Source organism: Puma concolor, chromosome B2 (assembly GCF_028749965.1).
Source record: "Puma concolor isolate L17-30 chromosome B2, mPumCon1.1.hap2, whole genome shotgun sequence".
NCBI classification, from domain to species: Eukaryota; Metazoa; Chordata; class Mammalia; order Carnivora; family Felidae; genus Puma; species Puma concolor.
The window spans coordinates 35,657,317-35,728,263 of NC_141671.1; the positions used below are offsets into that span (position 1 = coordinate 35,657,317).

At 47.0% G+C, this 70,947-nt stretch overlaps 1 protein-coding gene across 5 annotated transcripts; it reads left to right on the plus strand.

Annotated features, from left to right (window-relative positions):
• The first annotated feature begins 5,254 nt into the window (after nucleotides 1-5,254).
• Nucleotides 5,255-39,360, plus strand: BRPF3 (bromodomain and PHD finger containing 3). Of its 5 annotated transcripts, none has more exons than XM_086706695.1 (13): nucleotides 5,255-5,454; nucleotides 8,902-10,381; nucleotides 13,471-13,627; nucleotides 15,952-16,083; nucleotides 18,321-18,449; nucleotides 18,740-19,052; nucleotides 19,783-20,085; nucleotides 21,715-22,221; nucleotides 25,060-25,153; nucleotides 28,904-29,001; nucleotides 31,908-32,005; nucleotides 35,628-35,782; nucleotides 37,045-39,360. In XM_086706695.1, exons 2-13 carry the CDS (start codon nucleotides 8,928-8,930, stop codon nucleotides 37,226-37,228), a joined length of 3,624 nt encoding a protein of 1,207 aa, XP_086562821.1. In that variant the 5' UTR covers nucleotides 5,255-5,454; nucleotides 8,902-8,927; the 3' UTR covers nucleotides 37,229-39,360. The 5 variants fall into 5 exon arrangements, 4 of the variants coding, with proteins under 4 accessions (XP_086562821.1, XP_086562823.1, XP_086562824.1 ...); XM_086706697.1 differs by having other exon boundaries at nucleotides 8,923-10,381; XM_086706696.1 differs by lacking the exon at nucleotides 5,255-5,454 and adding an exon at nucleotides 6,158-6,491.
• Nucleotides 39,361-70,947: the final 31,587 nt, after the last annotated feature.

The following is a 70,947-nucleotide window of genomic DNA, read 5'->3' on the forward strand; positions in this document are numbered from 1 at the left end:
CTTCGGATCCTCTGTCCCCCACTCTCTCTGCCCCTCTCCTGCTCGTGTGTGCGTGCTCTCCTTCTCTCTCTTTCAAAATAAACATTAAAAAAATAAATAAAATATAGAAATAACTTACATTTTATGGTGTTTTGACATTACTCTGATTAAGGTTTAGGATTTAATGGGAATGCTAAATTAAAGGTTGACATGAGAAAACATTAAATCAATTTGAACAATTTACACTTAAACCACAAACTATTTACTTTCAGGCTTGTGGCTGAGCATTTCACTGAGTATATGGTAAAATGTTCTAGCTAGAATTCAAGCCCAAAGAGAATAATGCAAGCCACGCCAAGTGGATAATGCAAGCCATAGTATACCATACTCTTCTTGCCTGACTAGATCTTAAAGCATAGAACTATTCAAGTCATTCCCCTGTTCCAAAACTTATCAGGGACTGCTGCCCCTTAACATCCATTTCTCTACCTAACAGTCTCCATGCTCTGACTCTATTTTTACCTTTCCAGTCTTTTCTCTGCCATCTCCCATTTCTGGGTCAACCGGGGGTAACCCACTGTTCCCTGAATCAGTCTTTCCCTCTTCCTTTTACCTTTGGTCATGCTGGTACTCAGCCCGCCAGCTTTGTACCATCCTCCCAGTTGACACTCAACCCAAATTTTAAGGTGGAGCTCAAACAGCACCTTCTTCACAGGACCTTCCCTCGTCTCTCTTCTCTAAAACCCTCATGCCACTTTGCTTGTATCTCTCTTGAGTGGCTTACATGCTTATTATATGTTATATTATATTATATGTTTGTTAATATACTTGCTTTATTCCTGTGATTAGACTTGAAGTGCCTTCAGGCCGGAGAGCATAGCCTTTTTATCTGTGTGGTCTTTACAAGCATAAAATAGAAACTTACCTGAGCTCACAAATAATCATTGAATGAATATGTATTTTAGTGTGACAAAAGAAACTCCAGAGAACTTGAGCTGACTCATCATTTCCTCAAACCTTGGGTCCTCAGACCCAACAGGAGCTCCTATGTAACCCTTTGCCACCTCTTAATTTGCAATAATTGTACCAATTATACCAATTGTACCAATAATTGTACCTTCTAAGTTTGAATTTAAGATAATCTTTTCCTTTGTTCCTATGTTCAATCAGCCATCAAATTACTGATCTATCTTCTGATTTTTATTTGAACCTTCCTTTCCCTCCTCTTTCTCTACCATCCCCTCTATCATTCTGGTTAATGCCCTTTTATTGTCACAACACTTAATTGCCTGTAGTACATTCTTCCGGGTTTACCTAATACTGTTCCAGCTCTAGTTTATCCTATGGGGACCATAAGAATAACAATAATGAGTTAATAAGTTGATAAATGAGAAATGGCATGTATATTGGACCTATTTTGTATGTGTGCCCACTGTGCTTTTGGTGAATCACCTCCTGCCCATGTCCTCTGGTTCTAGTAGTGGACAATGGCCAGACTTCATCAGAGTATTATGTCTTTCCGGTCACAGCTATCGTTTAGGTTGGCTGAGAGACTGCTAGAGACAGTATCCCGATGACATAATTTCAATCTCTTGACTTAGCTTTGCCTAAAGCCAGATGCACTCCTGGACTTTCTGGTCATGAGTCAATAGATTTCCTTCATTAAACTAATTTGAGTTTGTTTCCTAAGTGCAACAAAGATTTTTTTGATACAGTATGTAAAGCACTGAGCATACTACCTTGCACATTAAGTGCTAAGTATTATTTTTATTATCCTTATACCCTTGCTATACCTCATATCCAATGCAACCTTTTCTTTTCTTAGCATCTTCCATATAGACCGGCTAGAATAATTTCCTTATTATTCCCTGCATATTGTTCCTTTGCCTGGGCTACCTGTCACTATCCTAATGTCATTCTATACTCTTTTCACCAATTCACATCCATCATGATTTAGAAGCTAAAAAAAAGCCTCCCACCTTCCATTTGAATAATAGTTGCTCCACACTGTTCACTACTTTATCTAATTTCTCCCACATGTGTTTTCTAGTTATTTCTAGCTTGCTTCTTAGTTGTACACTACTAAGAGTAGTAGCAAGGGAAAATATGATCACTGGCCCCTTTTTAGGCTGAGATTTTGCCATTATATCCAAAGCGACTTGTATAAGATTGGACACACAGTGGGTGTTCAGTAATTGTCTGCTATAGGAATAAATAAGTGGAATTAAATTTAGAAACTTTTTCCTTTTTCTTTTTTTTTCTTTTTTTTTCCAACGTTTATTTATTTTTGGGACAGAGAGAGACAGAGCATGAACGGGGGAGGGGCAGAGAGAGAGGGAGACACAGAATCGGAAACAGCCTCCAGGCTCTGAGCCATCAGCCCAGAGCCTGACGCGGGGCTCGAACTCCCGGACCGCGAGATCGTGACCTGGCTGAAGTCGGACGCTTAACCGACTGCGCCACCCAGGCGCCCCAACTTTTTCCTTTTTCTAATCAAACATTACATTCTTAAACAATTTACATCGTGGCATTAAAATATAATGATTCCAACCTCATACATTATCCCATTTATGGTTTCATACTTCTTTTAGCCAAGGTCTAAGGAAGGAATATTCCATAAAAAAATTTAACAATCAATCAAAGCCTATTTTCTCTCACCATACATATTTTGCCAATCCAGTGGTATCGCATCTGACCCTTGAGAGGTTTCTCGCCTTGATAAACTAATGATAAAATAAAGCATTGACAAAGATATCCTGAGATGCTGAAAACAAATGTTGAGGGGGGGAATTTTTGTAGTTCCTTTTTTAGTTCTAAATGATAAAACATCCCTCCTACTCCAAATAAATTAGTTTCTATTTAAAAATGCAGAATTTTGAAAAACTATTTGGAAACAAAGGTCTGTGCATATGTTTGCTGAACTTAATTGCTGTATGGTTTAACGGAAGGGCTGAGGGCTAGTGAATTTAAACTCTTTAAAATAGCTAAAGATTAAAGTTAATTAAATTTTAGTTCTCTGGGATTTCTGATACATGTTCCAAATTTGTTTTTAATGACATAATTGTCATTTAAGATTACATCATTGTGAACTGATTATGTGTGCAGTTACACTAACAGAAACCAATACCAAATGTCAAAAATAAATAAATGTCAAAAAATAAAAGTTGAGGACAACTGTAACGTTACCATTAAGAGAATAGAAGTTGAAAACAGAAGAGAAACACTCTGTTGAATAAGGTCTTATTATGAAACTTCAAACAGAAAAACCTGGACATCAAATGCATTAGGTTAACTTTAAGCTTTTTCAATGGCATTTAAGTCATTATTTTATACTTACTGTTACAAGTGGAAACCAATGCATTTTCCCAACATATCTGTTCATTAATTTTGGTGGGAAAAAAAACAGCACCCAATCACACAAACAGGAAATGTGCTACATAAATTTTGTGAACATTTGTGAAGAAATAGAAGTTACTAGTCCTATGGATACATGGATATAGTTCACATTTTAAAAGAATAAGAAAAGAAATTCAATATTGTTTCTATTAGTCTTCAGGGTTTCCCACCCCCCCCCCCCTTAACTAAAAGTAACTGTAATATTCTTTTGCCTCTGGGGCTCTCCCTCCCACAATTAATCATCTTTTTTCTACACCTTCCGTCCAAATGATTATTCCCCATGGCCTTAGAACACTTGACATCAATTCATACTTCTTCTTCACAGTTTTCAAAACATTGCCCTGGCCTTGCTTAGCTCCACGAGACACTCCCTTCTCTTTCAAAAAATTGGTAAACAGAAGTATTTTTGCTCTCACTTTTACAAGGTGCTACTGTGTAACCAGAAAAACATCTTTGTAACACAAATTAGCTTCCTAACTTTTATCACACTTCCAAATTCACAACATAATGTATTTAAATTCCTTAGGATAACGAACATCTATACTTCCAAAAGTAGCAAAACGTTCGGTTTAAACATTTGGAAGACTTGGATCCCAAGACTACCTTTCGTCCTCTGACTCTAGAATGCGTGTCCTTCATCATCAGAACCAAGCAAGAGATTGTGAAAGTCTCATCAAGCTACACCACCAGCGCGGGCAGAGGAAACGCTTTCAAAATATGTCATTCATCTCCACGTTGAAAGGCAGTCTATCCATACATCTTTTATACACGTCATTAAATATTGGTACTTAAGACTTCAGTCGTATGAGGCAAGCTTTTTAATTTATAGGCAAAAGGGGGTGGCAAAAGAGTCATCTCTTCTTAGATTTACTTATCAAAACAAAGCCAGTCTGATCATATCTTGAAGTCTCAAGTTGCCATTTGTCAAGAGTCTTTTAGAAAGCCGCTTATTGCATTAAATTAACCAATTCCTAGCCACATCAGGTTTAAGGAGAGTTTCCCTTGTCTCCAGAGACAAACGAGTTACCAGACGTCCTTAAGCAGACTGTCAAACTTTCATGTCTACTCTTTTTAAACACGTAAGGGAGAGAATGGCACAACGAAGTCAGGTCTGTTTCTTAAGAAGGATGTCCTATGGGGAACAAGACGCTCACCTGTACACAACAGAGGGTCTTTCCCGGCTGTCCTCACTGGGGGAGGGGATGGACATCGCCAGACCTTTGTCCTCCGGACCAGAGCACGGCCAGGGAGGGAGGGCGACTTTCTGGGAGGAATACAGGCACCTGCACCCCAAGAAACTACAGACGGGTTTTGACTCCAGTGACTCCCCTGGCTTAACCTCTGGAGGGGCCCTCTAGCTCGGGTAGGGGGTTTGTTGCCCCAAACCGTAGCCACCTCTCGCAGGAGCAGGGGGAGTGGACGACTGACCACTCTAAGGAGTTAGGGATGCCGGTCTTTCCCAACCAGACCCGAACGTCCCCCGCTGTCTTGTGGGGTTCGCCCGGCGGCGGGGTACGCCGGGGTGAGCCACGGCCGCGGCGGGCGCAGAGCCGGTCTCTGCTCCGCGCCCCTGCCGCGTCCGCACCGCCACCGTGAGGCCGAGCCGGGGACGGTGCCCCGTGGCGGCGGCGGCTCCGCGCTCCTCTCCGCGCCGCCCCGGCCGCCGCTGCGCCGGGCACGGGCGGGGGGATTTTCTTCGCGTTCCCCCCTCTTTCGCGCTCTCGCTCCTGTTCAGCGGGAGAGCCCGCGGAGCCAGGGAGGGAGCGAGGGAAGGGGTGGAGGTGGCGGGGGGGAGGCCGGAGGGGCGGATCCTGCCTGGGGGCTGATCCCTCCCTCCCCTCGGCCGGGCTCCGTGGCGGCAGCGGCGGCGGCAGCGGCTTCATTCCCCCTCCTCCCCCGGGAGCGGCGGCGGCGGCCGGGCCGGGGCCCCTGCGCGGGCCGGGAGGGGGCACGGCGGTGGCCGCGGAGGCTAGCGCGGGAGGAGGCCGCGCTCCGCTCCCAGGGCTGCGCCGACCTGCTCGACGGCCGGCCCGCCCGCGCCCAGGGGCCCCGAACGGTGGGGCCGGGCCGGCGGCTGAGGTAATGGGGGTGGCAGAGGGGCCGAACGGAGCGGGGGCGGGGGCAGCGGGGCCTACGGGGACCAGGGACTGCGCGCGGGGGGGGGGGCAGGGAGTGGGAAGCAGGGGGCTTCCCGAGCGGGGCGGGGGCGGCGCGAAAGCGCTCTCCTGGAGCGAGGGCGGCGGCGGGGAAGGAGAAGGCGGGTGAGGGGGGAGCTGAAAAGCGAGGACCCCCTCCCGCAGCCGCCATCTTGTTTCCCTCCCCCCCGGCCCTGGCTGGCGAGCCGCCGAGCCCCGCCCCCGCCATGCTCTCCAATTGGTCAGGCCAGAGGAAGGTTCCGCCCCCCGAACGGCCCTTGGCCCCCTGGTTTCTGCTGACGGGCAGGTGAGGCGACCAATGGGCGCTCGCCTCTCTGCCCCGCTGGTTCGCTGGCGCTAGCTTTCTCTGTCTGAGGGTCGGACTGCGCGTCAGTCTGTCTCTGGCGCGCTCGCCCCCCTCCCCTTGGGGGAGGAGATGTTATTTCCCTCCTTTCTCCTCGGAAGGGTCAAGATTTTTCTGGAAGAGGTGCCCCTTTAAAGGGGCAGGAGCCTTGGCGGGGGTTCTCCCTTGTCTCATGAGTATCTCGTGGGGGTACAGGGGGTAGGGTCTAATTGCAGAAACTCCTCGTTCTTCGGGGACCTGGGTGGGGTGGGCAAGTGGGGCTTCGGGGGTGCTGAGGAGACCTCTGGGGGTGTTGGGGGTATTTGGACGCGTGTCTGTGGGAAGGGCTGTGTGGGCTGAGACGCTCCCGCCAAAAAACTGGACTGTAAGCTCCTTGCGGGCGAAACTCCTTTTCCTCAGCAGCCGCCCTTCCCTCTCCAGAATTTGCCGCCCCCCCCCCCCCCAGGTGCCTGGAGGCTTGGGGAGGACCCAAGAGGTTTTCCTTAGATACTTGCTGCTTGGGTGAGGACTACCCCACGCTGCCAAGGAGGTGGGAGGTGGTAGCTGGTAGGGAGGAGGAACATACAGCGCTTTAACAAAGGAGGGTCCACACCCTCCAAACTCTTTCAGGATTTCAGGTTAGTACCGAGGTAGGGTTTCACACTTCTGCGAGGTTCTCCCTGCCCGAGAAGGCATGGGGGCAGTGAGGCAGGTCTGTTGGCCTGGGCTACCCCCAGGGACTTGGCATTTGTCAGGCATGTAGTGGCCAAGGGTCTCTGGGAACCTGGACAGAATTGCTGGGATGATTCTGTTGCCTTTTGTTCCCAATGGGTCGTGTGCCTGCCCGCCACTGTTCCTCAGCCAAGTCGGTGTTTGTTTGTGTGTTTCAGTCACACTTGGGGATTGGAAGGCCTTTTAAACAAGGGTGGTGATAATTCTCTGTTGACCAAGAGCAACGCTTAAGAGGTAGAGTTTTTCATTTTACTGGTGGAGCGTGGAGGCACAGAGAGATTCAGTGACTTTCTCCAGGTCACGCAGGACCAAGGTTGGAACCTAGATCGCCCCAGAGCCTCTTTTTGAACCAGATCACGGCATCTCTGTGGTGGTCTTCCTTCCCAGGAAGATGAATTCAACCCGTCAGGGGACCTGGGTTTGAACTGTAGCTTTATCACTCATTACCTCTGGGTTGAGTGACATCTTGTTGAGCTTCTGTTTCTTCATCTGTAAAATGGAGACGATGATATCTATCCTACCTCCCAAGCTAGTTGAGAGAAATAATTAAAAGTAAAAGGGATTGGGGTGCCTGGCCGGCTCAGTTGGTGGAGCATGTGACTCTTGATCACAGAGTCGTAAGTTCGAGCCCCGTGTTGAGGGTAGAAATTACTTTAAAAATTAAAAAAAAAAAAAAAAAAAAAGGGAAAAGGATTTGTAGTTTGCAAAAGTGTGCTAAATTATCATCATCATCTTTGCTTTTATAGATTAAAGGTGGTAGATCCTGCAACCAAGGTGACAGACTCTTTTTCTCTTTGAAATCCTCTCACTGTTGTTACCTTTCCAAGTCTCTGCCCACACTTGGAGCCCCGTATCTCCAAATGTCTTTCCCAGTAGTGATGGCCTCAGTAACTGCTGCCGTAGCTCCTTATGAGCTTGTCATGATTCCCTTTATCCAGAGAATGATATGGGAAACTTAAGGGCTTTCTCCTTGTTGCACAGGGGCAAACTAAATGTAAGGATTTGGGGAGAGAGGGACTTCTGAGGTAAGAGAATGCATTGAGAGTTTACCTCAGATATTGCCCCAATCATCTTGGCCTTGGGTCCAATGAGGGTCTCAGGTAGGCCACTTAAAACTTCAGTGCCACTTGTGGACCACTCCCAGAGCTTCCAGTGTTTCTGCTTAGAAATGTATTAGCCAGTGCATCCTCAAAGCTGCCTTTTCCAGAGAAAGCCCTTTATACTGTAGTTTGAAGTCTTTAGACTGTACATAGTAGACATTTCAGGTGCCTTCACCTCTTCACTCCTGGGTGTGGTTAGGGGATAGGGCTTCTGATCATTGTAAGATGGATTGGGGGAGGGCTTTAGACCTGTGAGCTTTTGATCCTCTGGTGGGGCCACTGTTCATGTACACAGCTTAAAAGTGGATGCTCTTTTTGTTTTCTTCTTTTCTGAACCCTTAACCACCCCATCCTTTTCCATAGGTAGGTATCCCACAGCCTTATGTAGGACATCATTAGAATTTTAGATCTCTCCCTGTGTTGTTTTGTAATGATCTGTAATGATCATTTGTAATGATTTGCTTTTCTTTTTTTCTTTTTTTAAAGTTTTTTTTTAACATTTATTTATTTTTGAGAGACAGACAAATCATGAGTGGGAGAGGGGCAGAGAGAGAGGGAGACACAGAATTCAAAGCAGGCTCTAGGCTCTGAGCTGTCAGCACAGAGCCTGACACAGGGCTCGAACCCACGAACTGTGAGATCATGACCTGAGTCGAAGTCGGATGCTTAACCGGCTGAGCCACCCAGGCGCCCCAAGATCTGTTTACTTTTCTGTCCTTTCAATTAGATGGAGCACCTAGAGGCAGGGACCATGCAGCTTTGATTTCTCCTTTTATTCAACTAATATTTATTGAGTGCTTATTAAGGAGCAGGTATCATTCCAGGTGCTGGGAATACAGCGGTGAACAAAATAGACAAAAATCTTCCCCTCATGGAGCTTGCATTCTAACAGAAGGAAGCAAACATTTATGATAAATAGGCACATTACATAGCATGATAAAAAATGGTGAGTGTCATAGTGAAAAATAAAGCAAAATGAAAGATTGTTGATGGGGGAAAGAGATTTGCAGTTTAAGATAGAATGGTCAGAGAGGGTCTCATTGAGAAGCAGTGTTTGTGAAAGAAGTTGAAGCGAAGGAGCAAGCTGTGTGGATGATGTCTGAGGGGCAGGATGTTCAGGCAGAGGGAACAGTCTTCGTGGTGCCCATTCGATCAGATGGAAGGGTGAATGAGTGCATGCCTGAACATTCAACTCAGTTTCCTGGTTTCTCCTTAGGCCTGTCCCCTTGGTTCCCAGGTGCCATGAGGAAGCCGCGCCGGAAGTCGCGGCAGAATGCCGAGGGTCGGCGCTCCCCATCTCCCTACAGTCTGAAGTGCTCACCTACTCGGGAGACCCTGACATATGCTCAGGCCCAAAGGATTGTCGAGGTGGACATCGATGGACGCCTGCATCGAATCAGCATCTATGATCCACTCAAGATCATCACAGAGGACGAGCTGACTGCCCAGGATATCACCGAATGCAATAGTAACAAGGAGAACAGTGAGCAGCCTCAGTTTCCTGGCAAGTCCAAAAAACCCTCCTCCAAGGGCAAGAAGAAGGAGTCCTGTTCCAAGCATGCATCCGGCACTTCCTTCCACCTCCCGCAACCCAGCTTTCGCATGGTGGACTCAGGCAGCCAGCCAGAAGCACCCCCACTGCCTGCTGCCTACTACCGCTACATCGAGAAGCCACCTGAAGACCTGGATGCGGAGGTAGAATACGACATGGATGAGGAGGACCTTGCCTGGCTGGACATGGTGAATGAGAAGCGGCGAGTAGATGGGCACAGTTTGGTGTCAGCAGACACTTTTGAGTTGCTGGTAGACCGGCTTGAGAAGGAGTCATACTTGGAGAGTCGCAGCAGTGGGGCCCAGCAGTCACTCATTGATGAAGACGCCTTTTGCTGTGTGTGCCTGGATGACGAATGCCACAACAGCAATGTCATTCTCTTCTGTGATATCTGCAACCTGGCTGTACACCAGGAGTGCTACGGTGTCCCCTACATCCCTGAGGGCCAGTGGCTATGCCGCTGCTGCCTACAGTCTCCCTCCCGACCTGTGGACTGCGTCCTCTGCCCCAATAAGGGCGGCGCCTTCAAACAGACCAGTGATGGGCACTGGGCCCACGTGGTGTGTGCCATCTGGATCCCTGAAGTCTGCTTCGCTAACACCGTGTTCCTGGAGCCCATTGAGGGCATTGACAACATCCCACCTGCCCGCTGGAAACTAACCTGTTATATCTGCAAGCAGAAGGGGCTGGGTGCAGCCATCCAGTGCCATAAGGTGAACTGCTACACAGCCTTCCATGTGACATGTGCACAGCGGGCTGGGCTCTTCATGAAGATTGAGCCCATGCGTGAGACCAGCCTCAATGGCACCATCTTCACAGTACGCAAGACCGCCTACTGTGAGGCCCACTCGCCGCCAGGTGCTGCCACTGCTAGGAGGAAGGGTGACTCCCCTGGAAGCCTCAGTGAGGCTGGGGATGAGGAAGGCCTGAAGGAGGGCTGTGGAGAGGAGGAAGAGAAGGAAGAGGTAGAAGAAGAAGAGGAGGAAGATGAAGGCCAAGGCGGGGTAGGTGGCCCCCTCAAGGGAGTGCCCAAGAAGAACAAGATGACTTTGAAGCAGAAAATCAAGAAGGAGCCAGAGGAAATGGGCCGAGATACACCCTCCACTGTCCCCATGGTCACTGTCCCACAGATCCCCTCATATAGGTAAGCTTGGTCAGGAGGTCTCCACATGGACCAATGGTTTCTGGTTGGGCTGGTGCTGGCCCTGAGCCAGGACCTCCTTCCCCAAGCATGGTTGGTGAACATTTGTTCTCTTCTGTGCCCTCAAATTTAGACTTCTCCTTTGGTCCCTGGTCTGGTTTGTGGTTTTGATTGTGCCCTGACAGCAGTGTGTTTCCTTGGCTTCAAGGTGAGACAAAATTAAGTTGCTTAGAAACCCAGGTGAAGGATGTCTAAGGCAGCATTTTTCAACAGGTGCACAAGTGGCATTTTGGATGGGATGATTGTTTATCATTAGGACTGTCCCATACATTTCTTGATGTTTAGCATCCCTGATCTGTAAGTGCCATTTGTATCCACTCCCTCATTGCCTGGTCTTTGTGACAGTCTCATATGTTTCCAAAAACCCCTGGGGGGATAGAACTGAGAACCACTGTTTTAAGGGGTCAGTATGGGTGCCTGCTATCTAGAAGGCTCTATTCTGAGAATGATGGAGACTTTTTGTGAAGGGGTGGTGGTGTGGGGAAGATATGCTATTTCTCTTCTTGAGAAGCTTTAGATTTAGGGGGAAAAGGATCACTCAGCTCAACTGTATGTCTAAGCCACCTTGGCCCCTAGTGAGTCTGTAGAGACATCATTGTATCTATTTTAAACCATTAGAGAAGTAGCTGTTAGAGGGCAGAAAAGCCAGAGACAGGAAAGATTTTTCATTGGAAGGTCATCTCAAGGGTGATATTCTTTGCAAAGTATACAGTGTTAGAGTAGGAAGGAATCTTGAAGATTATTTAATCTAATGTAGTCCTTGCACCTTCTCCCACACCCCCAGATGAAGAAACTGCGGCAACAGGAGGTAAAGTTGTTCACTCCTTTATTCATTCAACGAGATGTTTATTGAGCACTTACTATATGCCAAGTCCTGTTCAAAGGGCTGGAACCAGGTGGAAAGCAACAGAACCTGACCACGAGCTGGAACTCATGATGCCTCCAGGCTCTGTTCCTGCTGTTTGTCTCTCTTGTTGAAAAGGATAGGGAGAAAAGAGTGCTAGAGGGTAGTGGGGAATGAGTTGTGTAAGGAACGGGCAAACAGACTTGTCAGTCTGGGAAGGAGACATAAGAGCGGAGCAGAGCAGGAGGGAGAGGCTCTTGTGAGCCATGACTGGAGTTAGAATTCAGTCAACTGGAAATGCCTTCTAGTCACAGAGCTGTTGTAGGCTACCCTCTTCCCTGATGTTGACTGGAGTTCACGCTTAGTAACATCTGTAGGGTGGCTGTGCCCTGGGACTAGACTTTTTGGTTGTCATATCTGCTCTTATAGATGTGTCTTGCAGAGGCCTTAGCATGCTGGCTAAGAAACCAGACAGACCTGCTTTTGAATCTTGCTCCTGTCACTAACTACCCATGTGAACTTTGGCAAGTTACTTCTTCAAGTCTTGTTTATTTGTTAATGAACCTGATAGAGTTGTTGTGAGAATGAAATGAGATAATATAAGTAAAGCACTTAGCACAGTGCCTGGTAAATAGTAAGTGCTCAATAAATGGTGGCTACTGCTGCTGCTGCTGCTATTTTATTATTATTCTTTTTTCTACCTGCACAAATGCTGTTGGGACCCTCCATAGCCAAGAGGTTGTAGAGGGAGGGGGCTGCCTGCATCTGGGCAGGTGTGCTTGGCATGGGCATTGGTGGGGAATCTGTTCTTTGGGGAAAGGCCTAGGTCTTGGTTTTTTAAGCTTGGCTTTGGGGCAGGAATGTCTGACCTTGGATAGGCACAAGGCCTAGGTGATCAATGTCCAGCCCAACATGCCCACCCTTGTTAGGTTTTACTTTCTTGTTTAGCCACACTTAACCTTCCTTTCAGTGCAGCGAGATGAGGAAGTGGGAGAAACATAGCAGGGGCACTGAGGCCTTGCTTACTGTGTGAATAACCAATTTTAGGACACAGGATGGTGTAGCAGAGGGATCATTGATTCAAATCCCATCCAGGGCCACCATTGTTTATTTATTTTTTATTTTTTTATTTATTTTTAATGTTTGTTTATTTTTGAGAGACTGAGCGTGAGTGGAGGAGGGGCAGAAAGAGAAGGAGACACAGAATCTTAAGCAGGCTCCAGGCTCCAAGCTGTCAGCACAGAGCCCAATGCGGGGCTTGAGCCCACAAACTGCAAGACCATGACCTGAGCCAGAGTCAGACCCTTAACCGCCTGAGCCACCCAGGCGCACTGCGCCACCATATTTTTAGCTGCATTAGTGACTTTGATAGTTTATTCAGCCTCTCTTCCTAAGCTGCCTTTCCATCTTTTGTTACCACGAGAATAATGTTACCCACTTCGCAACAGGGCTGTTAACATAAAGATTATAGGTTTATTAATTCCTTTCCCTTTCACTTACCCCTCCATCGTCCCCACGTATTATTGGCTTAAATCCTTACTTTAAGATTTCTCTGTTGGGTTAGTTTAGCCAGCTAAGTTTTCAGATTCTCCATCCTCTTACCCAGTTTTTATTTTTTTTTTCATTTGGTTCAAAATTAGACATTTTTAGGCTGCTGAGATCTTTAATTAAAAACCAGGGGTCAGACAACTCCAAAGTGTTGCGTTTGAGCTCAGAAAGCAGTAGGCTGGTGTAGTTCTACTAGTTTTCCTTCCAGCTTGGCTATCGACTATTCCCTGGTCTGGGGAGACCCTCAGCCACAGGGTGGCTGGAAACAGTGACCACATTGCCTATAGCTTACTCAAGTTCCTGCCTTCTTTTGCTGCTTTTATCAAGAGAAGTGTAGGGGTATGGGGGCACAGACCTGTTTCTTAGGATTGTAGGAAACAGGGTTCCTGGGAGAGGGTTCTTTTGGAGAATCAGGACTGCAAGGTAGGAAGTAGAAAATCAGGCGATATATCTCACGCTGAATCTGAGCTGCTTAACTTTGCTGTCTTTTTTAAGCCTTTCTCTGAGGTTAGGCATTTGACCACTTTATCCTATATTCTTTTATATATAAGGTTCAGAAATGAACCAGGGTCTGAATAGGAAGCTATAATCAGGGCTGCCCACTGACCTTGTCTTTCACTTCCCTGTGCCTCCACTCAAGGTTGAACAAGATCTGTAGTGGTCTCTCCTTTCAGAGGAAAAACCAGTTCATACAGCGGCTTCACAACTACTGGCTATTGAAGCGGCAGGCACGGAACGGTGTCCCCCTCATCCGGCGCCTGCATTCCCACCTGCAGTCCCAAAGAAACGCCGAGCAGGTAGGTGAAGTGATTGAAGATGATGGAGGAGGTGGAGGGTGAAGGAGAAGAAATGATGGTTGGGGTAACCCCTCCCTGAGCCCTCTGCAGAGCCTTTACCTGTAGGCGGTCACCCCTCCAGGAGGCATAGCCCAGGAATGACCTCCAACACTGTAGAGTCTTTGGGACCAGACAGCAGCTCCTTCTGGATGGGAGAGGCTTGACTTTGAAGCGTATTCTAGGGGAGAATGGAGAATAAGCCCAACTTTCCATTATGTGGGGAAAACCTTGCAGACATGGCAGAAAGGAAGGAATGGGCTGAATGAGAGCCAGGTGGCCATGTTGCATGAATTAGGACAAGGAGCACTTTCCTTAACACACTATACTGACATCTGCCAAAAATGTTTCATAGAAAACACACAAATGTGCCATCTCAGTTGTAGCACACAGCCTGGCCAATTGTGGCATTTTAGCCACGGAGTTGCTGCATGTTTACTGTTTTCTGAGATGGTGGAAGCCTCGTGAGAGGTTTTTTTTTTTTATTTTTTTTTATTTTTTACTATTTACTTCTTTTTCCCTCTTCACTTGCTCCATTACTTCTGCCTTTAAATATTTCCACACCACTACCCCAGAGATGAAGCAATCTTTTACGTGACTCTGGTGCCCTCTGGGTTCTATCTGATTTCACTTTTGCCTTTTGTAACTAAAATCCTGAAGTGCAAGTCTGCATCTCGTCCTTCCTTGAAATGGTCCACCTGCTGCCCTGTAGCTTCTCCTAGAACATCAGCCACCTCCTCCCAGCCTAGCAAGCCTTACCTCAGATTCTCATTGTATTGTCCATTGGACTACATTTGTCACCATGGATCACCTTGTCTTAGAGCTTCTCTGTCACACCCTTTTGCTCCTCCTCCACCCTTTGACTGCAATATTAACATTCCCAGGGACTGTGCTGCCTGCCCATTGGCTTGGAGAGCTGTACACTCTCATAGTTGTAAATAAGTGTGGCAGGTTTCTTTTCTTGTCCTCATCCCTTTTTTCTGCCCTCAGTCCTGGGGCAGAGAAACCATAGATGTTCTTGTAGATGTTGTTTCCTAGAATTCATATATTGGAAACTGAATTCATTATTCTTCTCTCATAAATGTATTTCCCTAATATTGACATGGAACCTTCTTTCTCCTGACCTCAGACATTTCCCCACCTTGGAGTTACTTTTGATTCTTCCCTCCATGACAAGCCACAGTTAATCATCCCTTATGCTACTTTGGAGGAGTTTATCAGTATCTGATCCTTTGTCTCTGTTCTACAGCTCCCCTGCTCACCCATGCCCCCTTAATTTCAGCAGTAGCTTTCTAGTTGGTCTCCCACCTCTGATTCTTTGCTGTACTACTGATACTGTCTCATTCACATACCATTTTCCATCTTGTCACTTCCATTTCCAGAATATATTCCCCCTCTCCAGGCAGGCCACATCCAGGATCCTTTGCATGGAGTTTGAGCCTTCTTATGAGCTGAATCCTGGATCTTGCTTAACTTTTATGGTTATCCAGCTTTTCTGCTCTGGCCAGGCCATTTTTTTTCACCAGGCAAAAAATCACTAATTCTGCTTCTTCCAACACTTCTTCTCTGTGGTCCCTTTGGTTCCTTACTGCTTTGTTCATCCGTGTCCATCACTACCGTAAACCCCTAGTGAGAGTGCTTTCACCGGAAGCCTTCCCAGACCTAACCCCAACCCACTCAGATCCTTTCTATTTTACATTCTCTTAACATTTTGTATTCAGTTTATCTGTTGAGTTTTTATTATTTGTCTTTATGCTACTGTGCCCTTATGTGTCAAACCCTAGGCCTCTGCCTTCCCCCAACTATACTGTAACCTCTTTTAGGGCAGGAATCATCTTTTTTGGTGCTGGTGGTATTTTAAAATATGGTCAAGTCAGTTAGTATAGGCTGGTAGTAAGAACTTCACTTTGTTTTCTAGCCAAGTCGAAGCTGTAGGGTGAAATTCTTTCCACCTTGAGGTGTCTTATTAGTTTTCCTTCTGAAATTCTTTCTATCCCTGAGAGGCACAGCTGCCCCCTGGTATCCTCAGGGGTAGAGGAAGCAGTCACATATCTCACTCCAGCAGTGAAGGTTATTGTGGGGCAATGCAAGAAACATTGCTGCGAGGCTGGGGGAGCAGAGGAAGAGGGCATGGGTGGAGAGGGAGGGGTGGAAGGGCTCTCGGGAGTATGGGTCAGCAAGGGTCAAGGGCTGTCACCTGCTGAGGCCCTGTGAGACTTGAACAGGGAGGGCACTCTGGGTAAAAGGGAGGCCCCCAGCTCCTCCTTCCTTTCCTGTCCTTCTTGCAGCGAGAGCAGGATGAGAAGACCAGTGCAGTGAAGGAAGAGCTGAAATACTGGCAGAAGCTCCGGCATGACTTGGAGCGGGCGCGGCTGCTGATTGAGCTGATTCGGAAAAGAGAGAAGCTCAAGCGAGAACAGGTGAGGAAGAGCCCCCAGCTCCAGGGTTCTTGTTCAGAATCTTTTTCTCCCGCTCTCAGTGTGGCATCAGAAGAGCCAGGAGCCTCTGCCTGGTGTCACCTTTCTCGCCTTCCTGCCCTCCAAAGCCTGCCTACTCTACTGGTATGGTGCTGCACATGGCTTCTAACTATGGGGATTCAGCTTCTGGTGGCCTCAAGCATAAGCTATTATCATATGCTTGAGCCCATCCCTGGAGTTTCTGACCAAAAAAATCTCAGGAGTCTGGCCTTGAGTATTTTGAAAAGCTTCTCAGCCCATTCTGATGGGCATTGCGGCTGGCCTGGGAGCTTCTGAGAGTTTTCACTTGGCCCTTATGGTCTTGAATCATTCAAATATTCCAACCTCGGGCACCTGGGTGGCTCAGTCGGTTAAGCATCTGACTTCAGCTCAGGTCATGATCTCACGGTTCATGGGTTCGAGCCCCATGTCGGGCTCTGTGCTGACAACTCAGAGTATGGAACCTGCTTCAGATTCTGTATCTCTATCTGTCTCTGCCCCTCCCCCACTTGTGTGCACACACTCTGTCTCTCTCCCTCTCTCCCTCCCCCTCCCCAAAATAAATAAACATTTAAAAAAAGTAAAAACAAATTGCCAGCTTTGACTCAAGGAGATTCTAAGCCTCTAAGCATGGGCAACGTTGAGGTAGTAGTGTAACAGGGGTTGGGAATATGAACTGTGGCACCAGACTACCTGGTTTTATATCTGGTTCTGTCATTTAGTGTTTATGTGACATTGGGTAAATTGCTAAACTCTTTATACCTCAGTTTCCTTGATTGTAAAATGGGGTTAATAATAGAACCTACACCGGAAGGTTGTGAAAATTAGATGACTTACTATATATAAAGAGCTTAGAACAGTGCCTGGCATGCAATGGGAGCTATAGAAGTGTCAGCTGTCAGCACCACCATTATCGATAGTCTGTCTCCCTGAAGTGTCTGTCTACTGCAGCATTCTGCACAGGGCAGAGAGTAAATACTATTAATTGAATCAGTGACAAGCCAAAACCATTCTCTCCAGTCTAGGAGTAGCAGCTGTTCCTTGCATGCTTCAGAGGCCTGGGTTAAAGATGTTCCTTTCTTTCTCCAAATCCTACTTCACTATTCAGCCCCAGCACGAGCCCTTCTCTCTGTAGACCTGTAGTCTGAGTTTCCATCTCTGAGACTGGGCAGCTCTTGCCATACATAGTGTGTGTGGGTGGCATAGAGGACATCTCAGGACCTTCTGTATGGATTCAGACTGTCTGTGCTATCCCAGTCTTGGTCGCACAGCTGAGCTTTTCTTCTTGCCTCTGGTTCAGAGAGATAAAAGGGGAAAGGAAGCAGTCAGGCCTATTTTGATGTCACTAAGAAGAAGAAACATTTCATAATCTAATCTGTGGCTTCCCAACCTTTTAGCATTAGGGCATACATAGAAAATAACATTTGTGCAATGTACTACTGTCACTGTATATATGTGAGGCTTCTTGCTGCCTGAGGAGGTGAGCCTAGAGGCCTTAGTTATCCCAAGATGGCCTCAAGGCCAATGGGATCAATAGCTTAGCATACTAAGTGGGAATGCTGGCCCGAGTCACATTTTAAATCATCAGTGTGCTCTTTGGACTAAGACAAAGCTAGGTTCAAGTCCTGTCTCATTGGGTTAGTGACTCCTCATTATACTTCCAAATCTCAGATTCCAGATTTGTAAAATGAGGATAATAATTTCTCCCTCAGGATTATTGTGATGATTAATCAAAGTAACATAAGTAGAGAAGCAGTGTGGCATAGTAGTCAAGAGCACACACTGTGGAATGAGGCTGAGACTAAATCCCTATTCTGCTCATTACTGGCTATGTGGCCTTGGGCCGGTCAGTCTCTCTGTGCCTCCGTTTTCTCCATGTAAAACACCTCATCTGTACCTACCTGATATAGTTGTTAATGTTCCATAAAATGGTTAGAATGTTACTTGGCATTTAGGAAGGACTATGAAAGCGTTAACTGTTATTGTAAGTTTTGGTACGGTGCTCGATATGTAGGGAACATTCACACAGCAGTAGCTGTTGGTCATTATTTCTAGGCTGAAAGTTGGGTGATCTCTCCTCATATACCGGTCAGCTTAATATCCTGTGAAAATTTGTTGTACGTGATTGGTAAAAGTAATCAAGAAAAAGTTTGGTGCCTCTTCGCAGAGGGTGTCCTGATCTCTTTCCACCTTCTGCACAGGTCAAAGTCCAGCAGGCCGCGATGGAGCTGGAGCTTATGCCATTCAATGTTCTGCTGAGAACCACACTGGACTTGCTGCAGGAGAAGGATCCGGCACACATCTTTGCCGAACCTGTCAACCTGAGTGAGGCAAGTTCCCCCACCACTTCCTGAGCAGTGAGCCCCTCCTGGACTGGAAACAGGGTCTGAGTAGGATAGGAAGGGGTCAGGCCACAGGGTGTATGACACCTGGGGGTTTCTGGCAAAGCTAGTAGACTTGCCCATGGTGAGGAGTTAGCAGGCCAGGGTGGGCCGGGGCCCTGGGGCTCTGACTGTGCAGCGTGCCAAACCAGAAAATGGGGAGGCAAGAGTGCTGGTGAAGGGTGCACCTGTTTGGCTAGTAAATGGTTGTTGTAATTGTACAGGTTTTATATGTTTAGGTTCCAGATTACCTGGAATTCATATCCAAGCCAATGGATTTTTCTACCATGAGGCGGAAGCTGGAGTCCCACCTGTACCGCACCTTGGAGGAGTTTGAGGAGGACTTTAACCTTATAGTTACCAACTGCATGAAGTATAATGCTAAAGACACAATTTTCCACCGAGCAGCTGTCCGCCTGCGGGACCTGGGAGGGGCCATCCTGCGGCATGCCCGGCGGCAGGCAGAGAACATCGGCTATGACCCCGAGAGGGGCACCCACTTGCCTGAGTCACCCAAATTGGAGGACTTTTACCGCTTCTCCTGGGAAGACGGTGAGAAGCCTTGGATGGGTGGGGAGGAGAGGGACCAAGAGGAGGCACAGGGATGGAGCCCAGAGAGCCAGGGATCAGGGTGGGCCTTGGAGCTATTTAGGGTAGACACGAGGAGAGCTGAGGGTAGGCCCAGACTGGGATATTCCTGCTTGTGGCTTGCAATAGTTCTAGGAGCTAAAGTTTAACGAATTCACTATTTCTTGAATGGTAGGAAAAGGAATCAGGTACTGGCTGTCTGTTTGAAAACTTAAATCCTTACCAGGGGTCTTCCTCTTCTGGATGCCCTCTATACAGCGTCCAGAGCATGGGGCAGGGAGAGTGCAGTGCTAGTGTATGTCTGGCTCATTCAGAAGAGTGCAAGTAGAGGACCAGAAAAATGGAATTGCCTCTGAGCCCCACACTCTGCCTGCCCCTGCTCTCTGCTTCTCGATGGCAGTAGCCAGTCACTCAGGCCCAGGAGATTGCCAAGCTGCCTCGTGCCTACTCCACAGAGCCTGTAATCATGACTGTGAACAGCTTCCTGCAGATGTTTCCCAGATTCTGACCTTGTCCCTGTGGCTGCCCTCCGGGCAACGGTGTTACCAGGGCCAGGGCCCCACAGTGACGCTGCTGGAAGCCACTGGCCCAGGCATTCCAGGAGAATATTTTGCATCCAAAGGATTCAGCCCCTTCCCCTTGCCCTGGGCTGGGCAGATCCTTCAGCCCTTCTGTCCTCCCTTCTCCCTGGCAGTGGACAACATCCTCATCCCAGAGAACCGGGCCCACTTGTCCCCGGAGGTGCAGCTGAAGGAGCTGCTGGAGAAATTGGACCTGGTGAGCGCCATGCGGTCCAGCGGGGCCCGGACCCGTCGCGTCCGCCTGCTGCGCAGGGAGATCAATGCCCTTCGGCAGAAGCTGGCACAGCCACCGCCACCACAGCCACCATCACTGAACAAGACTGTGTCCAATGGGGAGCTGCCAGCAGGGCCCCAGGGGGATGTGGCTGTGCTGGAGCAGGCCCCACAGGAGGAGCCAGAAGATGATGGGGACAGAGGTGAGACAATCAGGGGCAGACAGGGGGTTGGAGGCCAAACTAAGGGAGTAAGGGTTAAGCTAAAATCTCAAGGATGGTGCAAGCATCCTTTCCTGAGTTTAGGTCATACCCTTGTGGGCAAGCAAAAATCCTTGGAGAGGTCATGCTTCCATGTATATCCAGGGATGATATTCAAAATATTTAATAATCAATAGAGACCAAAATTCATCAGAGTAGATGTTGGCTGTTGTATTGGAGTCGGTTCTGGGGACCACTGATGGGGATATTTAGTTGCTAGATTGTGGACAGGTTTGGGGAGTTTTAGAGGCTGGGGCCCAGCAGCTCTGTACTAACTAATAAAGAAGTATTACAGTATTTTGTACCTGATAATGGCTATATTGCACATATGAGTTAAATATTTGCTCATCTACCATCATGTAGATAGGCTTTTTTAGAGCAGGTTAGGTTGTGGTGTGGGAAGACAGAAAAGGAAGAAAGACCCTAAAGACGGTCTGGCTTCTTGAACTACCTCATGGCTTTGACCCCAGCTGGCCAAGTCTACAGGCCCATCCTAAGCAGAAAAGTCAGATTGCAAGAGACATCTGGGGAAGTGATTCTCAGAGACCCAGCCTTAAAACTGAGCTGCTTTCCATCCTCCCCACTTCGTTGGGGACAGAATTGTCTCCCTTAATACAGGTCCTCAGAGCTGAGCCTACAGCTTGGGGAGGGTCTGTCATCCACACAGTCTAGAAGGGTTCGGAGTTATCTCCAGAGGGTAGTTCTCTCCAGGGCCCAAACTGCAAGGAATGGCCCATTATATTTTAGGTTGGCTGAGAATAAGGACGTGGCTGGGAGGTCACATTTGGCAGTGACTTCCTGATTCCCTGTGTGGCAACCAGCATGCCACTTGTATCCCACTCCTGGGCTGTGGCCGTGCAGAGTCCTGCCCACTGACCGGCTACAACAGCTTCTTCCAGAGGGTTTCAAAACAAAATTCCCAGGCCTTACATCCCAGAGATTCAGATTAAGGAAGTCTGGGCTGTGGCTTGGGAATTCTAATTTTTAAAAGTTTCAAGATAGTAAGTGAACAGACATGTTTGGGAGCCACTGATTTAACTTACTTGCTCTCACTTTTTCACATTTATAAACTTACTCTTTCTGCTTGTCCTCCTTGCTTCACTTGGGTGATAGGAAACAGAACACATTGACAGAAGGGAAAACACTTGAGTCTAATGAGAGCTGTACACCTCTAATCTGTGAAGCTGAGACTTAACTGATTATTGATTAAGCCAGGTAGCTTTCAGCTTTCTCAGGTGTGGAGTAATGTTTTGTAATTCTCACTTCATCAGATTCACCTGGTAAAGCTTTTTTAAAAAATACCCCATCATTAGAGACTTAGTTTCAGTTGGTCTTGGATCGGACCTTGACGCTGAAATTTTTAAGAAACTTCCTAGATGATTCTCATACATAGGGTTTAGAATTACTAATGTAGATAAAACTTAATCCTACATTCTTTTTGTCTCAGATGGGAGACCTGGGATACATGTCAAGAACCAATGCCTTTGGTTCTTGCTTATCAGAGTCATTATCTGGCTTGTAGGGGCAGACCTTTTCTAAAATGTTCAAGCAGGTTCTCTTTTTCTCTAACAGATGACTCCATACTGCCTCCCCCACCAACCCTCGAGCCCACTGGGCCTGCACCTTCCCTGTCTGAGCAAGACTCCCCTCCGGATCCCCCTACTCTGAAACCCATTAATGATAGTAAGCCTCCAAGCCGATTCCTAAAGCCCAGAAAGGTGGAAGAAGATGAGCTCTTGGAAAAATCACCTCTGCAGATAGGGAGTGAGCCCCTGCAACGCCTGCTCAGTGACAATGGCATCAACAGAGTGTCTCTCATGCCCCCTGAGACCCCTGCTGGTGCCCCACTCAGTGGCGTGGGCCGCCGCACATCCGTCCTCTTCAAGAAGGCCAAAAATGGAGTTAAGCTACAGAGGAGCCCAGATAGGGCCCCAGAGAATGGTGAGGACCATGGTACAGTGGGCTCTCCTGCCTCTCCGGCCAGCATCGAGGATGAACGGCACTCCCGGAAGCGGCCAAGGAGCAGGAGCTGTAGTGAGAGCGAAGGGGAGAGGTCCCCCCAGCAGGAGGAGGAGACAGGTGACCACGCCTGTGACTTCTCTACTTCTCATCTGCTTTCCTGCTTTGCCTTGCCAGCCAGCACCTCCCCTAGTTGGCTGCCTCCCTAATGGTCCCTGTGGACGCCAGTAGAACCATTGAGGGATCCATAGCTTGTAGTTGTGCCTGGCACATGAGTAGTGGCCTGGAGAAGAGGCTTTGAGAAAGTAATTTGAGAGGGCCACATTGTGTCTGGGCTTTCTTTGGCCTTGAAGGGAATGCAAAGCTATATATGATAAAGTGGTTCCTGCCTTGACTTTAGTTCCTTCATTCATCAGATATTTAGGCACTGGGGGGAAAAAAGTCCTTGAACAGAAGACAAAAATCTCCCTTGTGGGGGAGAAAGACTAAAAACAAATGAGTGAATTGTACCTTGTATCAGAAGCTATGGAGAAAAATCTAGCAGGGAAGGGGAATAGGGGATACTGGGGTGGTATTAGAGAAGGTGGCCAGGGGAGACTCGGGGAGGGGACATTTGAGTAAAGATTTGAGGGAGTTGAAGGCATGAGCTATTTGGGTTTCTGGGGGAGAACACTTCAAAAAGATAAACTAGTAGGTGCACAGGCCCTGGTGGTGGGAACATGCCCGCATGCCTGGGGAATAGTGGGGAAACCAGTGTGGCTGGAGCAGAGTTAGCCAGGGCATGGTTAGAGATGAGGTTCCAGAGGTAGGTAATGGCGGCTGCCATACTAAAGGGTCCTTACTACACATCCAGCACAAGCTGGTCACAGGGGGTCATACAATGAGTCAGACTGAGTTCCAGCTCTGGAAGAATTCATGGTCCAGTGGGGAGCAAAGGTGCAGAGATGTTATGGTGCCAGACAGTATGTGATTATGTGTTAGGTGACAGCACTGCTGGAGGTGTTTAGCAACTAGGAGCTAGAGGAGTCAGGAAGGTTCCATGAAGGTGGTGCCTGAGCTGGCCCTGTGGGAAGAGATCAGAAAAGAAGGGAGTAGATGGAGCGAAGGCTCAGGCCTGGGTGTATGGAAGCAAGGACAGAATCCCTGTGAAGGACAGTTTGGAGAGGGGCTTCCTGAAGCATCGGGAGCCAAGGCTGGATGGGTGAGGTGAGCCTGCATATGCAGGGCTTCTTTTCTGGATGGTGTGGTTTAGTCTTAGTGAAATATGGGAGGTGAGCTTACTTGGTGGGGAGGGGCCTACTCTTGGCTTGTGCTCTTCATGTCCCTCTTTTGCCTTTTTATGTGGTGGTTTTGGGCTATTTGGCTAGCACATACTTCTCTCTTCCTTCCTAACACTTTGTTTCCAACGATACCTTCCCTTCCCGTTTGGCCCAAGCTTCTCCGTATTAAGGGAGTAGATTAGTTCATAGAATCGAGTCTGAGGCTTGGAGTTAGGCAGACCTGGGTTCATATCCCATCTTCTGACCACCTGTGTATCCTGGGGCAGATTAATTAACCTTTCAAGCTTGTTCCTTATTTCTAACATGGGACTAGTGATATCTATCTTGCAGGGCTCCAAGAATTGGAAATAGTCTGTATAAAGTACTTGGCATACAGCAGTCAATGGTGGCAGTTACTGTTGTCATTGTCTGCACTGTATCAGGACTAGCCAAACAACACTGAGAATGCTGTGCACTAAAAATGAAAAATCCCTCTAATAGGAAATAGGTCTGGATATCAGGCTCATCCAACCTAAAGAGGGCCCACTGCTTGGGGAACCTGCTAGAATCTGTTTGTCCCCCATCGCAGTGGCCTGGCACCCAGGAATATTTCTGTATGACCTTAGTGGAGTCTCACAAGAACAGGTATTGATCTTTGGCAGCTGAGGCACAGCTGGCTTCGTGATTTAAACGGAAGCCATAATGTTAGAGACAGAGCCAGGTTAGAGTCCAGATGTGTTGGCTCAGGCACCTGCTCTTACAGGTGGTGTAACTTGCCTCACAGTTTTTTGGCCAAGGTATCTGTGACTTAGATCTCAAGCGCTTGGCTCAGCTGCCAGACTTGTAGGACTCTGTCTGGATTGTGGTTAGGAACCAGATGATAGAGTTGAAGCCTCTACAGCCGATGAGCCTCCTCCTGTCCCTGGGATGACCAGTCTTCATTTGCTTCCATACGGCCGCCTTCTATAAACAGACTTCTCATTCATACTCAGTATTGTCCTCTATAAAGAAGAAGAAGATGCTATGTTCACAAAAGGAGAAGCAGAGGTTAAAGAGGAAAAAGGACCTGTATTTCAGAGCCTTGCTTAGAACCCAGGGAATTCTGTCTTCCCACCCCAGGAAGGTCCAGTCTGCTCTAGATCTGTTGAAGTCCCCCAGCTCTGACTAGCTCTGCTGGAGATCTCAGGGTGTGGCTGACACAGCCCTTCTCCTGTCCCAGCCTCCGCTGACACCATCCCAAAAGAATGAAGCTCACTGTTGCCAGCTGTGTGATGGATAGGGCGTGAGTGTTTATCTGAAGAGGCAAGGCGGGTGGGCTCCCCAAGAGGCAGAGGAGACTCCCTGATAATTGAGGCTTGAAATTAGAAGCAGAATTAGGGACTTGTGAGCCAGCCAGAGTGGGGAAGTCTTGGTATTTCATTTTGTAGCCAAATGACAGTAACTGGTGTGAGCTGTGTGCTGTGTTTTCCTTCAAGTTGAACCAGAAGGATGAGAAGGAAAATGCCGGGTCTACTTATTTCCCTAGCCAACATTTCCCCCAAACCTTTATCAGGGTCTTTCCACTGCCCGAGACCCATTTCCCATGCAGGAAGCAACAACCGTCCTTTCCACCCCTCCTCAGGTGGCCACCTCACACTGCAGCATGTGTCAGGGGAAGGGGGGTTTCTGCACTCAGGCTTACACTATGTGTCCTTGGCAGGCGTGACCAACGGATTTGGAAAACACACCGAAAGCGGGTCTGACTCAGAATGTAGTTTGGGTCTCAGTGGTGGACTGGCATTTGAAGCTTGCAGGTAAGAACAGTTGTTCCCAAAGCTTTGTTGGCAGCTCCTCCACCTGTCCCTGTATTCTCCATTCAGCCACAGATGGAGCCTCCTCCTGCTTATCTAAGGTTTTTCTTCCTCCACCCCTGCTGTTTCCTGAGGCCTCTGGTCAGTAACTCTGGTAGCTCCTAGGAAACAGTGTGACCCTTGACTCACAGGCCTGATCCGACTAGGAGGGGAGGAGTGATGCTGATGCTTTATAGGGTTTGTGAAGCCGAATTTGGCTCCAGAGGGCAGGGACAGCCAAATCTGTATCGCCCAGCGAAGTCAACATTTGAGCCAAGCCCCCACCCGCACCACTGGCCCACTCTGATAACCCAGTTACAGACATAGTTTTGCTCTTTGCCTTTTGGGGCATCATAGCAAAGGCCTCTGTAGAGGTGTGGTGTGGGAGTAAGAAATGGGCAGATAGGAAGTTCAGAATGGCCTTTTATTCAAAGGCCCTAGCTCTTCTACCCTCCTTGAGCTGGGAAAGGATGGGTTTCTTTTCCTGTTCTTTTACCAGAAGGGAGGATTTCTGAGACCAAAATGTTAAAGTTTCTTCCAAGTCGAGTTTATTGAATCCCTACTCTGTGTTAAGTGTACTCTGCAAGAAATCGGGGACTGCGGGACTCTTGGAAATGGGAGACCCTCAGTGCCACAGAGGAGAAACAAGTTGTCCTGAAGGCTAATTACTGGCCCCCCACATGGCTACTGAATGGATCCTCAGTTCCAAGTAGGGGAGGAAAGGTCCCAGGGCAGCAGTGTTTGAAGTGCTTCCAAGGCAGGTTGAGCATTATGTTCTGTCAGGTACTCACTCTACCTGGGCTCCTGGGTGGTGGGTACGGGAGGCCCTTTACTGTGGCATAGCCCAGCTTTCCATGGTTGCTTTGAGATTTTCCTCCCATCAAGCCTCAGAATTGCCTTAGCTGTCTTCCTCCATGGTTTCTAGAGATATAGGGGGAATGAATGGGAAAAACATAGTTACTAGGCATAGAGGAGGCAGAGCTTTTGGAATCCTACAAAATGGTTTCACCCTGGTCCTGGGTGGGAATTCTTAACTCCTTTCAAAGGTAATGGTGCCTGGAAACCCAGTTCATTGGGGTGGGGAAGGAGTGGGGTTATCAAACTGTCCCCTCCTAGCCCTTGACTAAAGGTGGAAGGTGTGTTGGGCTTTTCACGCCACGAAGGACAGTCTTCCCAGCCATGAACCACAAGAAGAAAGCCAGACTAGGCTCTGGTCAGCCTGCTGGTCAGACTGTGTGTTTGCCTTTCTGCAGAACTCCAGTCTGTGCCGCCGATTTGTCTGGAGCCCTGCTCAGTGTGGAAACAATGCCCTTGGAAGGCATTTCCTTTTTAACTCAGTGGACCTCAGTGGAATTTCAGGGTTTAAAACAGGAGATTCAGGACTGCAACTGCAGGATTTTTTTTCTTTTTCTTTCTTTCCTCCCCCTGCCCCACTGTGGTGGTAAGTACATAAAGGAAGATTTTACTTACTAATTAGACTAGAATCCTCTACTCCTAGAATCAGAAAGAGCCTTGAAGGAACCTGTGGTCACTAATCCCATTCCCCTCCCCACCTGTCCCTGGGTTTATCTTTCCTGATGATTTTCTGAGGAAATTGGAGCTGCTTCCTCTTTCTATGGGTCATGCTTTTGGTTATTAATAATTGAGCACCTACTTCAAGCCAGACATTGTTCTAAGTACTGATAAAGGTATGTGTTCTCATGGAGCTTATCTTCTAGAAGGGGGAGATGAGTGTTAAACCAGTAAACAGAATAATTATAGATTGGGTTGTCTGCTTTGGTCTGTGTAATGTGGAAAGAGGACTGAAACACAGGCCATATCAAGTCACGTGTGCTTTTTCTATGAAACAGGAATACATGGACCTAGTTTTGGTGTTGCCTCTTATTTTACTAAGCTCATCTGTCTCAGAGCTCATCATTTGATGGTATAACATTAGTAGTTTATAATATTTAAAGTGAGGCATTAAAATTTACTGCTCTTCATATAATATTTGCCACATAACTATCATCTGCCATTTATTGAGTAGTTGGTATGTGCTGTACTGAGTGTTTTCTGTGTATCAATCTATTAAATCCTCACAGCAGCCTCAGAGAAGGTAGGTAACTTGCTCAACATCATGGAACTCATGAATAGAAGAGACAGGTTCCAGGGGCGCCTGGGTGGCTCAGTAGGTTAAGCGTCAGACTTTCGATGTCAGCTCAGGTCATGATCCCGCGTTTCATGAGATTGAGCCCCACATTGGGCTCTGCACTGACAGCACAGAGCCTGCTTGAGATTCTCTCTCTCCCTCTTCCCCTCCCCTGCTTGCTCTGTGTGCATATGTGTCTCTTTCTCTCTCAAAATAAATAAATAAACATTAACATAAACAAACAGATAAGAGCCAGGTTCTGAACCCAGGTAGTCTGGCTCCAGAGTTTCTCTTTTAAACACTTTGTTGTGCCCTCTTCTGTTATATTTAAAGATGTCTCCCCAGCTCCAGAATAATGAACTTCGAGAGGCCTCAGAGTCTCTAAGCACAGTGACAGATTTTTATAGGATGAGTGGGAACTGAATCCTAAATGTAAACTGGGTGTTAATTTTTTTTTTTCCCCAAACAGGTCCTAATTTTGAATAGCAGAAAAAAAAAACTACCAATCTGCCAGTTACTGAAGGATTATGATTCATTGTGTTCTGTTTGTACAAGTTTTTCTGAATAAGACTGATAAAGTCCGTATGATTTAGGAGAACAGGAGTACCCTACTCCCCAACCAGTCCTAACACCAACCTCCTCTTATCCCACGAGGGGTTTCTTAAGCATTGCAGAAGAGCATGCATACTCTTCTGCAGATTGTTTCCCCACCTTTTAAGCATTTTTTTCTTTAGTGGAAAAATTATATAGCAATGATATTTTTTAAAGTTTGGATGGGAAAAGGCCCTAGCCACTTCATTCTTGCCCAGAGGCTCCCAACTATGGTTGTACATTAGAATTGCTTCGGGAGCTGTTTAAAACTACAGATCCTTGGGTGGGTTCCAGTTATACCATTACTCTGGTATTAATTACCATCCTCATTTTTGCTTTATTACCTTTCTAGTCTTTGTCAAATATATCTATATATTGTTTTACCTCTTTGTAGTAACCACATGGAAAAAACTTGTTCTGCTTGTTCATTAAAAAAAAAAAAAAAAAGTCCATCTCTAAGAAAAATTTCATACACAAAGTGGAAGTGAGAAGTGGATTTTTTTTTTAATTAAAAAGTGTCTTTTCTAATTAAGGAGTAAGACGTGTCCTTTATAGACAATTTGGGAAAGAGGCAAATTTTTGTACCTCAAAAGTAAATTGGTTTCTAAAGAAGCCGTAGAAACCACAGGGTAAAAAATTCTGATCCATGTGAGATGGGCCCTCCTCATGGCTAGGCTGCTTAGACCCTGGAAGGATTGACAAGTGCCTGGAGTGACCTTTCATCTGGATGAAGTCCAAAGTCCCTGGGCAGGGAGGCAGGCGTCTCTTTCCGGAGTCCCTCCACCTGCATGAAATGGTCTCTCAAAGCCTCATGGGAATTTTGTGGTCAGAAGGGTGTCATGGGTTAGTGTGAGTTGTTAGGGGAAGGTGAGAAACCATTCTTGTTGAACGGTTTTTGCAGCTCCACTCATCTCAGAGATAGGAGAGCAGGAGTGGGTATGTTAGTCATTGAAATGGCTCATTTCGCCCCCTCTGCCTTCTTGCTCTATATGCAGTGGTCTGACGCCCCCCAAACGCAGCCGTGGGAAGCCAGCCCTATCTCGTGTACCCTTCCTGGAAGGTGTAAATGGAGATTCTGACTACAGCAGCTCAGGTGAGGAGTGGTGTACAGGTGAATCTGGGGGGCCCAGGCCTTCCAAAGAACCAGCTCTGTGGGCTGCAGCCAAACCCTTAATTCTTCCAAACTCTCAGGCATTGGGCAAGGAGATGCCCCCTGCTCACAGGTCATTCATACTCTTTTTTTTTTTTTTAAGTTCATCTTAAATTTGAATAGTAATATATGCCCATGATAACAAAAATCAAAAAGGCACAGAAGGGTACATAATGAAAAGCCAGGGTCCCCTCCTTAGAACAACCACTGTTAGCAGTTTCTTTTGTGTCTCTCTATTTGTAATTTATATACATAAAAGCCAAAACTTGTGTATATTTAAGAGCATAGGTAGAGAAGCCTAATACACACGTATTCTCCTAAACCATGCCTTTTTTCAATTAATATATCTTGGAGCTCCTTCCGTGCTTTTTATTGACTGCCTAATGTGCCATTATCTAGGAGTGCCAGCCTACTACAGATGGACATGTAGACTGTTTTCATGTATTTGTTATAACCAATGTTGCAGTGAGCAACCTTGTACAAAGATCTTTTGTAGCCCTGGAGAGCATACACTTCTATAGAGAAGCAGAGCTGCTAAACTTGAAGGGAGTGTGTATTTGTCATTTCCATGGGTCTTGCCAGTCTGCCCTTGTTGGAGTAATCAGTGATAGCCTCTATCACTGAATCTCACACCTTGCCGTGTAGGTTCATGTGATCCAGTGCTTTCAGCCCTGTCCTCATGAGACATTCTACTCTAGCCGACCCAAACAGGGAAGTACATGGGTCTTGTCTCTTTGGACCAAGGGATTCAAGAACAGGACAAGGCAGGGCCAAAGGAGAGGGCTGGTTGGTGCACAGGTGGAGTGGGTACAGGGTGGGCTGTTCTCCGAGTGCATCTCTGCAGCCCTCCTGTGGGAGCTGTGCACCCTGGATGCCCGGTCTTCGAAGCTCCCATCTAACACAGGCGTCAGGGCTTCTTTCCCCACTTTCCTTTTCCCAACTGCTTTATTTTCCCTTAGCATCAGTTTCTTTCTCACATGTGTGTTGATGGATGCATGCCTGCGTGTTTCATTGTTGTCTGACTGTTGGCGCCCAGAAAGCAGGGCTCCTATCTACATGAAAGTGTACAGCATCTAGTGCAAAACTGGCAGTGGATTGGCACAAACATTGGAATTCTGGTAGTGACATTTTACTCTTATTTTTAAAAAGCACATACTTATAAAATGATGCCAAGGGAAACTTAAAAATTTCGACCTTCTACTATTCCATCATCACCTTAACACAATTGTCTTCATTTCTCTGTGTTGCCTTCTGTTTATTTCAGGCACGTTTTTAACAAAATGTTAATCCAGAACACACGCTTTTTCGTTTTCTGCATTTTTCAATGTTATCTCATAGTTTTTTTTGTGTTGACACAATCTTGATTTAACTCATATTATTGGAACAATATGTCTTCCAGTCGATGCATTACAATTTACTTAACTTTTTTATTGTTAGATTTTTGGTGATTTCCAACTTTTAATATTATACATAATGTAGTAAATGCATATTTTTGTTAAAAATCCTTTTATTTGTTTTTAAAGTTATTTTTCTTAGAATAATTCCCAGGGAAGGAATTTACTGAAGCAGATGATTCATACTTTTTTTTTTTTTTAATGGCTCTTGAGACATGCCACCAAATTATGTTCTTGAGGATTAGACTGGTCTGCCATTCCTTCCAACAGTGTATGATTGCACCAGTTTCCCCACAGCCAGCCTCTTCAGTATTGGATTTTATCTCTTGGTTATTATTGCTATTGACTCAATGGGTAAAAACAAAACAAAAAAAACCTCATTATTAGTAGTAGTTTTTTTTTTGTTTTGTTTTGTTTTTTTTAATAAATGAGGATAGTAGTATTTCCTTAGTAACACAATTTCCACTATGCAGGATTTGGACCCTTTTCCCTGGTTGAGTGTGGTCACCTTGGGCTTCCGGTTTATAGGCGTGGGAAGGGGGAAGGGAGGTTCCTTTCTGCTCAGGAGCATTTGTGAAGTGTACCCATCCACATATGCTAGTGCATTGTGTGCGAACAAAGTAAGCTGGAGAGATGCGGTGCCTGCTTTAGGCAGGACACCCAGTGTCAGGTTCTGAGAAAAGCAGTCACGTGAAGGGCTTGCAGACCTGCTTGGCTCTGCTGCGTGCCGTGCACCCAGGTGACCTGGATGGCCAGATGTGGCCCTGTCAGAAAAGAACTCATTTAGCAAGTGGTTTTACTGGGATGTCTGTCCCAGGCATCTTTTTCCATGAAGCCTCTATCATGAGGCCCACCACTTAGGCCCAGAGAGCAGTTTGTGGCTTTGCCAAGCTGGGTTATTGTTGTCCTTCCTGGGATCCTGGTGATAAAAGCAGTCCTAGTTTTCTAGGGAACACCATTCTAGTGTTCTAGTCCAGGGGTCGGCAAACTAACATATTAGCTTGTTTTTGTAGGGCTTGCAAGCTAAAAATGGTTTCTACTTACAAATGATTGAAAAGAAAATCAAAAGAATGATATTTTGTAACACATGAAAATTACATGAAATTCAAATTTCAGCATCTAAAAGTAAAATTTTATGGGGACACAGCTATACTCATTCCTCTATAGAGTACCTGTGGCAGCTTTCATGCTGCAACAATAGAGTTGAGTAGTTGCAACAGAGACCATATGGACTGCAAAACCTAAAATAGTTACTGTTTGGCCCTTTACAGAATGAGTTTGCCGACCCCTGATCTAGTCTAAGAACTAAGGAAAGGGCAGGAAAGGGGAAGGGTGGAGGGGATGTTGCTGACTCATTCTTGGGTTGCCCCAGACAAATGGAGGCCACAGGCAGGCCTCCTGGGCACCATTCCAAGTCCCCTTTGGGTGCTGTCTCCTCCCCTCCCCAACCCCCAGGCAGAAGCCTCCTGATGCCCTTTGAAGACCGCGGAGACCTGGAGCCCCTGGAGCTGGTGTGGGCCAAGTGCCGAGGCTATCCCTCCTACCCCGCCTTGGTGAGTCTGCCCCAGACACCACCCTCCTCCCTCCCCTGGGCTGTTCTGGCCCCTATCTTGCCTCAGGAGCTTATCTGATTGGATCAAGCCAGCAGAGGGGTGGGAATCAGGGTGCTTTTAGCTGCAGAGGGGAGGGAGGTTTTAGCCCAGCCTGGGTGGGTCAAACCATCAAGGTCTTCAGCTCAGAGCACTTAAAATAGGGTAAAAGTGTGAAGACAGGGACTAGGGCTCATAGGGATTTAATAGCATTTATTCATTTGCTTATGCATAGAAGTAGTATGCTCATTGTAGAGAATTTTTAAAGCTGCTTATAATGCTTAAGTGTTGTATTAGACATTTGTCTTGCTAAATTCTTGAAATACTGAGGAAGATGTGGTTTTTCTCATTTTGTGGGGAAGAAAAATGAGGATCTATCTGTTCCCTGTGGCCATCTAGCTATTAAATGCCAGGGTTGGAATTTGAGCCCAAGGCTCAAAATGTGTGATGTCAAAGCCTGTGTTCTGAGCCACCAAGTTCAAAATCACCCATGGTCTCATCTATTCAGAGATTACCTCTTGGTGTATATAGGCACTCTTTTTTTTTTAACGCATAAGTACGAGCCCATACTCTGTGTAACCTCCCTTTCACGTAACAGCATACCATGAACATGCATGTCTTGTGCCATTAAACATTCTTCATCAACATTACTTTAATGACTGCATTGTCCTCAGTTGTATGCATGTACCTTATTTTAACCATTCCCTACTTGGTCATTCAGATCGTTTTGAATTTTTCACTATGATTAATAGCTGGCAATAAACATCACTGTAGCTTTACTCTGTGCACATCATGATGATTTCCATACAGTGAATTCTTAGGCGTGCCTTCTTGGAGCAAGGTCTGTGCAAAATTGATACACATTGCCAAGTTGCCCTTTAGAAAGTTAGTTCCAATTTATACTCCCATCAGCAGTAGCTAAAAAATTCTATTTTTACCACCTTGATTGTTATTTGTTAGAGCTCTTTCTGTATTGGGGAGGTAATGTCCATCTGGCACTGGAAGCTAGTGATTCTAAACCTTTAGGGCATGCCAGAATCATGGGGGAGTTTTTAAAACAATACAGATAACTGAGGCCCCACTTCAGAACTATGAAATTAGACTGACACCAGGCCGAGGTATGAATGTTTTCTATAAAGCTTCTCAGATGATCCGTAGCCACGGTTGTGAACTACCCTGCCAACCTCTTGCATGCACACAGGAGTTCTGGGCTTCTCTTAGCTCTTTCACATCAATGGGTCTTTCAAGTCTCATAGCAGCCCCTTAAAGTCAAGAGGGCAGGAACTCTGACCGTTTTGGACTGGTGAGGAAGCTACAGCTGTAAGAGGTTATACAACTTGCAGGAGCCATATTGGAACCATGTTGCCTACCTCACTCCCTCTTCAACAGTGGCAGGAGGGGGAATCCATGCTGTGATCCAGCAGTTGAGGAGGTTGGGCCTTGGGCCTGACTTCACAAGGCTGTGTGCCCTGTTGTCAGTGAGACTTCCAGCATAATTGTTGAGGAAGTGATTAAAGCTGTACAGGTTTGGTTTTGTGATTTTAAGTCCCATGGTGCAAAAAAAAAGTCTAAAAATAGTCTTTTTTTTTCCTTTTTAATTATCTTCTTAATCATACATTTTCTTTAACGAGTAAATAAATTCAGCCACCACCTGAAAAAACCTACCACCTGAATGCAAGCTGTGTTTTTATTTTGGTTTATGCTCTCCCAGTTGTTCTCCTGTGTTAAATATGACTCGTGTCCATAATGAATATACATTTAAAAAAAATTTTTTTGGCTCTTGTTTAAAATTGTTTTTTCTCGTAAAATAATGTATCTGTATTATAGAAGTTTGGGAAAAAATAGAGAAAAGCAACAAACCCCATCATTCTAGCAAGTCAGCTATAAGCGTTTTGTATTGTTTCTTCTATTTGTTTATGTATTACAGCTATAATAATAGTATGTATATATGCCTTCATTATATAATGTGTTAAAATATTTCATAAGCCACATTGTTTTACATCCACATAACATTTGAGTGAATGGTCCATTATTTATTATTTTGAGACATATTTGCATCTATCTTCTTTAGAAAGGGAGAAGAGCTCTCCTTGCTTCTGCCCTTGGTGGCAGGGGGTGGGGGGTACATTTTTCACAATCTGCCCCATGTTCCAAGGCAGGAACCAGCATGGCTGTCGAGGAAACATACCAGAGTGGCCCCACTATCTTGTTCAATAATCTTGTTCAATAATCGAGGAAGCTCAGGAGGGCTTGTATGGTGGTTCTCATTAGGACCCTTAGCTTTAATCCCGGGGGGAACATACAAGCTGGGAGAGTTTTGACCAAATTACACAGCTCGAACAGGGTAGGGATGGTTCTTCCTTAAAACTCTTAACCAGAGCACCTGCTTTTAGCTGCTTATCTAGGAAGGGAAGTAGGGAAGCTGGCAGACACCCAAAGGTAAACAGCGAGAGCAGTTTATTATGAGAACAGGCCCCCTGGGACAGAGTATAGAAATTAAGATTGTTCCATCTCTGGAGAAAGCTGCTTCCTCAGTAAGTTTCCAAGTCTCTCTGGCCTCAACACACATAGATTATCAACTCACTGCTTTGGAAATGAGGGCTGTGTAGGGCAGTAGGCAGCAGAAGTTTAAGCCACCATGGCCACAGCCAGCTACATGCTCCTGTGCTCGGGGCTTTCCTCTGTCAGGTGATACCTGTCAGCAGACTTCTCAGCATCGGCAAGAAGGTGAAATAAGATGATGGATGACGTGTGAATAACTAGGATCTTCAGTCACTCTGTCAGTGCTTCATAGAGCTAGAGGTCACTGTTGTGTTGATGCCACCAGGCATTTTTTGAGCCCCTGCCCTGTAGAGCTTGCAGTCTTGAGCATTAATTCCTCCAGTGGTCCTTCTTTCCAGCCACATCGTTCATTTTCCCCTCTCCATCAACCCTTCGAGTTCAGTCTAAAAGCTTTCTGATCTTAGATGGAGGTGCCCACAAAGGTACCTAGTCCACACAGCAGGAAGATTATGGTCAGACAGGAAGGTAGTGGGTAACCAGCGGCTCTGTTAGGTAGAACCAAGGTGATGGGCCCTGCTGCTGATGCAGAACCTCCTTTATAGCCATGGTGTTTAGGAAAGTCCCTGAGCCTTTGAAGTGAATTGCAAAGGTTTTAAAGGAAAAATTGACAGGAAGAAATGGCCTCCTGGCCTCCATTTCCTTCCCCTAAGGGATGTTAGGAAGGTGGAATTTGCCAGTCTGGCCTGGACATCATAGATACACCCTCAATTCTGATATCTCCCATACTGGATTCACATTTCTTCTGTTTCCACTTGGGCCCCAAGGGTTCATGGCACAAGCTCCCTCATTGGAAGAACTGATTGAGCAGGGCTGAAGGATTTGGCCAATGAACTGGGAAAACAGTCAAGATTTCCATTTTGGGGTCCTGAGGGTCACAAGAGGTCAGCCCCCTTCATCACTTGGTTGTGGGCCTGGCCAAGGCCCTGCATAACTTGGGGGGTAGTTCAGTAGGTAGTCCTGGGGCAGCATGCCCTGCTCACCCCATCCACCCCCATCTGAGTACCGTCTCCTTTCCTGTCTGTAGATCATCGATCCCAAGATGCCCCGGGAGGGCCTCCTGCACAATGGTGTTCCCATCCCTGTCCCCCCTCTGGATGTGCTGAAGCTGGGAGAGCAGAAACAGGCCGAGGCTGGAGAGAAGCTCTTCCTTGTCCTCTTCTTTGACAACAAGCGCACCTGGTGAGTGGGTACTACCACCTGGAGGTTGGGCCAGGATGAGAGCTAAGGGGCCTGCCATGCAGTACACAGAGGGGCTGTGGGCTCAGTTAACCTGCCTCCCTCCAGACAAGATGAGGCATTACCAGCAGCTGGCCTGCCCCAGCCACATTAATAGTTACTGAGGAGTGTGGCCGGTCAGATTCCCTGGGAAACATTCTGAGATGGATATTTCTATCAGGAGGCTTATTGAGGAGAGCTGTGGGGATGAAGGGTGCAGTGCTGGGTGGAGGAACATGTTGAACACTTGGTATAGAGGCCTCAGCTGATCCTAAGGGGAGCTCCGGAGCTGGGAGGCTTGTTAATGATGTCCAGAATTGGGGCTGTGCGTGGGCATGTCCTCCCATGGCAACTAGTCATTGAATGCTGGCTGGCTGCCCCTGGGAAGGGGGTCACCTTGGTCCAGGTAACTCCCTTGGTGGCGGGTGATTCCTGAAGAGGACTCAGCTGAGAGCTAGTCAGCAGCCAACGCTCCCAGTGGCTGTGGGAGTGCACGTCTTAGTCCTCAGGTGGGGGGATGGGGTGGAGGGTGGTTTGGGGCAGTGTGGGGTCCACTACAAAGGGCTTGCTTGCCCTTTAAGGTTTCTCTTAGAGTTCTTTCACTTCTGCTTTTATAGAATGAGGAGGTAGGACTAACAAGTAAAAATAATAGCTATCACTTATTGTTTACTCCGTGCCCTGATGCAAATCGATTTACATACATAACCTTATTTAATCCTCATTAAATCTTCATCAGTCCTCTCCCAATCCATTTTGCAGATGAGGAAGCTGAGGCTCAGAAAGCAAAGACCCCATTGCCAGACCTGGGATACAAGCCAAGATCTGGCTCCAAAGGCTAGCTTTTAGCCACACGTTAGATTCAACTGGCGATCTTTAGAAAAACACACCTGGTGCAGGCCCCATCAGGAATCACTGGTTCCTGGCATCAGCCCCACTTCCTAGCCATAGCTCCCTGATGCCCCAAGGCAAGAGCTAGCCCTAATATGGGTCTTTCTTAGCTCCTGGGTCCTAACAGCCCTCTAAAGCAGAGTGAGTACCCTGAGGCTCAGGGAAGGGCCTGGCTGCAAAAAAGGTCCCTTGGTGGCCTCCTGCCTGGGGTGTCCCAGTCTGTCTCCTCCTGCCCTGTCCCCTCCCCCTGGCTTTGCTTGTCCTGGGCAGATGGGCCCAGAGGAGCCCCTTCATGCCACCCACCTCAGCCCAGGCTTCTTACTGTGCTTGTATTTTAGGCAGTGGCTTCCAAGGGACAAAGTGCTACCACTGGGTGTGGAAGACACCGTGGACAAGCTCAAGATGCTGGAAGGCCGCAAGACCAGCATCCGAAAGTCGGTGCAAGTGGCCTACGACCGTGCAATGATCCACTTGAGCCGGGTCCGGGGGCCCCACTCCTTTGTCACCTCCAGCTACCTGTAAGGGTGGGTCCTGGCTTGTGTCTGCCTGCCCTGCCTCTGTCCCATGCAGCACAGAGGCCCCTTCCTGCCCCAGCCAGTCATATGGCCGGCAGCTTCCCCCTTCCATGGCAGGCCAGGGACTGGGCCGTGTCCTCCCCATGGGCAAGGCCCCAGTTTTGACCAACTGTATGGTTCCCCTGGTGGGCCTGCTGTGTGCCAAAAACTCCCACCTGAGCTCGCTCGGGGGGGCTAGTCCACTGAAGAACCTGTTAGAAGTAGAAATAGCTGTGAGGCTTGGGCCCGGCCGAGGAGATGGACCTGAGCCCAGAAGGCAAGAGGTCCTAGGCTCTTTCTCAAAGGTGTGCCTGGCCCGCTCCTTCCCACTCCCAGCTAACTACACCTCAGGGCAAGCGAGGCTCTGACATTGACCCCAGAGGTGCTGTGGATACATGGGAGTCCCGCAGGGAAGCTCACGGAGCTCACCCTCTCTCCCCTCTGTCACCCATTCTCATACCTCTTCCCTGTCCCATCTTCTGCACCAGTGCCGTCTCTCTTTTCCCATGTTCCTTTCCTTTCTTTTGTGCCAAACAGAAACCATCACCAAACTGGTCTTTTTCTTTTTATGTCTCATTCCCTTTGAGGCCAGCTGCTATGCTAGGTGGGTCCCTCCACCTGGCTCCTTAGGGCCCAGGACAGAGGCCAGCCTACCACTCGGGTGACCCCTCCACCAGCACACACACCCCTTCCCCATCTGCTGCAGACACACAGCTGAGGCCAGGCTGTGAAAGCTTGCCCCCTCCCTGTCTTGCTGAGAGGCGGGCCGAGGCTTGACGGGCTCCCGTCAGACCAGGCTGGTTGTGGGAGTGTCCGTCTGTCCACTTGGATGTTGAGGGGTGTTGACTGAAGCTGTGCTCTTCAGCTGGGTCTGCTCCTCACCCCTGCTGTCCTCTCTCTGTGGGCCTCCCTCTCCACCACCATGGACGGTGGTGCCTGCGGTCCAGCACCTCCCTGCCTGCGCTCTGCCCAGCCCAGCCTCTGCTGCTCCCGCTCCCAAACTCCGGGGGACACCACACTTATTTCACGCCCTCTGTCCCCTTCCCTCTCCACCTTTCAACCCCCTCCTCACCTTCACCTTCTCAAAAATGGAAGGAAAAAAACTGTGAAATGGGAAATGCTGACTGACAAACCAACACAACTTTCAGAGGCTTTGAGTCTGTTCTCTGGATGTTTCTTTTCACCTCTTAAGCACCAAAGCCGCAGGGCCAGGTTGCAGGCCACTGATCGCCATGTTGATTTTTAACCTGACGTTCTTTTTAATTGTTTTAAATTTTTCATAGGGGAGTTTTGGACAAAAAAAAAGTCACTGGGGAGATCACTGCCATTTTTACACACTCGACTTTTTAAAAATACAACCAACCAACCACCACAACTTCTTATACATTTGGGACACGAGCCAGAGTTTAAAAGGGAACCAACAAAACTCTCTATAACATAAAGGATGGGGTTTTGGATTTTGTACAATAATAAAAATACAATACAGCATATGGCTAGGGAAGGACATGGTGTATATAATTGTAAAATACTGTTCTAAATTATTCAGGCCTATAGTTTCCATTACTGGAGTCCTCCATTGTGTGGCTGAGTATTTTAAATGCACACAGTGTGGTTTATTTAAAGGAGCCAATGCGTCCCCCTCTCCCCAGGTAGTCGGTCAGCTGTGGACTCTGTGACCTTTGTCTCAACCTGTGTTGTAAGATCTCGGGGCTCTCTCTCTCTCTCTCTCTATGTGTCTCTTCCCCCCAACACTTTCTCTTTCTAGTCTCTCTTTTTTTTCAATCTCCTTGACTCTTTCAGTCTCTTTCTGAGTCTCATCTTTAAAACTGCTCTTTTAGAACGGGAAGCGGCTCAGATCCTGCTGTGGCATGGGGCCTACGTGTCTCAGTCGCGTCTGCTGTGAAGCACACGATGCTCTATTTATTGTAGAAAGTGACTTTATTTGCTTTCTAGAATTGTTTATAACAGATGGTATAAGAGAGGTAATAAACAGAGAAAAATCTATGCTTGTAAAGAATACAAAAGTTAATTTTACCTACTATAATATGACTGTCTGAAACTTATTTTCTCTCTGAGAAATAAATGTTCTAATGGGCAGCAGTTGCTGTGCTGTGTTTGGTGTCATCAGTGGGGGCATGCGCTTCTCTTCCAAATTCCCATAGCCCACCCCCACCTCAAAAGGCAGGAGCCATTCAGAATGGGTTGTCTAGCCATTGCAGACTGCCAGCTGGAAAGGGCTCTGTCCATCTCTTGGACGCCTGGGAGGGGTGTGAAGATGGGCTCTGACGTTTTCCTCTCCCAAACAGCACCACCCTCTGGGTCCTGTAGAAGGTCCAGCCTGTCTTCTTATGCCTCAGATTTCCTGTGGCCCTGTTCCTTTGGGAGCATCTGTTCCTCATGCAGTTGGAGAAGTAGCCCCTTGTGTCTGGCACCTGTTTACCCAGCTTGCTGAATTTGAGACTCGAGGGTGCCCACGCCTCCTTTGTAATTATTGCTGTCCCCATTCTGTAGGTAGGTAGCTGGGACACACAGGCGTTAACATGGGCCTCGCTCCTTTTGGAATTGGAAGGGATCCTGGTGCCTACCTGGTCTTCATTTTGCAGATGAGAAAACAGACCATCACGATCAACAGGCTTGTCCAAGGACATCTGGCCAAGAAATGGTGGCAGAATCCTGGGACAAGGATCTGGGCGGGGGTTTCTTGTGGGCTCCACGGCATTTCAAGGCTGTGCTGGCCTGTTCTGTACCAGCTCCCCTCTCACCAGCTATGGTTCCAGCATTTCTGGAGAGGGGCATCTTGAAGAGTAGAGAGAGTTCCCAGGGACTCAATACTTGGTCACTGGGCCTTGGGATAGCTTTTCCCCATCCCCTCCTCTGTCCTATCTCTGCTCCTGCCTGGCTCATGTGCTTGGCTGTGAGTTACATCTCACAGCCGTGTGACTGAAGGATAAGGGTCTTCTGATCACCTCCACAAGCTCCTTCAAAATTCTTGTCTTTGAAGTTGCTAGGGGGTAAAAGTGCTCAATTTGGTATAACGTTGACAGGGTACCTCTAGTGTGCTGATAACTCTTGAATTGCGCGTTGTGGGTGTGGAGATGCGCCCCTCTGGCCCCCGGGATGCTCACAACCTGATTTATGAGACCTGTCAGGGCAACTCTGAACGTGGCGGGTGTGGAGCTCCCCCCCGAGGGGAGGAGTTTGGGAGACTCCTCCAACCAAACTCATGTTTGGTTGAATCACAAAAGCTTTCAGAAGAATAAAGCAATTAATTCAAGCCTTAAAAAAATGGGATTGAAAATCCCTCTTTGTAAATTTGTATTCTGAACTACAAAGGCAATATTTAGAAAGATGTGAAAAAGCTCATCCTATGAGCCCTGACTTAACAGAGGACCCTGAGGCCAGGGCGAGGCATGGTAAGTAGCATCCGTTGAAGCATTTGATTGGGGAAGGGACAGGACCAGAACTTGGCAACTAGTGAACGAGATGTCAGAGGCCAAAAGCAGAAGTGGGAAGACAAGGTTGCCGCATGGCCGGAGGCATCAGCAGTGAGTTTGAAGGGGAGGAAGGAGAGCTAAGTTTTGAGGAGCTTGTATTGCCTGCAGGATATCTGGGAAAAAACCCCAGCAAGCAGACGGGACTGGGCAGTTCAAGAGGAAGGTAGGAGCAGATGACAGAAATGTGGAGGCACGGGAGCACACCAGGGCAGTTAGGACAATGGCCAAGGAGGGAAAGGACAGACCTGAGGAAAGCCCCTTATATTTGGAGGCTGGGATTGGGGAAGAAAAGAGGAAAACAGTGCCTTCAGAGGGGTCTGCTCCCTGGGGAGGGCCTCACACAGAGGCAGTCAAGCCCTAGGGATCAGCTAGACCCACTCACCCCTCATTTCACAGAAAGAGGCAGGTCACATGCACTCAGCCTCACAGAGCAGGAAAAGGCAGCGCTGGACCAGAAAGAACCCAGAAACCAGCACTTTCTACTCTCCACCAGCCCGTGTATTCAGAGCCCTCAAGGTGAGCAGAAGTGTCCTTCATGAGTCTGATCAATCCTGTGATTAAAAGTCATGGACCCAAGTCTAAAATATTATGATACTGGAGCATGTGGGGGTACTGAGTAGGAATACAAAATCCCGTTTTCCTAATGAGTTTTAAAATATAATTTAAAACATTTGCTTAACCCTGTCAGCTTGGCCACTTCCTTTAATATATTGTCATTAACACTTGAGTGTGAATTTGCCTTCCAGATGGACTCTCCCCGCCTGACTAAGGCTGTGAGCTTTGACTCTTGAGAGGAGAGGGGTGAGTGATCAGACTGCCAGGCTCTGGGGGGGGGATACTGAGGGGAGATAGAGGGTGAGGCCTTGACTACCCCTGTGTCTGCAGGCCCCTCCACACCCCCCAGGCACTTGGGGGTGCCCTTCTGCTTGCCTTTTCCCTTCAAGGGTAGCAGAGGGCTCTAGGGATGGAAAGAAAAGATGTGCGTGTGTGTGTTTTCCACCATTTTAATATTCTTTTTGTTTTTTTTAAAATATGTATTTATTTTGGGGAGAGCACAAGTGGGGGAGGGGCGGAGGGAAGACAGAGGATCCGAAGCGGGCTCTGCACTAACAGGCCGACAACAGCGAGCCCAGTGTGGGGCTCGAACTCACGAACTGCAAGATCATGACCTGAGCTGAAGTCAGACGCTCAACCGATTGACCCATCCAGGCACTCCAACAGTTTTAATATTTTTGAGAGGGCCAAGACTCCGGCTACGCAGAGTAGAAAAATCTAATCGTCCCCAAATTTCAGAAGGGTTGTTGTCTTTCAAAGAACATTGTGTCCTTTGCCTGGCCCCGGGTTTGGAAGTGGCTGAATTGAGTCTAACTGCTTTCTCCTGTGGCAGTGTGTGAATTCCTTCCTCTTCCTTCCAGCTTTGCATAGGATCCTTTGGGGGACAAAGAGGCAGTATTGGCAATGCAACACTGTTGGCTCCTGATGGGCAAGGGTGCAAGATGCACGGGGCCCCAGGGGAGGGCTTCTTCTCCCCTGGCTTCACAGTCTAGAAAGATCCCCCAGGATCCCTAAAATCAGGGATTTTATCTGAGCTGGCAGGAAGATTATAAAATGTGTTGTTTGCTACCTCATTTGGGATTTTTTTTTTTTTTAAGTGCAAAGGAGAAGAAAGATTATTCGAACTACCCAGAAATAACCATTTCCAACCACTTTAATGTAAGTCCTTATAGTCTCTTGTGTTTTCTAAGTAAAGCATGTATTGCAGTTTCTTATACCGGGTAGCTGAGAAATTGGCCTCCCCAAGAGGGTGTGGGTTCTGACATCTGTGCAGAAGGTCTTGGCATGATCGGAACACGAGGCCCAACACCTCTCCTGCCTTTTCTTCCTTTGTGTATCATGAACTGGCCCAAGCCAACTATTGGCTGTTTTTGTTTTTGTTTTTGTTTTTCCCTTTTGTTTTGCTAACACAGTGGCAGCCTCCAGCAGTTGAAATTGAATGGGAGTTATATACCTTTATCCCAAGAAATTTGCTATTGGGTGTGCCTTTCCATGGAAATAAGTCCTAGACCAAATTCTGCCCTGTGTTCAAACATCTGCGAATAAGGAGACACCCCTCCCCACCCCCACCCCCACCACCCAATGGCCATATACTTTCTTCTCTAGTTTGAGAAGTTCCCACTCTGTGCTCAGGTACAGCCATCAGCACCCGGCCTATGAGATCACTCCAAGGTACACACAACACTGTGCTGAGGGCAAGACCCTGTGTTGAGGAGCAGTGGAACTTTAGACCTTGAATTTTATTGTTGTTTTAGATATAACTTTACATATGACAGTTATAAACCTTACAAACCTTAAGTTTAATCTCCATGAATTTTTACATGTGTATCTATCCATGAAACCACCACCCAAATTAAAGTCCAGAACACTTCCAGTGCCCCAGAAAGTTCCTCCCATTCCTTCCCAGTCAATATCCCCCTTCTCTAAGGGGGTAACTACTGTCCAGACTTCTATGGCCATAGATTAGTGTCGCCTGTTCTTGAACTTCATATGATGGACACATACAGTTTGTGATCTTTTGAGTCTGGCTTTTTTTTTTTTTTTTAACTTTTATTATTTATTTTTTAGAGAGAGAGTGCGAGCAGGGGAGAGGCAGAGAGAGAGGGGGACAGAAGACCCAAAGCAGGCTCTGTGCTGACGGCAGTAAGGGGGCTCCAACTCACGCACCGCGAGATCATGACCTGAGCCAAAGTCAGACGCTCAACCGACTAAGCCACCCAGGCGCCCCTTGAGTCTGGCGTCTTTAATTCAACGTTATGCCTCTGAACTCCATCCTTGTTTTGCATGTAGCTGTAGTTTGCTTTGAAGAGTATTCCATTGTACAATTTGTCCGCCCTCCTGCTGGTCTTGGGTTGTTTCCGGTTTGGGGCTCTCACGAATAACACTGCTGTGAACATTCTTGTACATGACGTTTTGTAGACACAGTGCCCATTTCTCCTCAGACTATCCCCAGGAGTGCTAGGTCACGGGGTTTAGCTTTAAGCATTTAGCTCTAGCTTAAAGTTTATGTGTTAAGCCTTAGGAGTTTCTCCCAGTTTCCATTGGCTGCTCTCCCACAGCAGTGTGCGGGGGGTCCAGCTGCTCCACACCCTGGCCAACACTTAGCACCGTCAGCCCGTGGCTTGGCCCTGGAGGGGTTTGTTGACAGGCTCCCTGAGTTCCACTATACAGCCGGGCTTGTCCCCTGCTGTACAGCCCTACTTTGCTAGGTCCTTTTCCATCAGGGAACCCACGTCTCAGTGCCACACAGATGCCTGCACCGGCTCTTTGTGAAATAAGGCACCTCTAAGTTCAGAGTAACACAACCCTCCCTGGCCCTCTCCTCATCCCTGGCTACTGGGCTGGGGGGACTGAGCCCAGCCTCAGGCCCCCTCCCCTCTCTTACAGACCCAAGCCTCCAGGGACTGAACTGGTATCCTGTGAATGAAGGAGGTGCGAGCCCATTTTGATGTCCTTGAGGGGAGGATCAGAATGGGGGTGAAGAGAGCCCATGTGCTGTTAACTGTCCTTCGCGACGCAGAAGCACATTTCAGAGTCATCAAGGATGAAGGCTCAGAAGACCCTGAAGCAACTTCAAAGGAATTACTCAAATCACCGGTGGGGAGAAGGTCTGGGCTAAGATAGCAGGGTCAGGGAAAGAGACCTGAGGACACCTTGTTTGGAGACAAAAGATTGCAGAGCCAGAATTGACTTGGGCAACTGTCGGAAGGTGGCTCTGTCCTTAGGGGCAAGACAGTGATCTGGTTCTAGGCCTGAACTGTGGGATGAGGACACAGGCCCCCCTGGCCCGTCCGAGGGGTTTCTGGCTCCACGTGCGACCCTGGGCACACAGGAAGTTTTTGGCACCCAGAGTCTGGCCAGTGTTCCTCCTGCTCCATCCCTCCACCTTCCCTCACACCCTCCTTTTCCCTCCCACGGGCCCCCACCCCGTTTCTCTGTCTTCAGATTTTATTTTTTAAAGCTTATCCATTTATTTTGAGAGAGAGAGAATCCCACGTGGGGCTCGAACCCATGAACCGTGAGATCACGACCTGAGCCAAAACCAGGAGACAAATGCTCAACCAACTGAGCCACCCAGGTACCCCTCAAATTTTATTACTTTTAATTTAAGTTGGTTTATGTGATTCAAAGTTAAAAAAAAAAAAATTAATTCTTTTTCTATTTTTGAAAGGCAGAGAGAGACAGAGGGCAAGTGGGGGAGGGTCAGAGAGAGAGGGAGACACAGAATCCGAAGCAGGCTCCAGACTCTGAGCTGTCAGCACAGAGCCCAACGTGGGGCCCGAACTCATGAACCCTGAGATCATGACCTGAGCAGAAGCCGGATGCTCAACCGACTGAGCCACCTAGGCGCCCCGTTTATGTGATTCAAAATTTTAAAAATTCAAGGAAGTTTGTCATTCCTTGTCCCCAGTCTCCCAGTTCCCCTGCCAGAGGCAACCAGTTTTGCCAGTCGCATGTGGAACTTTCCAGATAAACATTAATACCCTTGTACGTGCACGTGCTGGTGTGGGTCCCTTTGTTATACAAACGGGAGCAAACTGTTCACACTGGCCTAGGCCTTGTTTTAAAAATTTTTTTGTTTTTATTAAATATTGAGCAGATACAAAAATAGCAGTTATACAATAATATATAAATTAAAAAATCCACCGCACGATAAGCCACCTGGTAACTGCCACCTGTCCTAGACAAAGAAGCAGAACTTCTAACATCTCTGTGGCCATTCCCACCCTGCCTTCTCTTTCCCCAAATACTACTCTGCATGTTATACTTGTCATGCCCTTTTTTTTCCTTTATAATCCTGCCATATGTTTAAATCAGCACACTGTTTATTTGTTTGTTTATGTGTTCATTCATTTAATTTTTTTTTTTTCTTGAGAGAGAGAGAGAGAGTGAGCAGGGGAGAAGAGAGAGAGGGAGAGAATCTTAAGCTGAGCATGGAGCCCAACTTGGGGTGTGATCCCACAACCCATGACCCAAGCTGAAATCAAGGGTCGGATGCTCAACTGACTGAGCCACCCAGGCACCCCAGCACACGATAAATATTGTGTAGTGACTCACCTTTTTGATTTTGAAGAGAAGGAAGTATATTGCATGCAGCCTTACACAACTTGCTTTTGATACCATCCATGACTATGATCCTGAGACTCAGTTATGCTGATATGCATGGCTGTTGGTTCATTTTCTTCATTTCTAAAAATTTTTGGGGGGGCACCTGGGTGGCTCAGTCGGTTAAGCCTCCGACTTCGGCTCAGGTCACGATCTCACGCTCCGTGAGTTCGAGCCCCGCGTCGGGCTCTGTGCTGACGGCTCAGAGCCTGGAGCCTGCTTCGGATTCTGTGTCTCCCTCTCTCTCTGCCCCTCCCCCGTTCATGCTCTGTCTCTCTCTGTCTCAAAAATAAATAAATGTTTAAAAAAAAAAATCTTAAAATTTTTTTTAATGTTTATTCATTTTTTTTTGAGAGAGAGAGACACACAGCGTGAATAGGGGAGGGGCAGAGAGAGAAGGAGACGCAGAATCCAAAGCTGGCTCCAGACTCTGACCTGTCAGCACAGAGCCTGACACGGGGCTCGAACCCACGAACCGTGAGATTGTCACCAGAGCTGAAGTTGGACGCTTAACCGACTGAGCCCACCCAGGTGCCCCTGCAAGCCGGTTCATTTTCACTCTGTATGAATTCCATTGTGTTCAGATAACGGCATTAAGTTTTCATTGTACTATTTAAGACATTTGGGTTGCTTCCAATTTTTTGCTTCTAGGAACAGTACTGGTGTGAATGTTGTTTATTGTTTCTTTTTTGGTGTGTATGTTTGGGGACCTTGCTGGGGACTTGGGTACAGATCTTCCTTGGGCAATTTGCAGGATCCTAGGGAATGCACCTTGTCAACTTCAGTAGATAATGCCAAGCTGTCTTCCAGAGTGGTTGTATCAATTCACACACTTGCCAACATGCTTAAGAATTCCCTTTGCCCCACTTCCCCGCCAACACTTGGAATTAACAGTTTTGAAAAATTTCCAGACTGATAACGTGTAAAATTATCACTCAGCATGCTTTAAAATTTTATTTCCCTGGGGCACCTGGGTGGCTCAGTCGGTTAAGCACCCAACTCTTGATTTTGGCTCAGGTCGTGATCTTCCGGTTGGTGAGATCGAGGCCCATGTAGGGTTCTGCACTGACAGCAACAGAGCTTGCTTGGGATTCTCTTTCCTTCTCTCTCTGCCCCCCTCCTCCTCTTTCTCTCTCTCTCTCTCAAGATAAATAAACAAACTTAAAAAAGATTTCTTTTCCTGATTATGCACATCGCATTTTTTATTTAAAATATATTTTGGTGATTGTTCCATATCAGACCAATGAGAACTTCTTCCTCCTTTCTTGGGCTGGAGAGTGACCTATCAGATGAAAATCTGACTGATTTGACCAATTCCTTATTGAGACACACGGAGTTGGCCCCAGTGTTTCCCAGACAATTCCGCAATGAATAGGTGTATGTTGGTGGTAAAGTGTTATCTGTTCGTGGAGGAGTCTGTGTATTTTTCTTACACAGGAACGTCCTGAAATGTTTAGATGAAAATGGAAGACCGTTTTTGCTCACCTCTGGCACTGTGCCTATTTCCAGAAAATTCCCTTCATTCCCTGAGCTCCCCAAGGTGCGAGCCGTATATGCCCTGCCTTGTTTCATTGCACTGTCTTTTTCCTCAGATGATGATGTTCATCTTCCCCCGCCCCACCCCCCACACCCCGTCCTTCCCTCTGCACCAACCCAGAACCATCTTGTTGGCGTCTACACTGCCACCCCCACCACCAGAGAGATTACTCAGGGACAGTCCCTGCCCCAGCATCTCCTTCTTATGACCATCCCTGTCTCAGAATTAGTATTCCTTGACGGGCTGGACTTTGCTCGGCCCTGATGGAGAAGAATAGAAACTAAGAGAGTAGATAGTCTCAAAGGGGTCGGGGCAGCACATACACAGAAACAACCAGAGGGGCTAGGATGGATTCCAATCCAACACCCATCAGCTATGATACCCTGAACAAACCCCCATGTCCCTGAAGCTCACTTCTTTATAGAACGGGGACAGTAACATGTCTCTGGGGCTCAGGGCACCGTGGGGCTGATGTTTACAAAGCACCCCACGGTCAGGCCCTTGTGAGTCATAGCTCTCTTTGTTACCGAGGATACTTCTAATTCAAGGAAGCCATGGTGGTGCTATTTTAGATGCAGATTCTGAGTCTGAAAGTACCTGGAGGAAGGAGGAAATCAGAGGGCCTTCCTGGAGGAGGAGATATTTGTGCTGGATCCATCAAGACAGGCATCATTTAGACAAGTGGGGAAACCTCCCTCGAGGACGAGATCCTTGAAATCCGAAGCGTGGAGAGTGAAGGTGGAAAATGCTTGAGGAGGGGTGAGTGATCTGGGGAGAGACATGGAGTGTAAAAGGTGTGGGACCGAGTGCTGGAGATGTGGCTGGATCTCCATCTTGGAGGCCTCAGTGGGCAAGCGAGGTCCTAGGGAGGACTCAGGAATCTGAGGTGTACCTACTATTCAGATGCACGCTGTCATGTTTGAGAATTGCTGTTTTCAACAGAGTAAGGGGCTGCAGAGCAGCGTGAAGGGGTGTGGGGCTCAGTAGAGCTGATCCCTGTTACCAGAGAGCCCAGCAGCCTATCTGCAGGGTTTTTCTCTGGGAGGAAGAATTGTATTGCATTTGACTCAGGACACTCTCCTCGCCTCCCAGCCCCACACACCCTCTGCTTGGACCTGGTAGCCCGGAGGCACAGGGACTCCCTGGGACTGGGTGCCTGGGGCATTGCATGTACCCTCCAGAAAGTCTGGAAGCTGATCTGGAGAGTGGGAAGCCCTGGCTGGTGAACCGGCTACAGCAACCATTTTCCATCTGAGTGCTTTAAACTCAGCCTCAGTCTCCCGAGTCCAGGTGGGTTACACCAGGAGGTGTTACCACATTATTATGCCCCTTTCATGCAGGAACGGAGCCTCAAAGAGGTTGAGCGGCTCATGCAAGCTCCCACAACTGGGAAGCGGTGAAGCTAGGATTCATGCCCGGCTCCCTGATTCCACAGCCCACACAGTGTTCCTCGCCCCACCCCCTCCCCTGTACATACTGCATTTACAGGGCCTCCAAAATCAAAAAGTGCAGACGGATATACAGTGATACTCCTCTCCCTACCCTTCCTAGAGACAACTAACGGGACTATGGGACTCGTTTCTTATAACTAGTTTTAGCATCTTCTGTGCCTATATAAATAAAAATATTCCATAGATACTCTCCCCTGCTTCTTTGAACAAAAAATGGTAGCATCCTACATACTGCTTTGCACCTAGTTTTTTTTTTCCTTACTTAGTATTCTCAGCAGTCTTTCTACGTCAGTTCACGAAGAGCTTTTCTTTTCTTTTCTTTTTTCTTTTCTTTTTTTCCCTTTCCTTTCCTTTCCTTTCCATAGGCTCCATGCCCAACATGGGGCCTGAACTCACGTCCCTGAGATCAAGAGTCACATGCTCCACCGACTGAGCCAGCCAGGCACCCCTCCTTATCCTGCTTTATAACCCATATATACAACCCCTGCTCATTTTGGTGGGTATTCAGGGGGCTTCTGAACTCATGCTGCTCTAAATCATTCTGCAGTGAACAGCCTTGAGCTCAGGTCATTTTCCATGAGCAGGAATATCTTTTGGGAGGAGCTCTTGGAGGAGAATTACTGACCACACTCAGCACCACCATTGTATTCTCCCCAATTCTGCTCACAGGCTTAACAATAAAAACACTTCCTCCTGTAACCTGACCCCTCTAGCATTTTCTCCCATAGACTCTGGCTATCTTTTGGGTGCTTCTTGGCAGGGGAAATTCCACGGGCCAAATTCTGAATCTCCGTGCTCAGCGCGCAGGAGGCAGGCACTCAACACAGTGAGCCGCATACACTCCTCCAGAGAGTCACCACTTACCTTCGTGGAACCTTTCCTCAAAGGGGGATGATCGCTCCCCTTTGCAGGTGGGCAAGCTGAGGCTCAGAGACACCAGGCGTGCCCTTGGGTGCACTCAGCTGGGGCCTCGGAGGCTGAGGAGGAACTAAAACCCAGGCCTCTCACGCCCATCGGACTCCCTGACCTTGGCCCACACTGCCTCCCAGCGGCTCTCAATGAGTGGAGGAAGGACCCATGTCTCAGCTCTGATCTCTGGCTGGTTTTCCATGCAGAGAAATAGGAAGGATGTGGGGCCTTCCAGGCCTGCTTTTATTTGCTTGTTTATTTGCCAACAGAGATGAGAAAGAGCAGAATATCTAGCCAACATTTTTTTTAGTCCTCCCACACTCCAGGCTAATCTCTCTGCATATATCCGCTCATTTACTTCTCAGAGGCGGAAGGGGTAGGTGCTGTTATGACCCCCCGCTGTCCGATGCGGTGAACTGAGGACGAGTGAGGAGTGGGGCTGGGATTTAACACCGGGCAGAACCCAAATTCTTCACTCCCCTACACCAGGGCCTCTCAGTCAACGGCTTTCCATAGATGACACTCCTAAATTATCATTATAATTGCATTATTGCATTATTGCATCATTGCATTATTGCAAGTTTCTGTTGGAATGGTGGCTGCCTCCTTGGTATTTCAGAAGAAGCAAGAAGACCCCTCACGCCTGAAAAACAAAACACCTTCCCATCAGCTTAGGGCTGCTTTCGATGGCACACGTAGAGCTCCGTCTCTTAGGCTGACAACTTGGATCCTGGGCGAAACAAGACTCTCCCAGGTACTTCCCCACCCTTTAATGCTCAGGCCTGCCTTTCGTGACAGAAACAGCTCTCTCCCTTCCTGTAGGTCTTATAAAAGCAGCAGAGGACTTCCCGAAATGTAACATTAAATTGCACTGGTAAATATGTCCTTATAAGCTCCGCCACTCACCGCTGTCAGTTTAATGGATTACCTGAGGGTCTTAGCTCCCCGCTTACTGTCCTCTCTCCACTGGTCCTGCCACCGTGCTTGGTGCTTTCGTCTGTCATCCACTGATGTCCTGGCCTCCCCGTTCCCTGATTTCCTCTCCTGCAGTGGCTCAGCTACTCAGCCCCACGGTCAAGCCCTGGGCCCTCCGAAGATCCCATGTTCAAATTTCTTCCTAGCTCCTTCCTTCAAGCCTTCGGCTCCACGGGCCCCACAGTCACTGACTCACTACCTTTTCACTGTCCCCTTCAAGCCCCGCCTCCCCTCCTTTCCCAGCCTCAACTCCCCAGTTAGTCACTACGGCTTTTTCTTTCTTGCCTACACCTCTCACATCTCAAGCTTGCTAGATCCTAGTCACTCTGCAAAATCCCCACCCAGTTAAATCCAGGTCTCCTGCCCGATGGTCCTGGGTTCTCTGCTACTGCTATGTCACATGCAGTCACTTGCCCAACTGTCCTTACCTCTAAAAGAGGCAGAGAAAATGTTTTGTCTATGCCACACTCAAGGCTCAGATGAAAAATGCTCTCTGTGGGGATGCCTGGGTGGCTCAGTTGGTTAAGCATCTGACTTCGGCTCAGGTCATGATCTCACGGTCCGTGAGTTCGAGCCCCACGTCGGGCTCTGTGCTGACAGCTCGGAGCCTGGAGCCTGCTTCAGATTCTGTGTCTCCCTCTGTCTGACCCTCCCCTGTTCATGCTCTGTCTCTCTCTGTCTCAAAAATAAATAAACATTAAAAAAAAAAAAAGAAAAAGGCTGTCTGTGGAAGAGACTGAAGGGTCCCACGGGCCTCCATCAAATGTGAACACAGTGCTCCCTGTGGGGCAGAATCACGGTCCTTGGCTCTCAGGCCACATTCTCTCATCTCACCCCCCCAACAACCCCCTCCCCCCCCCCCCCAGGTAGGCACTATCATAATATACCCCCATTGCATGGAGAGGGAGACTGAGACGCAAGGAGGTTACACAGCAACACACATACTTGGGAAGTGTCAGAGGCTAAATCCAAACCCTTGTGTGATTCAAGAGCCTATGCCCATAACCTTCACTCTCCAGGGTCTTAAATGTCACAGGCAAATGACTTTTCAATTCCAGCAAACTCTTCCCCCAACAGTTGTGAGTCCTGTCGGCAAAAGGAACTTGACCTTCCTGAAACAGGGCGTGGTGCGGGTAACACGGGCATTGCTGGTTAAGTCACCTGCCGGCTGTACTTTCAGCCTGAGTCAGAAGGGGAAGTAGACCAGGAAAGGGGACCGACACCTACCGCGTGCCATTTTGTGCCGGGGGCTTTCTGTACACGAGCCCCGCTTGGTGGCTTCCCACAGCTAGTCCCTGGTGGAAGGGGGATTTGAATCAGCGAGAGGCTTCCCAAGACTGTGTTATAGACAGGACGTATTTACACACCCCAAGGAGAGCATTTCTGGGCCATGAGCTTGGAGTCTGAAGTGATCTCGGGAAGTCCCAGCTGAAGCTCTGAACTCCTTTCTCTACGACTTGAGAAACAGAAAACAGTGTGCAGACTGGAGTCTCAGATGGGTCACTGATACCTTTCCACTGAGATGGGTAAAGGAGTTTGGACCAACTCATCACCAGGTTTTGACTCCAAAAAGGAAACAACTTGTTCTGATTTGCCCAACCCTAAGTCCAATAGTTATTTTTTTAACTGAATTGTCAACGGGATCCCAAGTTTGGCAGTTCGTCTTTTTAAAGATCAGTGAATCCGTGAGATTTCTAAATAGAGGCAGCACACTGTGGTAGAGGGAACCTGCGAGTCAGGTCAGGACTCCTGGGGCCTGGACCCGGCTCTGCCCTGGGCTTGCTGGGTGACCTTGAGCAGGTTACCTGCCATCTCTGGGCTTTGGCACCATGAAAATAAAGGGCTTAGTTCTAATGAGCTCTCCAGTGCCCTCTAGACCTAAAGCTCTAGGGTGGGAACACGGGCTCTAGACGCAGACACTGGAGTTCAAGCCCCTGTGTTATCACTTATTAGCTGGTAAGTGAACAGGTTGGACGGGTTGTTTAACTACCCTGGGATACAATTGCTTCATATGTAAAACAGATTGATCAGAACTTTGTCATGAGGTTGCAAAGACTGAATTAGAAAATTCATGTAACTCGTTTGGCCTAGGGGCCGGCGTGAACAGAAGATGCACTCAGACTGGTTTGGCACAACAATGACGGAGTTTCTTTCTGGGTGGTGAAAAATCAACAAAGAGCCAGATCATGAAAATCTGAACTTCCACCAATAAACATTTGTTGAGCACAGATTTTGCACTGGTGGCGAACCCTTTCGGGTGTCTGCCCGCAGAGACTGGAAATCTAGGGACTCTTTATCTCGGCCTTCCTTGAGGCTTGGGGTGGCCATGTGATCCATGGTTTTGCTGTGAGACATCCGCTCCTGGGTGGCTTCTGGGAAAGCTTTTGTGCCTTGAGATAAAGGACAGTCACCAGAGGAGAGTCCCCTCCTCCCCCCCCCCCCCCCACTTCTATGTTTTCTCACCTTAACTGTGAATACATTACGCGGAGCAGTGGCAGCGGTCTTGTGACCCTGAGGCACAGTCACAAGGAGAAAAAGCCAATAAGCCGAGCATGTCTTGGCATAAGGCTGGAAAGAGCTTGGGTGCAGAGAAACCAACCACGGCAGCTGCTGGCTGTTAGACTCGTCACTGTGTGAACGCACGAGCGCTGTTTATTTAAGCTGCTGTCAGCGGGGCTTCCTGTTCCTTATAGCTGAGCCCAACCTATCTCATATATCATTCAGCAAACATTTATTAAGTTTCGACTAGCTCTAGGCCCCATTCGAGGTATTAGGTTTACAGGGAGGGAGAAGACCTCTTTAGGGTTTTACAGCCTATTCGAGCAGACAGCCAAATTTTTTGACTGTTTGTTTTTAATGCAATAAAAATGTACGAGGTGGTACAGTGGGAGTCTTTATATGTTAGCATGAGGGCATGGGGGAAGAACTTGCTTCCTTTTCTAGTCTGTAAATGCTTTTGGAACAGATGCAGTACTTTGTGTTTCTTCCCAATGCACCTCCAGCACCTTGCCTAGTATGTAATCAATGCTCAATAAATATTTGCTGAATGTGGTAACTGATAGTGCTATTTACCCTGCACAGAGGATGATCTCACTTTTATCCCCTTTTGAAGTTAGGTGTGGCTGTACGACCTGCTTTAGCCAATAAAATGTGAACAGAATTGATACATGTTGATTGTAGGCAGAAGCAGGTGAGAGCTGGTATGGATCTCTGTGCTCTATTTGCCCCCAACTGCTGCCCATGGCCATTGAAAATTAACCTGATTCATCAATGGATGAATCATTAACTGAATGAATGAATGAATGAATGAATGATGGCAGTGTTGGAAATGGATTAAAGGGGTGGGAGACCCAGGCAGGGATTTTGAGACAGATACTATTGAGTCCCTGCCCTCATAGAAGCTACCTCTTCAGCCTACTCTCTTCCAAACTCACTGTAGAGTTTGAAAATGCCACATGTGGGGCGCCTGGGTGGCTCAGACGGTTAAGCGTCCAAATTTGGCTCAGGTCATGATGTCGCGGCTTGTGAATTCGAGCCCTGCGTTGGGCTCTGTGCTGACAGCTCAGAGCCTGGAGCCTGCTTCGGATTCTGTCTGTCTGTCTCTGTCTTCCTACTCCCCACCACCCCCCGCCCCAGCACTCTGTTTCTCTCTCTCTCTTTCTCTCTCTCACTCTCTCAAAAATAAATAAAGATTAAAAAAAATTTTTTAATGGGGAGCCTAGGTGACTCAGTCTCAACTGAGTGTCCGACTTCAGCTCAGGTCATGATCTCGCAGTTTATGGGTTTGAGCCCCGCGACGAGCTCTGTGCTGACAGCTCGGAGCCTGGAGCCTGCTTTGGATTCTGTGTCTGCCTGCACCCCCCCACCCAGCCCCGCCCCCCCCCCCCCCCCGCCTCTCTCACTGCCCCTCCCCCGCTCGTGGTCTGTCTCTCAAAAATGAATAAACATTAAAAAAAAAAAAAAAGATGAAAATGGCACATGATGGCCTTCCCAGAATCCCCTGCAGCTGAGGCATGGACGTGTGACCCAACGCTGGCCAGTGGACCCTGAGGGAGAGTCTTCTGGAGGGCTTTCTGGAAAGGGGTTTTCTCCCAAACAAGAAGAACAGACTTTCCTCATGATTTAAGCCACTCTGCATTGCGTTTTCTGTTACTTGCAGCCAAGAGCAAGCTAAATGATATGGCACTGTTAGCCACAGGACTGAAGGAGTCCACCTGAGAGATTTAAGGAGGCACAGGGTGCAGGCCTTGGTTGAAGGAATAGAAAGAGAGCTCAGGGAAGCTAGGAGGTAGGATCAATAGGACTCAGTGATTGGGTGCAGGGGTTGGGCTGCAGGCTGTGCGAAATAAAAGGAGTCTGAAAACCCAGTGGCTGATGTCAAGGATCCCAGTGGAGGAGGCACGTGCTGTGTGCTGAAGGCATTGTGAATATACTTTGAATGTAAGCATCATTTAAAATATGGCTATTTGGGGGCACCTGGGTGGCTCAGTCGGTTAAGCGTCCAACTTCGGCTCAGGTCGTGATCTCACAGTCTGTGAGTTCGAGCCCCGCGTCGGGCCCTGTGCTGACAGCTCAGAGCCTGGAGCCTGTTTCGGATTCCGTGTCTCCCTCTCTCTCTGCCCCTCCCCTGTTCATGCTCTGTCTCTCTCTGTCTCAAAAATAAATAAACGTTAAAAAAATAAAATAAAATATGGCTACTTGGGTGGGAGGGAGGGAAAGTGGGTGACGGGCATTGAGCATAAAAAATCAAAATAAATAAATAAATATATAAATAAAATGTGGCTACTTAGCATCATTAGGTGGATACACGGTAGGTCATTTAACTATTGTCTTACTCTCAGTTGTTATGAATTTCCAATGCTTGAATATTCAACATAGCGCTGTGGTGAGTTCTTCCGGCCAGAGTTTTTCCTCTGACTTAAGATTATGAGGATAAGTTTCCAGAGACGGAATAACTCATTCAAAGAAGTGAGCTGGAAGCAGTGGACCTCACCCAAGACACAACTGCTATGATTTTTGGTAAATAGCCAAATTGCTTTCCAAAATGGTGCTATGATTCTGAATAGTCAAATTGCTTTTGCAAATTGGTAGAACCAAAATGCTTCTATGATTGCATGAGAGAATGTGTTTAATGTTAAAGTTGCGAGAATGGATTGCCTGACTCAGGAAGAACTTAGTATGTGTGGTGGCTGTTTTCACCTTGGAAGCTGAGTCCTCGCCACTGCTTTTTTCATCTTAGGATCCTTATAGACAGGGTATGCTGCTCTGATCCTGAGTTCATCTGGTCTGGATACGGGGCTTACATTGTAAATATTGCTAACTGAGCTAGAAGGCAAAATATTTCCTCTAAAAAACAAAACTGCCGGGCGCCTGGGTGGCTCAGTCAGTTAAGCATCTGACTTCATCTGAGGTCATGATCTCACGGTCCGTGGGTTTGAGCCCCGCGTCGTGCTTTGTGCTGACAGCTCAGAGCCTGGAGCCCGCTTCAGATTCTGTGTCTCCCTCTGTCTCTCCCCCTCCTCTGCTCGTGCTCTGTCCCTCTCTCTCTCTCAAAAATAAATAAACATTAAAAAATTAAAAAAAAAAAAAACAAAATCGCACCCCTTGGTCAAACAGCTAACCAAAGTAACCATTAAATAGCCAAGCAAATAATCCAACATCATCAATTGTTAAAAAAACAACAACAACAAAAAAAAAACCCTCTGAGGTGTAGACAATACTTAAGTTTCATGAGAAATAAATGCTTCTGTTCTTTTCTCACAAATCCCAAATTATTTTCAATCACAGCTTAATAACATCTTGGCCTTGATCCTCTAATTGATTAGAACGGGCCATTCCAACTGGAGTGGAGTTTAAAAGTCCTTGCTAGGCTGGTGTAAGCACCCATCTGGCTTTCTAGACCTGGAATCTGTTACCCTGGCTATTCAGCTTTGGGCTCAAGAACCCCCACGGGAGCTTGAGTCCTCTCTGAAGCCTGGCTAAGCAGACAGGAAAGGCTATGTGAACTGGGTTGTCGTATTTTTCCTCCTAAGGGGCAGGACAGCCCTGGGCATTGAGAGAGGAGTACAATCGTAGCAGAGACTGGAAGGGATGTCCGAAGGGGTGGAAGGGACTGACCACCCAGTCTAGTTGGACATCAAATGTCTGCATTATCAAAAACCATGACAGCATCTGAATAATGAATTGGCCACCTTTACCCCCAGGATAGGACTAGTGAAACTCAATATAATAAATATCACTTTATTACTCTGAGCCTCATTTTCTTTTCTGTAAACAGGGGTTTAAAAAAACCTCCAACTCAGTATTGATATGAAAGCCAAATGAGATGATTATCTGAAGGTCTCTGAAAGCAGATTAAGAAATTAACTAATTACTATGTTTTGTTTTCATTAATGATAACGCAGCTAACATCTATACTGCAACATGTTGTTTGTAGTAGTTCTTCTCAAACTTCGGTGTGTGTATGAATCATCTGGAAGTCTTGTTTAAATGCAGATCTTAGGGGTGCCTGTGTGGCTCAGGCCATCCGACTCTTGATTTCAACTCAGGTCATGATCTCAGGGTTGTGAGATGGAGCCCTGTGTCAGGCTCCACCCTGAGCATGGAGCCTGCTTAGGATTCTCTCACTCTCCCTCTGCTTTTCTCCCCTGCTGTGCTCTCTTTCTAAAAAATAAAAATAATAAAAATAAATGCCGATCTTCGATTCAGTGAGTCTGGGGTATGAGATGCTGCTGCTGCTGGTTCACACACCACATTTTCAGTAACAAGGGTTCGCGGTAATTTGCAAACGTGACATTTTCTAATAGAACATTCCAGACAGGCATGCCTGGGTGGCTCAGTCGGTTAAGCGTCCAACTTCAGCTCAGGTCATGATCTCACGGTTGGTGGATTCGAGCTCCTGTTAGGCTCTGTGCTGACAGCTCGGAGCCTGGAGCCTGCTTTGGATTGCATGTCTCCCTCTCCCTCTGCCCCTCCCCCACTTGCACTCTGTCTCTCAGTGCAAGGGAGAGGGGAGAGTAAATTAAAAATTTTTTGAGAAAAAGAAGAAGAAGAAGATTCCGGGCAGGCTTCAAAATCCTCATTTTGGACAGTTGTTATGTATTCCCCTTTTTCGTATGATCAAAACAGCCTGCGGCCTCTAACTTCCTACAGGTAATATAATTGAATGGCACAGATTTAGAAAGTAGAAACTAGGGCCGACACAGGACTCACCTAACTGTGCTTGACATTTCCATAGGTATTAGTTAAAAAAAGATGTGGTCACAGAAATTTGGTCAACCTTGGGTTAAGCAAAATTAAGCCAAGTTCTTTACTATAGTGTTACAACTTATAATGCTTTCTTTCTCATCTAAGTAACATAAAACCCAAATAGAAATTGCTTGTGTAAGCACTTTTTATTTTTCTCCCAATACAAGAAATCAGGGAAGGTCCTAGGTTGGTTAATCCAGTGGCTGACTGATATCATTAAGGACCCAGGTCCTGTCCATCTTCTTGCTCTGCTTCGTGTGGCGCACGGGCCCCATCCTTGCGCTAGCTATCCTCGCAACTAGAAGATGACAGTGGTAAAAGAATCATCACCTCTTGATGCAGCCAAAAAATGGGCTGTTTCGGGGCGCCTGGGTGGCGCAGTCGGTTAAGCGTCCGACTTCAGCCCGGTCGCCATCTCGCGGTCCGTGAGTTCGAGCCCCGCGTCGGGCTCTGGGCTGATGGCTCGGAGCCTGGAGCCTGTTTCCGATTCTGTGTCTCCCTCTCTCTCTGCCCCTCCCCCGTTCATGCTCTGTCTCTCTCTGTCCCCAAAATAAATAAACGTTGAAAAAAAAATTAAAAAAAAAATGGGCTGTTTCTTCTTTCAGTCTTTTTCCTTTGGGGTATTTTTCAGTTCTAGAATTTCCATTATGGTCTTTCTATAGTTTCTGTTTCTCTGCCGAGATGTCTAATTTTTCATTTATTGCCGGTCCTTTCCTTTATTTTCTTTTATGTTCTTGGACGTAGTTATAATCGCTGCTTTACAATGCTCATCTGCTAATTCTAACATCTTGGTCATCTTGAGGTTGGTCTCCATTCATTGAGTTTTCTCTGTCATATGGGCCGCGTTTTCCTGTTTATTCTAACGTCAAGTAACTTTGGATTGTATCCTGAACATTGCAAACGATACGATGTAGACTCCTGATTCCTGTCGTTCTTCTTTTTTTTTTTTTAATTTTTTTTTCAACGTTTATTTATTTTTGGGACAGAGAGAGACAGAGCATGAACGGGCGAGGGGCAGATAGAGAGGGAGACACAGAATCGGAAACAGGCTCCAGGCTCTGAGCCATCAGCCCAGAGCCCGACGCGGGGCTCGAACTCACGGACCGCGAGATCGCGACCTGGCTGAAGTCGGACGCTTAACCGACTGCGCCACCCAGGCGCCCCTCCTGTCGTTCTTCTAAAAGGTGTTGCTTTCTGCATGCGTCTGTTTCGGTAGGCCGTTGGCGTCGCTGAACTCCCACTTTGCAAACACCGTCTCCCCTCTGGTGGATGTGAGCGGATGGACGTCTGTCTCAGTGTAGACCTTTTTAGCCTTAACTGTGCTGCTTGAAGTCTGTCCTGCACAAGTGGGCTTCAGAGAGTTGTGCAGTCTACATACAGAGTTTGGGACTCCCATTTTGTGGCTCCTTCTTTCTAGGATTTCGCTCCTCACTTGCCAGCCATGTGTTCACCAGAACTCTCTCCTCTCCTTTTTCATGCCAGCACAACTGTGGGCTTGTATTCCAGTTTTAACCGCCCCACATGCACCTGATGGGCATTCCCTCATGTAAAAATTTACAAAAAAAAAAAAGAAAGAAAGAAAGAAAAGAAAACAAACCTATCCAGTGCTATCCCCTTCTTGCCAGTGTTGATTCCTCCTCATTACCTGTGTGCTTTGATCACTCTTCAGTGACTTCATAGTTGTTTTTTTATAATTTTGTCCTGTGGATGGTTTGTGGTCCCATAGGAGCTGCTCAGTCATCGGATGCATGACTTTTTTTTTTTTTTAATTTATGTGTAATTGATATATAACAGTTTCAGGTATACAACATAATAATTAGGATATTTGTATATATTGTAAAATGAACACCACAATAAGTCTAGTTAGTATCTGTCACCACACGTAGTTACAAACTTTTTTCTTGCGATGAGAACATTCACGATGTATTCTCTTAGCAACTTTCAAATATGCAATACAGTATTAACTATAACCACCATGGTGTATATTACATCCCCAGGACTTATTTATTTTAGAACTGGAAGTTTATACCTTTGAGTCCCCTCACGCATTTTGTCCACTCCATCCCAGCCCTCCATTGCCTCTGGCAACCAGCAATTGGTTCTCTGTGTCTATGAGCTTCCTTGGGTTTTTTGTTTTTGTTTGTTCAGATTTCACATGTGAGATCACATGGTATTGTCTTTCTCAGTCTGGCTTCTTTCATTTAGCACACTGCTCTGACAGTCCATCCATGTTGCAATGGCAAGATTTCATTCCTTTTGTTCCTTTTTTTTTTTTTTTAACGTTTATTTATTTTTGAGACAGAGAGAGACAGAGCATGAATGGGGGAGGGGCAGAGAGAGAGGGAGACACAGAATCAGAAGCAGGCTCCAGGTTCCGAGCCGTCAGCCCAGAGCCCGACGTGGGGCTCGAACCCGTGGACCACGAGATCGTGACCTGAGCTGAAGTCAGATGCTCAACTGACTGAGCCACCCAGGCGCCCCTCATTCCTTTTGTTCCTAACCTGGTGGCACAGATACCTTTTTGAGTCATTGTTTTAATTTTATTTGAACAAATACCCAGAATTGGAATTGTTGGATTGTATTTTTTGTTTTTATTTTTTTGAGGAATCTTCATACTGTTTTCCATAGCGACTGCACTAATTTACATTCCAAAATACGGTACATCAGAGTTCCCTTTTTCCCACACTCTGGCCAACATTTGTTGTTTCTTGTCTTTTTGATAATAGCCATTCTAAGAGGTGTGAGATGCTATCTCATTGATGTTTGGATTTGTATTTCCCTGACATCTAGTGATATTGACCGCTTCTTTGGAAAATGTCTATTCAGATCCTCTTCCCATTTTTTAAAAAAATTTTTGGAGCGCCTGGGTGGCACAGTCTGTTAAGCGTCCGACTTCAGCCAGGTCACGATCTCGCGGTCCGTGAGTTCGAGCCCCACGTCGGGCTCTGGGCTGATGGCTCAGAGCCTGGAGCCTGTTTCCGATTCTGTGTCTCCCTCTCTCTCTGCCCCTCCCCCGTTCATGTTCTGTCTCTCTCTGTCCCAAAAATAAATAAACGTTGAAAAAAAAAGTTAAAAATTTTTAACGTTTATTTATTATTGAGAGACAGAGAGAGACAGAGCATGAGCAGGGGCGGGGCAGAGAGGGAGAGACACAGCATCCGAAGCAGGCTCCAGGCTCCGAGCTGTCAGCACAGAGCTTGACGTGGGGCTCGAACTCGTGAACTGCAAGATCATGACTTGAGCCGAAGTCGGACGCCCAACCGACTGAACCATCCAGGCGCCCCTCCTCTTCCCAATTTTTAATCAGATTATTTGTTTTGCTATGGAGTTGTATGAGTTTTTTAAATATACATTTTAGATATTAACCCCTTAGCAGATTTATGATTTGCAAATATTTTTCCCATTCCATAGGTTGTCTTTTCATTTTGTTGATGGTTTCCTTGGCTGTACGGAAGTTTTTTAGTTTGGAGTAGTCCCAATATTTATTTTTTCCTTTTGTTGCATTTGCTTTTGGTGTCAAATCTAAAAACCCATCACCAAGACCAGTGTCAAGGGTTCAAGTTTTATGTTCATGTCTTTAATCCATTTTGAGTTAATTTTGGGGTATAGTGTAAGATAGGGGTCCAGTTTCATTCTTTTGCATGTGGTTGTCCAGTTTTCCTAGAGCCATCTTGAAGGGACTGTCCTTCCCTCACTGTATGTTCTTGGCTCCTTTGTCATAAATTGACTGTATACATTTATTTCTGGGCTCTCTATTCTATTCCTTTGATCTATGTGTCTGTTTTTATGCAAGTGCCGTACTGTTTTGAATACTATAGCTTTGTAATATAGTTTGAATCGGGGAGCATGATGCCTCCCGCTTTGTTCTTCTTTCACAAGATTACTTTGGCTATTTGGCATCTTCTCTGGTTCCATATAAATTTTAGGACTGTTTGTTCCATTTCTACGAAAACTGTATTGGATTTCCTGATGAGGATTGTATTGAATCTGTATATTGCTTTTGAGCCACCTAGGCGCCCCAAGATTTTATTTATTTTTAAGAAAAATTTTTTAGTGTTTTTTTATTTTTTATTTTTGAGAGACAGAGAGAGAGCACAAGCAGAGGAGGGGCAGAGAGAAAGGGAGACACAGAATCCAAAGCAGGCTCTGGGCTCTGAGCTGTCAGCACAGAGCCCAACATGGGGCTCGAACCATGAGATCATGACCTGAGCCAAAGTTGGATGCCTAACTGACTGAACCACCTAGGTGCCCCTAAAGACTTTATTTTTAAGTAATCTCTATACCCAATGTGTGCTCGAACTCACAATACCAAGATCAAGAGTCACATGCCCTACCAACTGAGCTAGCCAGGCGCCCCTTTAGGATTTTCTGTTACAATATCATGTCATCCTGGATGCATAATTTTTATTAGTGTCTCTTTAAAAAACAAAGAGGGCGGGGCGCCTGGGTGGCGCAGTCGATTGAGCGTCCGACTTCAGCCAGGTCACGGTTTCGCGGTCCGTGGGTTCCAGCCCCGCGTCAGGCTCTGGGCTGATGGCTCAGAGCCTGGAGCCTGTTTCCGATTCTGTGTCTTCCTCTCTCTCTCTGCCCCTCCCCCGTTCATGCTCTGTCTCTCTCTGTCCCAAAAATAAATAAACGTTGAAAAAAAAAAAAAACAAAGAGGGCTTTCTTAGAATCCCCCAGCGGATTTCTTCTGTCTCATTGGCCACAATTGCGTTCTCATGCTCTTTCTTAATCCCCCTCGTTCTGGGACTTAGTTGCCCTGAGGGACATGGTTGCCCTGAAGAGGGTAAACGGATTTAGGGTTTGATTAGCTAGGAATAAGTGAAGAATCTCTATTAAGCAGAAAAGCAAAGGAAATTGCCACCCAGGACTTTTCAGAGCCTTTAATATGAAGGTGTGCCCTGTGGATCTCCAAGTTCTTATCCCCAATCCCATCTGCGGTATTTCTTACACTTGTTCATTTGATTAAGAAATCCTTTACCCACAGAGCACATGTCAGAACTGCGTCCTGTAGGGTAGACTCAGCACACTGGGCTCAAGTGGAAGCAACAGGTTTCCTGGGCCACCTTCTGGTTATGACGCTCCGTGTGCTTCACTGCAGTGACAGACTGACCAGCGGGCACTGGGTTTTCTCAGCGTTCTCACCTCAACAAATGTTTGTGAACCGTGGCGATGGTTCGGACCAAAACCTGAGCTCCGAACCGATTGCAGGAATGAACACCCCTGGTGGCAGAGTGAGTGTTTATCAATTTTTGAAGCAAGATTCCTGGAAGGTGGTATCTTGGAAGAAATTCCAGGGAAGTGAGACTTTCCTTGTAACCACAGCTGAATGGAGGGCCCAGGACTTGGCTCTGATAATTATTTAAACTAAACTAAGCTGAGGAAGGGGTGATTTTCCTGGATTTACCGCTTTGCGGGTTAGCTAACCCCTGCTGTTGGGGAACAGCTCCCTTCAAACCATTGATTGTCCTAAAAAAATGGTTTAAAATATGTTTTAAGAAACCTCCACAGGGGCGCCTGGGTGGCTCAGTCGGTTAGGTGGCCGACTTCGGCTCGGGTCACGATCTCGCGGTCCGTGAGTTCGAGCCCCGCGTCAGGCTCAGAGCCTGGAGCCTGTTTCGGATTCTGTGTCTCCCTCTCTCTTTGACCCTCCCCCGTTCATGCTCTGTCTCTCTCTGTCTCAAAAATAAATAAATATTTAAAAAAAAAAAAACCTCCACAAACTATTGAAACGATGATACAAAAATACAAGTCAGGACCATTGGAAAGTAGAAAGATCCCCATCACCTCACCACATAACAGTTTTTGTTGTTACAATCCCTTTCCACACGCCACATTTTTATGTACTGTTTTTCCTTGATTCTAAAATACCATCAATGTTGGGGCGCCTGGGTGGCGCAGTCGGTTAAGCGTCCGACTTCAGCCAGGTCACGATCTCGCGGTCCGTGAGTTCGAGCCCCGCGTCGGGCTCTGGGCTGATGGCTCGGAGCCTGGAGCCTGTTTCCGATTCTGTGTCTCCCTCTCTATCTGCCCCTCCCCCGTTCATGCTCTGTCTCTCTCTGTCCCAAAAATAAATAAAAAACGTTGAAAAAAAAAATTTAAAATACCATCAATGTTAAGACTTAGCATCAGTTTACTAAAAGCATTTTAGGGAAAAAAAGAAACCACTGCAAGAACCTATTAAGGATGTCCATTGATTACGAGATTCATTCTGATATCAGAAACTTTAAAATGTAGGGAGCAAAACCCATACCTTAGAATTGAGGAATATAGTAGGAAAAAATTATGGATCTGTTTTACTTTGCTATGTATCAGCTCAAGTGTTTTATTTTACTTCTCTCTCTCTCTCTCTCTCTCGAAGTAATCTCCACACCCAACGTGGGGCTCGAACTCACAACCCTGAGATCAAGAGTCGTCTGCTCTGCTGATGGAGTCAGCCAGGCACCCCCTAAACTTTTCTTTTTTCTCTTTCTTTCTTTCTTTCTTTCTTTCTTTCTTTCTTTCTTTCTTTCTTTCCAGCAGGTATTTGAAATTATTTCATTTTTTGAATTGGAAACATTCTCAGATGGCTCAACATTCAGAAGGTACAGAAGAATTGTCAGCGACTTGTCCCCCACTGCTCAGCTCTCTGTCCCCTCCCTACAGGCCCTCAGTGTTCTCAGTCTCTTGTGTGTCATTCAGAAGTATTTTATGCTTATAGTTGAGCGTGAAACCTTATATTCTCTGCCCTTTTCTGACACAAATGGTAGCTTATTGTACTCCTTCTGAGCGTTGCCTTTTCAGTTAATGAAATATCACCAAGATGGATCAACATCATGTGCAGCCTGTTTTGTTTTCTTTTTTTTTTTTTTTTTTTTTATTTATTTTTGGGACAGAGAGAGACAGAGCATGAACGGGGGAGGGGCAGAGAGAGAGGGAGACACAGAATCGGAAACAGGCTCCAGGCTCCGAGCCATCAGCCCAGAGCCTGACGCGGGGCTCGAACTCCCGGACCGCGAGATCGTGACCTGGCTGAAGTCGGACGCTTCACCGACTGCGCCACCCAGGCGCCCCTGTTTTTCTAAGACTACATCATAAGCGTAACTCGATCTTTCGGTATAACTGCAGTAATCGTCCTTTTCAACGACCGTGTGGTTTTGTGGGGCGACTGGACCACATTTAATAATAACTCCCTGTTGTCCAACATGTAGATCATTTCTAGCGTCGCTATGACAGGGGACGCGCTATGACCATTTACTCATTCAACAAGCACTTTGTTGACAGCCATGAATTGTGATCCTCCTGTGTACCCAAGTGCTTTCCCCTAAGGGGCTGACAGGCAAGCAGGTGGAAACAAATAACAGCACAGACCCGTTTCTACTCCCCAGGGAGCCTCTGAGCACCAGTCTAGGTTCCCACATGGGGAGCACAGAGAAGGATGATGGACCCACCCGCTGTGCTGGCCAATGTAAATGGACAAGTTGGCTTACAGTTTGCTCATCAGGCTTGTGAACGTGGTTAACAGGGCCTCAGCCACGGTGAATTTACAAAGGTGGTAAATAAGGAAAGAAGAACAGAGGTTAACGCTTCATGAGCATTTACTGTATGCCAGGGCAACCCCCTATGGGGGTAAATATAATTATTTTCCCATTTTATAGATAAGAAAACTAAGGCACAGAGATGTGAAGTAACATGTCAGCGGGCAGTGTTGCAGCTGTGATTCGAACCCACAGAGCCCGGGCCCCTCACCAGCTACACTGCTCTGCCCTGAAAGGAGCAGCTGGGTTTAACCCTGGCAGCACTTTTCGTCTTTGTTCTATGACTGCTGACCTGATTCCTTTTCCTTCTTAAATCTCCAGGGTAGGCTCAAGTGCCTTTAATGCTCGTTTGCAGGCTGAGCATTTTCCTACTTTGAGCATGGCTTTTCTTCCTCTCCAGAGAACTGCCTGCCAGGAGCATTGAGCTGGGGGCTCCCCTCCTCCACTGGGGAAAAGGGTGCCTCTTCTCACCCTGCAGCCAAGCAGCGCAAGGTGGCCCAGACCTCGGGACTCAGACAGCCCAAGACCGCAGGGACCTGGGTGGATCCTCCTGGCTCAGACCTGCCCCGACCTTCCATTGTCTTTCCTGTGTCCCCTCCCCCCCACATCTCTCAGCGCCCCATCCCCCTCGTCTCTCAGACAACCCCCCTGTCCCCCAGACAGCGGCGGGTCTGAATCTCATCACCCGGCTTGCTCTCCGCTGGGAGCGCTGCCCTTGCGACCCAGCTCCAGAACACATGTAATGAAACTGTCCTGCGGATGCCCAGTCTCCTGCCCCATTTCTAATAATTCAATTTCATCTCCGCTATTGGAACGAGCGGCCCTCTTCACCTCGGAATATTTCAAATGCCAAAACAAATAGCAACTTACAGCAAATGGGACCATCCACAGCGATACTGCTTTGTTTACAGGAATGGAAATAGCAGTGAAAACAGCACAAAAGATTGGCAATGAAAAATGGGTTTCCTTGCCGCCCTCAAACCCCGGTCCCCCTCCTCCAAAGTAACCACCCTCAGTTTTATTTCTGAAATGTTACATGCGTGCACAGAGAATCTTTTTTTTTTTTTTCTTTTCAACATAAATGATAGCATACCGTTTGGATCCTTGGTTTTTTATTTTCATTTTCCCTACTTACTAATATATCTTGGAGAACTTTCCATATGAGCACATCCAGATCTCCCTTATTCTTTTCTGTGGCTGCAGAGAATTACATTATATGACTGTGCCGTAATTCATTTAGCTAGCTTTCTTTCCACTGATGGATATTTAGTTACTTCTAGATTTTTGCTATTACAAATGTTGCTGTATTTAACAACCCTGTGCATATATTTTTGGGGACTCTTGTGAGTATGTCTGTAGGATAAATTTCTACAAGTATTTATTTTAAAATAGATGGTGCCAAATTGCCCACCAGACTGTAGTTTTTCGACGGAGACTGAACCGATAGCTTAGGCTTGATGGTTAAATCATTTAAAAGAACCAAGATTCTATTTTATATGGGAAAGCATTTTTATGACTTCAAGCCACAAAAACGTAAATCATAAAGGAAAAAGAATGATACATTTTAAACTTCTGTATTGTAGAGACAGCATAAAAAAATTAAGGGGTGCCTGGGTGGCTTAGTCGGTTAAGCCTCCGACTCTTGGTTTTGGCTCAGGTCATGATCTCATGTTGTCGTGAGTTTGAGCCCCGCATCAGGCTCTGTGCTGACAGTGAGGAACCTGCCTGGGATTCTCTCTCTGTCTCTCTCTCTCTCTCTCTCTCTGCCCTTCCCCCACTTGCACTGTCTCTGTTTCTCTCAAAATAAATAAACTTAAAAAAAATTTTTTTAAGTTACAAGTCACAAACTGAGAGAGGCTATTTGCGACGCATTTAATATTAGCTAGTATTCGTACCGACATGTATTCCTTACTGACAAAAGACATATACTGCCCCCACCTCCAAAGGAAAAAGGCTAAGAAAAAGCAATTCAAAGAAGAGGAAACTGGATTGACCAAGGGATGGATGAAACGATGCCCAGCCTCACAAAGAACCAGGAAAATGTCAGGTGAACAATGAGATAGCGTTTCACATCACTCAGATTGGCAATTTTTAAAATTCTGGTAATACAAGGGAAGCAAAGCAATTAGATCTCTTATAAACTCTCAGTGGGAACGTAAATTGGCCCAACCATTCTAGAGAGCAATAGTCCGATTGAAGAAGTGCCCTCTGCATTAACTCTATTTTCTTATTTTGTATATTCTTGTTGCTCTGGCCTGTGTGGCCAGACTGAGGAGAGACTGCCCACGCCCCCAAACCCCCAGGGCTAGCCAATTCGAGGAAACACCTCTCCTATGCCAACAAGCAATCGCAAGCCCACACTCCGACCCACCTCCTCCGTGGGCTCCTATACTCCAGGAGGCAATATTCCTCTGCCCTAGTCACCCAGGGCCAGGGACCAGACAGCTAAAGACCACTCCTACGATCCACAGCCCATGACATTATTCAACCTAGCCAACCCAAGCTTTTCCTCCCACCTGCCTTGTGTTTCTGGAAGAAAACACAGGGAAGGTTCTGGGCCCTGCCTTCCCCTTATCCCTCTGCTTCCTGACCAAACCCGTTGCTTCCCCAGGTGGGCCTGCATGTGCCCTGGTCTCTGGAAATGTAAGTGCAGCATCACCCCCCAGCCCCGTCCCCCTGCCACCCCAACCACTGGTTCGCTTTCTGTGGTTTCAGTTACCAGTGGTCGACCACGGTCCGGAAGCAGGTGACCGTCCTCCTGACGTATTGCCAGAAAGTCAGTGGTAGCCCGGCGCTGCGTCACAACGCCTGCGTCATTTTCCTCACGGCATCTCCTCATGTAGGCATCTTGTCATCTCACACCAGCCCAGGAAGAAGGGCGAGCGCAGCATAGTAAGATATTTTGAGAGAGAGACCGCATTCACAAAACTTTTATTATGGGATTTTGTTAGAATTGTTTGATTATTGTTGTTGTTAATCTCTTACTTACTGTGCCTAATTTATAAGTTAAACCTTATCATAGGTACGTACATACAGGAAAAACATAATGCATAGAGGGCTCACTACTATTCAGGATTTGGGGGATCCACTGGGGGGGTCTTGGGGCGCATCGCCACTGTTATGGGGAACCACTATAATAGAAATCTGCTTTAGGGGCGCCTGGGTGGCGCAGTCGGTTAAGCGTCCGACTTCAGCCAGGTCACGATCTCGCGGTCCGTGAGTTCGAGCCCCGTGTCAGGCTCTGGGCGGATGGATGGCTCAGAGCCTGGAGCCTGTTTCTGATTCTGTGTCTCCCTCTCTCTCTGCCCCTCCCCCGTTCATGCTCTGTCTCTCTCTATCCCAAAAATAAATAAACGTTGAAAAAAAAAAATTTAAAAAAAAAAAATAGAAATCTGCTTTCAATGGCATTGGGCTCTCCCATCATCACTCAGTCCCCTCCATAAATTCAGATACACCCATACCGAGACCCGAAAAATTCCCACACCTTACAGAGGGAGATGTACACAAGGGTGACCACTTCAGCATTGCTGTTATGGTGAAGTGTTGGAAATGACCAGAATGTCCGTCAGTAGGAGAATGATAAATATGTTGTCCCACGGTCCCATAATGGGTTACCCAAAAGCAGCGAAATGCAAAAGACGAGAACCGTGTGTCACAACCCGAATGAAAATGGCAAATCGTTGGGGCGCCTGGGTGGCGCAGTCGGTTAAGCGTCCGACTTCAGCCAGGTCACGATCTCGCGGTCCGTGAGTTCGAGCCCCGCGTTGGGCTCTGGGCTGATGGCTCAGAGCCTGGAGCCTGTTTCCGATTCTGTGTCTCCCTCTCTCTCTGCCCCTCGCCCGTTCATGCTCTGTCTCTCTCTGTCCCAAAAATAAATAAACGTTGAAAAAAAATTTTTAAAAAGAAAATGGCAAATCGCAGAATAAATCAATGGGTTTGCTTACGTGAAATTTAGAAACATTTATGAAACAACAGTATACATGGTTATAAATCATATTTGTGTAATAGAACTATAAAAACATGGAAGAGATAGGTTCTGTCCAATGTGGGACGTGGTTTCCCATGGGAAGGAGAGTGGGGTGGGGGGATAAGATTAGGAAAGAGGGGAAGGGTTCAACAGGAGGTTTCAACTCTATCTGCGATATTTCGTTTCTTGAAAACCAAACAAATATTTGACTGAGATGTGGTGAAATGTTAAGATTGTTCAATATGTCTGGTAGGTCCTTGGATACTTGCTTTTCTATTTTTGGTATTTTATGTTGGAGCTATTTCATAATGGGAAGATATGATTTAGGCTGCATGAATTATCTCAAGGTCATATAAAGGACACCGTGACACCATGCCAGCAAGCTCTGTCCCCAACTCCCTTGTGTCACATTTTTCTCCTCTCTCCCTCAGCCTTAATTTTAAAAATTGCTGACTTTTTAGAAAAGGTGTGAACCTTTGTACCACACAGAGAATACACCTATAGTCGATCAAGTATCTAGAAATCCTGCCACATGCATCAAAGTGTTAGATGCATGTTTGATGCGTGTTAGAGCCCTGTTTGATTAATTAGCAAGAGCCCCACTTCATTTTCAGGAGGAACACCGGAGAGAAAAATATTCTACTTCTTCTAACAAAAGTCATTGTCGATAAGCAGTTTCTAAAAGGTATTATAAAAATTTCCTGAAAATTTTTAAATTTTTCAGAATTTTCACACATCGAGATGATTTCATCTATCATAACAAACTACCTTAAAGTATTTCTTCTTGTTTTTACTAAAAACCCATGGCATATTTTATTTGTTCTTTTCAAGACCAAGTTTACATTTTACTGGAAATATTTAATAGCCCTTGCATTAGCCATGAGGTTTTTCGCAGCAAGTATCAAATCAACAGTGGCTTAAACATTTGAGATACCCAGTTACCTGGCATAATAGAAAGGGTACAAAATGGTTGGGGGATAGGTACAGTCAGTCAACAATCTTCTCACGGACTCAGGCTTTTTCTTTCTTTCTCTTTTGCTATCCTCAGTGTGGTAGCTGGCCTCCAGACTGGCCCTCAACAGTTCCCACCTTGGTATTCATATCCCTCCTACACTTTACCAGGGTTATCAATGTGGCCAACAGAATATGATAGAAAGGATGGCATCGCTTCTGAGATTAGGTTATAAAAAGACTACAATCCCCAACGTGGGTTCACACTGTTCTCTTTCTTTCTCTCTCTCTCTCTCACTTTCTTGCATCTCTCACTCTGGGGAAAGCAAACTGTCATCTTGTGAGCAGCCCACTGAAGAGATCCATGTGGCAAGGCATCAAAGCTTTCTATCAATAGCCAGCAAAGAACTGATGCCTACCAACAACCATGAGAGTGTGTTTGGAACTGAATTCTCCCACCCCAATGACCCTTGAA

Coding starts and splice junctions, on each gene's coding strand:
- BRPF3 (XM_086706695.1), top strand. CDS start 8,928: ATGAGGAAGCCGCGCCGGAAGTCGCGGCAGAATGCCGAGGGTCGGCGC. Junction 16,084..18,320: donor AGAAGCTCAAGCGAGAACAG/GTGAGGAAGAGC, acceptor CCTTCTGCACAG/GTCAAAGTCCAGCAGGCCGC. Junction 35,783..37,044: donor TTTGACAACAAGCGCACCTG/GTGAGTGGGTAC, acceptor CTTGTATTTTAG/GCAGTGGCTTCCAAGGGACA.